The sequence below is a fragment of the Lissotriton vulgaris genome, chromosome 3_2 (assembly GCF_964263255.1).
Source record: "Lissotriton vulgaris chromosome 3_2, aLisVul1.2, whole genome shotgun sequence".
Taxonomy (NCBI): Eukaryota; Metazoa; Chordata; class Amphibia; order Caudata; family Salamandridae; genus Lissotriton; species Lissotriton vulgaris.
In genome coordinates, this window is record NC_141690.1 from 315,075,345 (window position 1) to 315,147,433 (window position 72,089).

Sequence of the window (72,089 nt, forward strand, 5' to 3'; positions counted from 1 at the left end):
GAGGCCTCCATGCTGCTGGAGTGTGAATTAGGGGCATGCTGGGAGTGGTAGTGCAGGCCTCCCTCCCCCAAACAGGCCTCACAGTGAAGATGGCTGGCTACCTGTTTGGTGAGGGAGAACAGTGCAATGGCTGACACATACTCCTGGGTGGGAGGGAGTGCTCCATGCGGCTGGGGTGTGGGGCAGAGGGCATGGTGGGAGTAGTAGTACAGGCCTCCCACCCTCAAACAGTCCTCCAATACAAGATGGCTAACTACCTGTTAGGTGAGGGAGAACAGTGCAATGGCTGACACATGCTCCTGGGTGGGAGGGAGTGTTCCATGCAGCTGGGGTGTGGGCCAGGGGGCATGGTGGGAGGTGTGGAACAAACCTCTCTCCCCAAACAGACCTTCCAGTGAAGTTGGCTACCTACCTGTTAGGTGAGGGTGGACAGTGCAATGGCTGACACATGCTCCAGGGCGGGTGAGGCCTCCATGCTGCTGGAGTGTGAATTAGGGGCATGCTGGTGTGGTAAATATTAATTACCGTCCTAATTTCTATGCAGGTAAGTACTAATAATAGAATAACTCAATCGGAAAGAAAGACGCAGAGTCCGTGGTGTTAGAGTTCTTAGGGGTTTTATTCCTTAAAAAGGAACGGTTCTTGAACCGGATATCGGGTTCTTTACACCACTGGGGTTCAGGAAGGGATAGAGCAATGCTTTATTGACAATAAATAACTTTTATACTTAAATCATATAATGCAAACCAATACAGTAGGCGTAACAGCTGAGAGAAACAAGATAAGAGCACACACGTGTTAGCAATATGTAAGCAGAAGGCGTGAACGAGGCATGTACATAGAGGTGTGTGCTAGAAACGTCACATGAAAGTGTCACAAGTGGGTGGTTACATAGCAAAATCTTGCAATGTCAGCAGAAATCTGAGATCTGGATGCGCGCGCAGCTGCATGACGTGTGATTGACGTGAAGCAAGAGGGTGCAGGGGACTTGACATTTACACTAGAGGAAAGAGACAGAAGTCTGGCATGTCAGATCAACTCGTCCCTATATCATATCTGATATCTGATGTTTGGGAACCATATTATCTAGAAGGAAAAGGTCTCTTGGGCAGAGGCTATTCTATACTGACTGTGAGTGCGTGTATAAGCGTCTACGTGTCTGCATGAGATGCGAGGGGGCATGGGCCTACCATGGTAACAGGAGCTATGAATTACTTGCACGGAGACAGTAAGGCCTGACCCTTTGCTCTGCAGCTGAAAGGATGTTTACTTGAGCTAGTAGGCAGGAATGTATTTTCGAGGAGCGGAGCAGATAATTCGAAGGTTGAATGCAGTCTTGGCAGGCAACAGGCTGAGCTAAGCACCGTTAGCCGCGCAAGGAGTAAGGTAAAGGTCATGGATACAGAGGCAGCCCCAGGCTGAGGCATTCAGAGTCAGAAGGCAGGAAAAGGCTCGATGGCAGAATTCAGGGCCTACTTCGCCTGGGCTGGAAAACGTGTAAAGTATACTACATAAAGACGTTGGCAAGGCATACTTAGGAACGGAATATTCAACCCATTCATGGTGGATCTGAAAGAGGACATGTTAACGTTGGACGCAAATGTATTTGCGTCTTCATAGCTGGCACAGGAGGGAAGTTACATGCACTTTAAGCTCGTACATGGAGACGGTGGGGTACACGTTAGGGAACATTTCTTGACCATAAAATTTATAGTTCCTCATTCCCTCCTTGTTCCCTACGGACCCTTCATGATATATCGATCCTCATGAATCGATCAGTCTGTTCACGTAACATCATTTGCTCTTCTTTCTTCTTTTCGCGTTTTGAGAGGAAACTTGAATGCGGAATACATGATGTGGCGCACAGCCCACAAATCGCCGGCCCACATTGTAGGCACAGGCAGCAACTGAATACTATGAGAAGGGCAATGCCTAGGAAGGATAGGATCTTCCATCCCCAAGCGGTCAACGTTGTCCAGAACCAACCGGACCAAGTCCAGGTACCTGGATTCTGATGTATCAAACTTGCAATTTTATGAAGACGTGTGATAGCTTTATATACCGTTGGCGCGTTTTCTGGAATGAAAACACAGCAACTCGACCCGATGACCTTACAGGCTCCGCCCCTATCTGCTAGGATGACGTCAATAACAAGACAATTTTGAAGAACAACAACCCGCATGGCAGATTGCTCCTCTGTTAAGTTGCCTAGAGCGGAAGTAGTTTCATTCACTACTGCTTCGAGGGTTCTAGTTAATTTTCGTATCAGTTTACTATTGAAAACAGCACCTAAGTAGGGGAAGAAACCTTTATTGAAATCTGTATATTTCTCCCATGCCGTTTCAGTGTAGTCGACAATCGGGAGATCTCTTCGGAGTCTATTGTTCACTAGATTTGTATTTCTGTGGTAATCAGGAGGGGCTAGGAAAACAGGTGGCAGAAGCAATGCAATGTAACAGGTACCATCCCAATCTGGAGGTAAGCGTATGTATGCGGTATGGCCACAAACAAAATAGGAATGACGAGTAGCTCTAAATGTAGACTTGCCTTGATCACTGAATTCGACTACAGTAGTACATTTACTATGACCTAAGTGTACTGAACCATTCTTTCTGACACATAGTTCACCTGTGACTGGTAATACTGACATAGCAGGGAGAACTGGCGCAGCTTCGGATTCAACAGTAAGAATCATGAGGTTAATTGTATAATTACCTAATCCATATACTTCGTTTTCTAGATCAGTTCCTGTCCTAGTGGGAAGTCCCTTCTTGTCAGGGTAACAGGCTTTAAGCAAAACTAAGTTCAGGTTTCCCCAAACCCAATTTCCTTCGAAAACAGCAATAACAGAATCTAAAGAATTAATTAATCTAAACCATGCACCACAGGAGCCATTGTGAGTGAACGGGTATGGAAAGAGGGGCAGAACTCCCTTGTATTTCTGGTAGGGAGGGAGTCGGCCACATATCCAACAGTTTGTAGCATTATTAGTCTGATGGGAGTGATGTAACATACTAATGAATGTGTTGTTGCGCAGCGCAAGTCTGTAAGATAACTCATGTAAGGGTAATTCACTAAAAGAATGTTCGACCGTGACATTGTAAGTAGATTGGACACGCTTGAAGATAGGGTAATACAGATGCAACAATATACTGGCAGCAATTATCAGAAGGCTTAGAAAAAACATAACCAATAATATCACTATACAGTGACTACGAAGTGATTTACAATATGCACGTTTCTTGAGTTGTCTCTCTCTCTCTCTCTATCTCGGTCTAGGGGATACATGTCAGAAACTAATTTAACCGATTCACCTAGGGGAGGACTTAAACAATTAAACTGTCTGACTTACTAGACCGCAGCTTTAACTTATACTCCTCTTGCGGAGTTTTCTCTTTCATGGGAACTTTAAAGTCACTAGAATCGGGACAGTCCTTTGAGGGGGTGGAAGGGTCAGTCTTTGGCAACAGTTCATTAAACTTTTTAATGTGACTTGTATGGATCCATCCTTTGCGGCCTTCCACCTTAATTGCGGTCCTCGTGGTCAGAAGGACGAGCTTCGGCTCCTGCCAACGGGGCTCCAGCGGACTCCTCCTATCGAAATTCCGGATTAATACAGTGTCCCCAGGACGGACATCGTGTGGCTTCACATCAGTGTTGTCGGGAAAGGCTGCGGCAACCTGTGAACGACATGATTGGAGTGCAGACATCAAGGAGGCAAGGTAATCTGTCAGCATATTACAGTCAACATCAGTTATTTTCTTAGGCATGGGCGTCCCCCACATATTTGGTGGTCTGCCAAAGACCACTTCATACGGGGATAGTCCTGATCTCGAATGTGGGACCATTCTCATGTAGAATAGTGCAACTGGCAGGGCGACTATCCAGTCGACCCCTTTCTCTTTACATATTTTAGCAAGACGTGTTTTCAGTGTCTGGTTGTGCCTTTCTACAAGGCCAGCTGCCTCGGGATGTCGGACGCAATGGAATTTCCACTGGTATCCTAGCAAAAGTGAAACCTGCTTCATGAGCTCGGATGAGAATGGCTGTCTGTTATCTGAGTACACGATACGAGGCAAGCCGTACCGTGGGAAGAATTCTCGAACCAGCTGCTTGGCAGTGGTCGGGGCAGTGTAATCTGGGACTGGATATGCTTCGGTCCAACGGGAAAGTGCACAAACAACTACGAGGACGTACTTGAATCCTCGACAACGTTCCATCTGGATATAATCCATCTGGAGGACTTCAAAAGGGTGATCAGGAGGATGAAATCCACCTTGCTCTACAGGGACGCTTTTACCTGGATTGAACTGACAACAGATCATGCAAGTACGCACTTTCTGTTTTGCTGCTGCTCGTAAATGTTTGTTGTACCAGAGATTCTGTAAACTGTCTAACATAGCTTTTTCTCCTAGGTGTGCTGGACTATGTGCTGTATTTATTATGACTTGAACCATAGAATCGGGGAGAAACCATGTAGATTTTCCCTTCGTCATCCATCCCTGATCTGTCTGGATCCCTCCTAGTTCAGTCCATTTCTTGATTTCATCTGGAGTAGCATGTGTCTGGATATCGATTACATCTAGTGTGGGATCCCGAACTGTCATACAATGTGTCGGCACTATGATCTCTGTTACATCAGTTGTCTGAGTGTGAGTCAATGCTGTATGTTTTGCTGTTCGATCTGCCAGGTCGTTACCCTGGGAAATAGAGTCTGTAACTTTAGTATGTGCTTTACACTTCATGATAGATATGCCTGAAGGCAGATGTATTGCTTCCAACAGTGCTTGAATGAGGGGACCGTGTTGAATCTTGGCACCGTGAGAGGTCAAGAAACCTCGTTCTTGCCATAACACTCCGAAGTCGTGTACGACTCCGAAAGCATAACGTGAATCGGTGTATATGTTAACATTTCTGTTCTTCGCTAGTATACAGGCTCGGGTCAGAGCAATAAGCTCTGCTGCTTGAGGGGACAGTGTATCTATACGATGTGTTTCTTTGACTTCAGTTCCAGTAGTCACTGCATATGCGGCTACTAATTCTCCTGTGCTTGTTCTCATACATGAACCATCCACGTAAAGTGTCAGGTCTGGATTTGTCAGTGGGACATCTGTTAAGTCTCGTCGGGGCTTTGTTACTGCATTAATGATCTCTATACAATCATGCAGGGCTGAATCTGTCATAATCGAAGGTAACAATGTTGCAGGATTTAGAATGTTACAGCGTCTGATTTCTATGTGTGGCTGGAATAGCGTTAATTCATAACCTGTCAGTCGTGCTATAGTCAGGTGTTGAGTCTGTGTTCGGTTTAGAAGGACTTCTACAGAATGTGGAACTTGTACTGTCAATGGATGTCCTAATACTATTGAATCGCTCTGTCTGATTGCTAGGGCTGTCGCTGCGACTGACTTTAAACACGCAGGCAGGGCTTGAGCCACTGAATCCAATGTACTTGAAAAATAAGCACAAGGCTTATGTGAACCTGCTTGATCTTGTGTGAGGACAGACAACGCTGTACCATCACGTTCTGTAACAAAACGTGTAAAAGGTTTGCTGTAACATGGTGTCGCTAAAACTGGTGCTTGACATAAAGCTTTCTTTAATTCCTCAAAAGCCTGTGTATGTTCCTGAGTCCAAGGGAGGGCAGTCGAAGTCGCTGCCTCCTGTGTTGTCAACTGAATGAGTGGTTTAGCTAGAAATGCATACTGAGGAATCCATTTTCTGCAGTACGAGGTGAGGCCTATAAAGGCCCGCACTTCCTTTTGTGTCTGGGGTTGTGACATGTCTACAATTAACTGGATGCGATCAGGAGTGAGCTGTCTCCCCACTTTGGACAGCAAGTGACCCAGGTACACAACTTGCTGAACACAGAATTGTAGCTTCGAAGGAGACACCTTGTGTCCCTTGTCGGCCAGAAAATGTAAAACTGTCAGTGATGCTTGTTCACATTCGGGTTCACTTCGTGCGGTGATCAGCAGATCATCGACGTACTGTAGTAAGGCTGTGTTAACTGGCATTTGGATACTGTCAAGTTGTCTTTTCAGTGCTTGACTATAGATGCTGGGGCTTTCTGTGAATCCTTGAGGTGCGCGTGAAAATTTGAAACTTCGACCATTTAAACTGAATCCGAAGAGATATTGGCTCTCTGGATCAATGGGTACACTGAAGATGGCGTTCTTGAGGTCAATTACAGTGAAGAACGTCGCTTCTGAATCAATAGCAGTCAATAAGGATGAGATGTCGAGAACCACAGGATACTGTGGGACAATGCATTTATTCAGTTCTCGTAAATCAATCACCAGCCGATATACTGGCGGTGCATTGGGATCAGTACGTTTAAGAATCGGAATGATAGGGGAATTACAGACATTGGAGTCGGTTTCTACGACCACTCCTTGGGCAATCAGCTCTTCAATGATTTCCAGTAAAGCCACTACAGCATCGGGTGTAAATGTAAATGTAAATGTAAGGTGTTTTGTAGCGCGCTCAATTACTACCGGAGTATCCTGGCGCGAATGACCGCTGGGGAACCCGTCCTGGCTTTCCCTGTGAGATGGTCCCATGCTGGGTATCTCCAAGGTGAAGCCAGGCATCCCCGGCGTCTGTGGGGGGCCGTTGTAGCGATGAGGCAAGCTTAATGCCCAGAGTTACCGAGTGTGATCACTGCCCAAAGTGGGCACCGAGGCGAGAATTATCAGTCCGCTGACCCTGGTCCTCGACCCTGCCGCGTCGGGAATCGAACCCTGGTCCCGGGCCGTTCTCAGCCTCCGGGTCTGCCGCCTCTAACCAGTGAGCCACACCTCACCTCGTGGTAACTTGTATTGTCTGATTCGTGGTAAAACAACTCCTGGTTTGAGTGTAACACGGTATGGTGTGATGTGCATGCAACCTACATCGGTTGGGCCTTGTGCCCACAGGTGTTTCGGAACATTTTTCAATCTGACATCAAACTCTCGTAAAGCATAGTGACCCTTAAAGTCACGCAGAAAAAGTCTAACTCCTTCCGGAGAACAACATATCACTGCTCCTAGAGCCTTCAATGTTTTGATACCTAACAAGTTTTCTGGACATGATTTCCTGAGTAACAAGTCTGTAACACGTGATAATGGACCTACTGCTAGGGGAACAGGTTTCGAGACTTCATTCACAATAGGCTGTCCTGAAAAACCAAGGGAAACATTCTGTGAGCCTGAGAGGGGTGCCCCTGGGACTTCGTCATGGCTTATTGTTGTGCGGCTTGCCCCTGTGTCAATTAAAAACTTTCTGTCTTTTCCCAATACTTGACTGTGTACATAAGGACCCTCTTGATCTACAGGAATCTCAATAAGAGGCAAGCCAACCTCCCTCTCTAGGCTGTTTCATGTGTATCGCTGATAATCGGGGTAATCAGATTTGGCATACTGGCACATCTGCTGTGAAACTTGCTGCGTCGCGGCAATGGGCTGTGGCTGCGGTTGTGATGCCGCAGTGGTCTGTACTGTATGTGGTGGAGCATGCTGCATATTCTGTGAAGTCTGTTGCTGGGCCTGGTCTTGTCTAGGCTGACGCGGTCTTTCTTTAGTTTTACCTGTTGCTATGTTGTATTTCAGGACTGAACATTCATGTACGTAGTGACCTGGCTGTTTGCAGTAGTTGCATGTCCCTTTAACGGGAGCTGCTGGATTACCTGTCTGGGTCGCTCCCTTCTTCTGACCGTCGGTTGGAACCGACTGGGCCACTAACATTTTCATTTTCGTGTCTTTCATACGTCTCTGTTCGTGATCCTGTTCTTCTCTAATTCTGTTCTGGTGATATTGTAAAATTTACAGCATCTGGGATGGCGTATTTGCTTGCCATGTACTTTCAACTTTATATACACGGTTCTTAACTTGTGTCAGGGAGTTCTCGACTAATTTTGTTACAAAAAGATGTGGGTATGACTCGCTACCTGGTTTCAGGCCACTATTAATAATGAAACATTTCTCGAATCTTGAATAGAAGTCACTAGTATCTTCATCGTGTTTCTGTTTGCAGGCTGAGATTGCGTCCCAGTCTTCCTTTTTAGTTGTCAATAATCTTGGCAAAACCTGTACTATTAAACCTGGTAATGCTTTAGCTTTGTCCCCAAGGCCTACCCCTGGAGTACGACCTTTTTCCTCGTCTTCTATTTCAGTCCAGATAATCTTTTTATCTCCCACCTCCCATTCCTTTTCCTTGAGTTTCTCGTAAATGCCGGTGGGCAGCAGTACTTTTAACAATTTCATAATATCCGTATACGTGTAATCTCCCATGAGTAACATGTCTTTTAGTTCTCGGTGAAAACCTGCAGGGTCTTTATCATGACAGGGTACTAGTTTCTTCATTTCTAACAATTCCAATTTTGTTAAGGGTGTGTACACAAACACACGTTCCAAGGTATTATCGGCATTCATAACGGTGTACTTCTCGTAAAGGATTCTGTCTGTCAAAATGAAACATTTTCCTTTCTGGGGGCGGAGCTGAAACATATTGTGGGCCTAAGAAAGCGTTATATCTGCGCCGTTGTTCTAGAATTATTTGAATTAACTTGGTACTTAGGCCTCTCCATCTATTCATAAGTAGCGCTTCTAATGTATCAGGTAAGGGACCTGGATCAGAATGTTGTTGTCTGTATAACGTGATGAGATGCTGAATCATGTACACACCAGCCAATTTCTGCTCGTCTGGGGAAAGATTCAGAAATGTCTGTGCTACCGTATCATCATTGTATGTGCTAGAATTGTCAGCCCATAATACTGCTGACCGAGCTAGTTCTTGTTCATCCATAGAATTGAGTACATGGTACCCCATTTGTTCTCGAAGAATTTTGTCGGTACCCTGAAACAGATATTCAGGAGAACTCGGTTTTGTTATGCCAGAGAGAAAAACTCTCTTGCTTTCTGGGCGGATGCCTTTCCTAAGGTAATTTCCCTTACCTACATATGCTATTATTTCTTTAGCCGTGTCGGGTTCTTCAGGTTCGTCCTCCTCGGAGGAGTCATTCCTACCGCTTTCTTTTTCTTGCTCTTTTTCGTGTATTTCTATTACTGCTTTTCTGATTTTCTTGTACATGCTTGCTATACTATTTACTTTATCATGGTTTCCGTCGGCTATATTTTGACCCCACCTGTTTAGTGCTTCCATCTCTTCCTGGTCTACTCCAGGCCTGTCTCGTTCTCTTATTAAGCAATTTATGAAGAAACGTAATATACAACCTTGAGTGTCAGCTTTCTGGTGAGCCAGGGCCTCTTTAATACTTTCAGGATCTTCCCCGGTCTGGACAAAATGATATATTCTATCTAGGTGTTCAGTCATTCCTGGAAATAACACTAGGTAATCTGCATCTTTTCGTAAACGTAGTGATGCTAACAACATTCTATCGTCTTTACCAGGTACGGGATCATATCTGCAAAATGGAAGGGGTTCTTTAAGCATGTCTAAACGTGGTGATTGGGGTGTACGTTGCTTCAACATGTCCCTAAGGTTTAATCTGTGTGTTGCTGGCGGAGTCTGGAATCCTCCTGTCGCACCTCGTGGACCGGAGGCTTGAGCATTGAGTGTCTGTGGAGTCGGTATCTGTATCTGAACTTGTCTCTTACTAGGATCCGGCGAAAACGGATTTAGTATATTAATCTTAGGTGTGGGAAGTGGTGGAGGTGGAGGAGCAGGTGGAACAGTCTGTCGAACGGGTGGACTTTGTTGCGGAAATGGCGGGACACTGTCTTGGGGCGGGTTGCCACCTCCGTCACCGTCAGTAGGCGGTACGCGGGCACGTGGATTAGTGTAAGCGGGAGCTACATCGTCTAGATAGGAGGCAAGAAATATGTCTTTGGTGGTCCTGTGATTTACTTTAGTTGGAACCAATGGTGGCGGCAGATCCTTCGGTATTTCTGACGTGGCTTCAGGCAAACCCTCAGCCACTAAATACATGCCATTTACAAGATTGTTTCGCATGCGGTCTACTTGTTCTGCTTTTACTCGGATTCCTTCATTAACTAATTCATTTTCTCTGACTTTATCCGACTCTTCTCTACGTCTGTCTTCTTTTCGGAGTGCTTTTTCGGCACGTTTATGTGATTCTTTACGCCAAAACTCTATGGCATCTTTCTGAGATTGTCTGGCTTTCTTTTTCCATAGGGCTTCTTCTACTTTCATGATGCACTCGGCATCCCATGTTCCTGTAACGGGCCATCTGTGTCTCTCTTCTAGGTGCTTGGTATAATCGGCCCATAAATCTAGATACAGTATGGCATCTAAGCCATGCTTGTGGTACATAAAATTTCCAGGAGTGTCCCTAGGGGGGATAGGAATTTCTTCCTCTAGTATCCCTTTCCTAGTTCCTATCTGTCTTAATTTATTGAACAACGGCATCTTGTTACTTACTACTGGATACTCGATACTTGTTGCTTACTCTGAACACAGCTAGTTACACAAAAACACAGGAATGTACAGTAAACAATCACTCATACCACGACATTAATCACATGAAAACATTTTGAACACATATGACTACCCTTGATACTAGATGTACTGCTAAACAGTACAGATACACTGCCTAAAACAGTGCAGGAACTTGAATGCCTGATGTACTGCTAAACAGTACAGATACACTGTCTAAAACAGTGCAGACCGTGTTTGTGTACCCAAACCCGTCTTTACCGGATACATAAATGCACCCGTCTAGATGCGTCCCCAGCAATGGTACTCACCGGGAAGCACGGAACAGAAGGCCTCAGAAAACTCGACTGGACTGGACTGGACCGGACTGGACTCGACTCAACTCGATACGTCAAAACTTCGGAACTTCGGAACTGGTGGGCCTCTTGACACCTCGGACCTTGCTTCTTTCGGCTAGGCTCTGGTCGGGATCCTCCGCACTCCTCACCGCCTCGTATGGGTGCTGATCACAGTCTCCGTCACCTCCGTAGGCCTGAGGGAGCTACAGGAAATCCTGCGGGTACGCGTAATTGTCCGTCTTGACTTGTGGTAGGGGGCAAAGGCTGCAACGCACCAACCGGCGCGTGGGGTGGGGGAGGGGTACCTATTCGGGCGCCAAAATAATGTGGTAAATATTAATTACCGTCCTAATTTCTATGCAGGTAAGTACTAATAATAGAATAACTCAATCGGAAAGAAAGACGCAGAGTCCGTGGTGTTAGAGTTCTTAGGGGTTTTATTCCTTAAAAAGGAATGGTTCTTGAACCGGATATCGGGTTCCTGACACCACTGGGGTTCAGGAAGGGATAGAGCAATGCTTTATTGACAATACATAACTTTTATACTTAAATCATATAATGCAAACCAATACAGTAGGCGTAACAGCTGAGAGAAACAAGATAAGAGCACACACGTGTTAGCAATACGTAAGCAGAAGGCGTGAACGAGGCGTGTACATAGAGGTGTGTGCTAGAAACGTCACATGAAAGTGTCACAAGTGGGTGGTTACATAGCAGAATCTTGCAATGTCAGCAGAAATCTGAGATCTGGATGCGCGCGCAGCTGCATGACGTGTGATTGACGTGAAGCAAGAGGGTGCAGGGGACTTGACATTTACACTAGAGGAAAGAGACAGAAGTCTGGCATGTCAGATCAACTCGTCCCTATATCATATCTGATATCTGATGTTTGGGAACCATATTATCTAGAAGGAAAAGGTCTCTTGGGCAGAGGCTATTCTATACTGACTGTGAGTGCGTGTATAAGCGTCTACGTGTCTGCATGAGATGCGAGGGGGCATGGGCCTACCATGGTAACAGGAGCTATGAATTACTTGCACGGAGACAGTAAGGCCTGACCCTTTGCTCTGCAGCTGAAAGGATGTTTACTTGAGCTAGTAGGCAGGAATGTATTTTCGAGGAGCGGAGCAGATAATTCGAAGGTTGAATGCAGTCTTGGCAGGCAACAGGCTGAGCTAAGCACCGTTAGCCGCACAAGGAGTAAGGTAAAGGTCATGGATACAGAGGCAGCCCCAGGCTGAGGCATTCAGAGTCAGAAGGCAGGAAAAGGCTCGATGGCAGAATTCAGGGCCTACTTCGCCTGGGCTGGAAAACGTGTAAAGTATACTACATAAAGACGTTGGCAAGGCATACTTAGGAACGGAATATTCAACCCATTCATGGTGGATCTGAAAGAGGACATGTTAACGTTGGACGCAAATGTATTTGCGTCTTCATAGCTGGCACAGGAGGGAAGTTACATGCACTTTAAGCTCGTACATGGAGACGGTGGGGTACACGTTAGGGAACATTTCTTGACCATAAAATTTATATTTCCTCACTGGGAGTGGTACTGAAGGCCTCCCTCCCCAAACAGGCCTCACAGTGAAGATGGCTGGCTACCTGTTAGGTGAGGAAGAACAGTGCAATGGCTGACACACGCTCCTGGGTGGGATGGAGTGCTCCATGCTGCTGGAGTGTGGGACAAGGGGCATGCTGGGAGTAGTGATACAGGCCTCCCACCCACAAACAAGCCTCCCAAGCAAGTTGAACACGCATCACAAGCAAGATGGCTTCTTACCTGTTAGGTGAGGGAGAACAGTGCAATGGCTGACACATGCTCCCGGGTGGGTGAGGCCTCCATGCTGCTGAAGTGTGGGACAGGGGGCATGCTGGGAGTAGTGATATAGGCCTCCCACTCACAAACAGGCCTCCCAAGCAAGTTGGACACACATCACAAGCAAGATGGCTTCTTACCTGTTAGGTGAGGAAGAACAGTGCAATGGCCTACACATGCTCCTGGGTGGGGGAGGGCTCCATGCGCCTGAGGTGTGGGCCAGGGGGCATGGTGGGAGTAGTGATACAGGCCTCCCACCCCCAAACAGGCCTCCAATACAAGATGGCTACCTACCTGTTAGCTGAGGGAGAACAGTGCAATTGCTGACACATGCTCCTGGGTGGGTGAGGCATCCATGCTGCTGGAGTGTGGGAGAGGGGGCATGCTGGGAGTAGTGATACAGGCCTCCCACCGCCAAACAATGCTCCAATACAACATGGCTACCTACCTGTTAGCTAAGGGAGAACAGTGCAATGGCCGTCACATGATCCAATGTGAGTGAGGCCTCCATGCTGCTGGAGTGTGAATTAGGGGCATGCTTGCAGTGGTAGTGCAGGCCTCTATCCCTCAAACAGGCCTCCCAGTGAAGATGGCTGGCTACCTGTTAGGTGAGGGTGAACAGTGAAATGGTGTTTGGGTTGTGAAAGGAAGTACATATCAGCGTGTTGTTTGGCATTTGTTTTTGTACTTACCAGCCTCCATTCCCCCGAATACTCCTGTGAGACTCTCAGGATGCAGTATGGAAAGCACCTTCTCCTCCCATGTAGTGAATGTTTTCGGTGGGATGGGAGGGCCACTGCCAGTCACATTCGCCAGCTCCCAGTTCTTGCTCCTCTTCTCCTTGACAACCCTCTTGAGATCATGCCACAGCTTCATGATCTCCTTCTTGGATCTTGGGGTGGTCCCTACTGCATTGACTCTTTATACTATCCTTTCCCACATTTGTGTTCTTGTGGCTAATGGGGTCTGTTGGAACAGGCTACCAATCAGCTGTGGCTCTACTCTGACAATCTCATTGACCATGTTTGCCAACTCACCCTCTGTGAATTTGGGCATCTTCTGTGAGGTCATGGTGTGTGGTGGTTGAAGTGTTTGGGGGTGCAGGTGTGTGGGTGGCTGTTGTGGGGTTGGTGTGTGAGGTGGGTTGTGTGCTGGGGGATTGTTGATGCTGGTGTGATGGTGATAGTGATGGTGGTGGTGGTTGTGTGTGTGTGCTGTGCTCTTTTGCCTCTCCTGTCAGATGTGGTGTATGGCCTTCTCTTCTGGAGTCTTGCAAAGGATTGTGGTCAGTGAAGGGGCTGGTTTTATACTCAGCTATGTGGGTGTATCCAAGTGGAATTTGGCTGTTAGGTGTATTTTGGGAGTTGTCCTGTGCTTTTATTTTTGGTTTGCATAAACAAGTAATTGCCAACTTCACCTTACTTTTCACCTCACAATTGAGGAAAACAGACCAAAATTACATATAGTCTGTTTGGTATATCTACTTGATACCTTTTACTTTTTGTTTAATTATTTTCAAGTGTTTTTTGTTTGAAAAAGACACAAAATTACATAAAACATTTTCAACATGAATTCACTAAACGAACAATTACATTCCACATTACATATATAAACACTGCATAAATCCACATTACATATATAAACACCGTATTATTTTTGTCAACAACTAGATTCACAGAATGATCTCTAGTTCTAATCTAAAAACATAGGGCAAAGTAAACATTTGGATACTATTGTTCAACAAACAGCAACTTAATGCATTTAAATTTATCAATATCATTTAGTATGCTGCAAATTAATGCATTCCCGATTTAAATGCTGACGCGTTTCAAACCCATTCTGTCACTTTATGGGTTATCATCAGGGCTCTGTCTCTTTTGTTTGTCTGAATTCCAGCTTGTCGCCGGGCTTGTCGCCGGTCGTCTGCTTAACAATTCACTTGCTAGCTCATATGTTTCTTTATCTTTTCTGTTCGTTTTCCACGTGATTGCACCCTTATCGATAGTTTGTTTCGTGGTATATTCAAGTACTTGTCTCAGTTTGGCGCAATCATGCGCGGGGTGCTGCACGTCTCGGCTTATTGGGTTTATAAAGTTGAAGGGTTGATCCTGCGTTTCCCTCCTTTCTTTGATAATCAATCAATCAATCAAAGACATTTATAGAGCGCACTACTTACCCGTAGGGTCTCAAGGTGCTTGGGGGGGGTGCCGTTACTGCTCGAACAGCCAGGTCTTGAGCTTCTTCCTGAAGGAGAGGTGGTCTTGGGTCAGGCGCAGGTCGGTCGGGAGGGAGTTCCATGTCTTGGCGGCCAGGTAGGAGAAGGACCTTCCTCCTGTCATCGCTCTTCGGATGCGGGGGACGGCGGCGAGGGCGTGGCTGGCTGATCGGAGGTGGCGTTTGGGAGCGTAGAAGTTGATTCGGTTGTTGAGGTAGCTCGGGCCTTGATCGTGTAGGGCTTTGTGTGCGTGGGTGAGGAGACGGAAGGGGATTCTTTTGTTGATGGGGCGCCAATGCAGGTCTCTCAGATGTCCGGAGATGTGGCTGTTTCGTGGGATGTCGAGGATGAGTCTGGCTTAGGCGTTCTGGATCCGCTGGAGTCTCTTCTGGAGCTTGGCGGTGGTTCCGGCGTAGAGGGCGTTGCCGTAGTCCAGTCGGCTGGTGACGAGGGCCTGGGTGACAGTCTTCCTGGTCTCGGTGGGGATCCACCAGAAGATCTTCCGTAGCATGCGCAGGATGTTGAAGCACGACGAGGAGACGGCGTTGACTTGACTGGTCATGGAGAGGGAGGAGTCCAGGATGAAGCCCAGGTTGCGTGCGTGGTCCATCAGTTTGGGTGCGGTGCCCAGGGCGGGGGGACACCAGGAGTCGTCCTAGGCGGAGGGCGAGGAGCCCAGGATGAGGACCTCTGTCTTGTCTGAGTTCAGTTTCAGGCGGCTGGTCGTCATCCACTCGGCTACATCTTTCATCCCTTCGTGCAGGTTGGCTCTGGCGGCGGCGGGGTCGTTGGTCAGGGAGAGGATAAGCTGGGTGTCGTCGGCGTAGGAGATGATGTTGAGGTTGTGTTGGCGTGCGATGGCCGTGAAGGGGCTCATGTAGACGTTGAAGAGGGTGGGGCTCAGCGAGGATCCTTGAGGGACGCCGCAGATGACTTTGGTGGCCTCTGACTTGTACGGTGGTAGGCGGACTCTCTGTGTTCTTCCGTCGAGGAAGGAGGTGATCCATTCCAGTGCCTTCTCCTGGATTCCGACGTTGCTGAGGCGCTGCACTAGGGTGCGGTGGCAGACAGTGTCGAATGCCGCGGAGAGGTCTAGGAGGATGAGGGCCGCTGTTTCTCCGTTGTCCATCAGGGCTCGGATGTCGTCGGTGGCAGCGATGAGGGCGGTCTCGGTGCTGTGGTTGGCTCGGAAGCCAGACTGTGAGGGGTCGAGGGATCCATTCGTCTCGAGGAAGGCGGCCAGCTGTTTGTTGACGGTCTTCTTGATGACTTTGGCTGGAAACGGGAGGAGCGAGATGGGGCGGTAATTCTTGAGTTCGGTGGGGTCCGCTGTAGGTAGTGCTTCGTGCGTCAATAAGACGCTTGTCTTGCTTTACTGCTTCTCTGTTCCTCTTTGCCGCTAGTCTCCTACTTGTCTTGCGTGCCGAGTTTGGATCCACTTAGTCTTTTGGCACTTATTTATTTCATTTGAATTTTTTTAATGTATTTGGGGGGCATGGCTACTTTGATTTGTGCAATGTTTGACATCACTGCAGAGTTTTTTTTGCATCGTTTGCCATTTTTTTCATGTACCTTCCGCTGCAGTGGCTATACTGCAGCTCTACTGCTATCTCTCCTATTCATTCCTGTGTGCGACCACGGTGGTCGGAATCAGCGGTTCCAACCGCGGGACCCTCGGGATATCCTAATTTCCCGTGCGGTGTATCCGCTTTCCTTGCGGCGGGTTGTTGTTTTTCCGCTGCTTTTGTGACTGCCGCAGATGGTTTTTTGCCATCACCGCCTGTGTCGGGCGGGTTTGGTAGGCCTGCTACCGCCGCAGTCGGTCTTTTGTGGCGGTTGATCCTAATTTGCCCGCCGGGTTATCCGCGGTCCCGGCGGACGGTTGTTTTCCGCCTCCGTGGCGGTCGGGGTGATTTTCCGCCCGCCATCATAATGACCCCCAAAGTGTTTGTAAATCTTGGTGTTGTGCAGTGCTTGGTTTCTTCCTAGCTATATTTGCAATATATAAATACGTACATATATCTTTTTTTCTTACCAACGGTGGCTTAGGCCCCTGTAGAATCTTTAATTTTTGATAAAAAAATCATTCACTACATCCAGAATATGAATCGATATACTTATTTTGTAATGTTATTTGAATTGTAGCTTGACCTGACATTTAAAGTGTTTATAGTTTGTCAAACATATATATGGCAGTTGTTAAAATGCCCTGACAATAGTCACGCTGAATTGTTTAAGGGAAGGGATATTATTTGCTATTGAAAATATATTATCCATATTAACTCAGGTAGGGTTATCTCAGCTTCTTTGTGCTTTTTGCTTGATTTCTATCTTCGAAAAATCACAGTTTGTTAAATATATATGTTAAGGGTTTACATCTGGATGCTGTCAGGCATGAACTTTTGAAATTATACCCTGTTGTGCATATTTCTCAATAATGTTAGATGGAGTAGCCTTGCATAAATGCGTAGACACCCTCTAAATATCTTAATGCCATTAGAAAAATTACACATGGGAGTATGTGATAGGCAATGTTTGTCCTAAAGAAAAGGGAGAGAGAGAGAGGCAATGCCTGATGTTCGAAGGGAAAGGTGTAGAGGTATCGATTCTTAAAGTAAAATCTGGGACTCAACAAAACCAGTGCTCAGATTTTCAATGCATGGCTGCAAATGTGCTTATGACATTACAGAACAAATAACAAGGAGCTATCTCAGCGCTGCTATATAGGGCATGCATTATTCACATTTATCATTCGGTGGAGGGTGGCCATGTGGTCTCCCGGGAGAGGGGGGGTGATCATGGGATTTATTAGTGTGGTGACTTAGTGCAATGACTACTAATCACTTCTCCCCTAATTGCTTATCTGAGTAATGGTAGGCTTACTTTGCAGTTTTGAATTATTTCTTGTTATCATTTGCAAGGGAAAAAGTATTGTTTACTTGAAATCCACCTCATTTGAAAGCACAGTGCAAGAAAATATGTGTTGTTTATTTTTCCAAATATGTACGAAACATAGAAATGTGATCATATATGACCAATACTGTCTAGAATCTTTTCAAACAGAAATGGCATGAGTTGTGCAATGTGTGCAGGCAGAGAGATGGGTGAATGTAGTTTTATTTGTCATTTCTAGAGGGCTTTATTGTGAGTCAACCGAGCAGCATTTATTTTGAGATGATTCTTCCAGTGAATATGCAGACCATAGAGCCAGCTGAGCACTTTGGACACTGCAAGATTTTCGTAGAGATGCGTGCACGTTACAGAAGGATGGGAGGAATTGCTAAAGGCCGTGGAGATAAACAAGGTGGATGTAGAAGAGGCTTAGACTAGAAGGATGAGGTGCACTCATACATGGAGGATTAGGGCAATGCTACAGGAGAATAGGATGGTTTTATGCTTTCCTTAAAATCAAGGGGCCTGGGGGGCGTGGCTTGGCGCCGGCTAAGATGGCGGTGTAGTCCGAGCGCTCCGTCACCGGCCAACTCTTCTTCTTTTACAAGGGGCATCATGTCGGTGATTTTCTGTACTTTGAACGTCGCTACGCAAACCGGAACATGAGCTGCATTTGGCGCTCTCGTTCTTCCAGTCTTCTGCGGTCGAGCGGAGGTGTTCTTTGAAGGCTTCCTCTCGCTGCTCCTGCCGCCATTTTGCGCGCCGGCCGAGAACGCAGCGGCGGCCAGCACATCAGCGCATTTCTTCGTTAACCCAGCCCTCGGCTCCCGCGGATGACATTTCACCTCATCCTCAGAAGTGCTTTATCTACAAAACGCCCATGGTAAGCCTTCTGCAACAACTCTATGAATTGTTTATTTTTCTTCAAACTTGACATGCAGCACGTTATGAGGCATTTGCAGATTATTGTCATCTGAGACTTTTAAATACCAATATTCCACAGAGACTCTTATTTTTGCCTCCACTGCACTCAATTTTCAACACTTCACAGGAGCTTTCTTAAATGCAGTGCAACGTATGTTTACGGCTTCATTATTACACCCCTCAGCTACTACTTTCTACGTGAATTGCATGAGGTCTTGTCTGTTTTCTCCTACCAACGCGCTGCACGCACATGGAATTTTTTCCTCAGGAAGAGCCGCTCAGCACCTGTGTTGGTATCTTTTTATGCTAAACTATACTCCTCTGCAATGTTCCTCATTTATGATGTTAGTCTTTTGACTTTTTTCTGAGGCACCCTCCTATCTCAAGCTATACCAGTGACGTTTTTGGACCTTTTTGGGATCTACCTCCTTCCTCTTCTCCTCGAAGACTCTTCCTTTCGCCACTTACCTTCAGTCCCATGTTTTTGGCTGATCTCTTCCAGTGGACTGTTCCTTCTAAACTGCGCCACCACTACCCGCCAAAACATTGCTATTGCGAATCTCTCCTGTCCTCCTTATGCTCCTGGCTTTTTGACTGCCTTGTATGGGGAGACTCCGTACTTTGAAGATCACTTCTTTGCCGAAACTGCCATCTGGATCCGACTCTGATTCTCCTGGCCAGGAAATGGAGGAGGGCAAATCTTCGAAATCTGACTCAGCCCATGGGGCTATTCCTAAAGCTCAAACTGGAGGTAAGGCGCAATCTTCTTTGACTTCATCCAAGCAGCTGAAGAAAGATCCACCATCTCCTGGGAGCAATTCCTCATCTATGGACCTCATCCTAGAAGAACTTTGTGCCTTCAAACCCTTTATGGAGGCCACCACAAAAAACATGCAGGCTATGCAGAAGAAATGGACATCCTTGGATTCCCGTGTCACGACTCTGGAGCAATCCTCGGACTCTCTACACTCTTCCTGCTCCCGCATCCCTTCAATAGAGGCTGAAATTCATCTCCTCAGACGTCAAACAGAGGATTTGGAGTAGAAATCGCAGGAATAACCTTCGCTTGTACGGCCTTCCGGAACTTTCAGAAGGGTCCAATCCTACCGTCTTTTTCCAATCTTTCCTTGCGAAGATACTGGACGCACCGGCCTTATCCTCCATCAATATCCAGCGAGCACACTGTCTTGGTCCCAAGGTTGCGACCAAGCCTAGAGGTGTTATCATGCTGTTCTTGCAGTATACTGATCTCCTGCAGGCCCTCTCAGCCGCCAAACTCAAGAAGCAAATCATTTGGGAAGGTCATCGTCTATATCTTTCGCAGGATGTTTCCAAGGCCACCGCAGACCGAAGGAAAAGATTTTTAGACTTGAGACCTCAGCTACGAGCTATTAATGCTAGATACGGTCTTCTTCATCCTTGTCTCTTCAAGGTTACATATAAGGATTAAACCACCACATATGAAGACCCGGCGGCTTTGCAGGCCTTCCTTCACCAGTTGCATCCGGATGTTATGGACGTTTCCAATCCTGACTGAAGAGTTTTTGTTGTCCATTGTCTGATACTTCTTCATGTTCTCGTCTGATTATGGTTCTCCTTTTTCTTCCTTAGTGTTGTTTCTTCTGGTCTAATATATGTTTCTTATTCTAATAGTTCTTTTGTTAACTTATTCTACAGCTTTATATACTATTATACTTAGTCGAGTCATGTCTTCACTGTGGTTTCTTATATTATTCCCTAATGTATGTCTCCTTCCTTTAGATATTACCCTCATCGACCTCTCCTGATGCTTCTTATTGTGTTCTTTGTTTTGCCCATTTGGATCTCTACATGTTACTGGTCGGTGTCTCGCTTTGGTTGCTGACGTCGTCATCTCCCGCGCCCATCATCCCCATTCTTGTCCGTTTTTCGTAAGTATGTTTTTCAGTCGTTCGTTACGAACTTGTACTGTCTTTATACTTGTTTCTGCCCTCTTCCTCTTTACTCCTTTTCTTTTCTTGCTTTCTCCTTTACCTTTTCTTTTTTCTTCTACATTTCAACACTCTTTTTGCAGTAGCTTTCTCTCTTTTTTCTGTGCCTTTTCCCTTTTCATTCCTTCTCCTCTTTCTTCTTCTCTCTACCATTAGTTTTTCACTATTTTCACTATTCTCAATTTTCTTAGTTTATTCTGTATGCATTAATAGGCATGTTGCTACTAGTTGTTTTTCTCCATTGTTTCATTCCGTGTAACGACATGGAACGTTAAGGGATTGACTAATCCCATTAAAAGGCAAAGAATTCTTTCTCATTTGGCACGACTTAAGACTGATGTTGCCCTCCTACAAGAGACACATCTTGCTGAAGCAGAAGCTCTAAAGCTTAAACGTTGTTGGGTGGGTCATGTTATTTGTTCCCCTACGGCACCGAGAAAGAATGGTGCTGTAATTCTGTTCCATAAAAAGTTAAACGTCTCCTCCATCGTTCATGAATGTGATGTTGATGGCCGTTGGGTTCTTGTTACATTACTTATTGACAACATTCCTTTCACCCTTTTTAACGTGTATGCCCCTACTGGAATTGACAGGTATTTTTGGCCCTCTATTTCTTCCAAATTATCCTCCCTGTCTGGAGATTACATACTTCTTGGAGGAGATTGTAATCAAATTCATGACCCTTTTCTTGACCGTCAGTCAAAAGTCAAATTTGTACCCTCTCGTATGCACACTCAATTTGTGAATTCCTTTCAAAATAATGCTTTAGTGCATATTTGGAGATTGTGTAATCCTGATATTAGAGAATACAGTTTTTACTCCCCCTCTCATCAGTCCCCATCCCGCATTGACCATATTTTTCTTAGCAAATCTCTGTCCCAACTTGCCATCCACTCTGAAATTGGTTCCATCCTCCTTTCCGACCATGCTCCAGTATTTGTTGACCTTGACTTAATCCCATTTTCTCCTCACTCAGGTAGATGGCGGTTCAACAATGCTTTACTGCTAGAACCCGCTTTCTGTACCGAATTTACTGCCTTTGCCAACAAATTCTTTCTCATAAACCATAACCCAGATTCCTCTTTTGTTACAGTTTGGGACTCTTTTAAAGGAGCCTCTAGAGGTTTTATCATCAATTTTGTGGCCAAACGAAAGAAGCTTCGAGAAGCCAAATCGGCAAAAATTTTAGCTGATATCAAAGCTTTAGAACTTGCCTATTACGCATCTAAATCAGATTCTTCTCTTAAATCACTTATTGATGCTAAGATTTCATTTAACAAATACACAACTGATGCTGCCTCTAATATTTTGCTGTAATGCAACTCCAGATATTATGGTGGTAAGAATAAGATGGGCAAGCTTTTGGCTACTTATTTAAAAATAAGAAAGGAGCGCACAAAAATTGAATCTATCAAAACCTCTTCTGGAGATTCTACTTTTAAGGATAAAGACATTCTTTCTGAATTTGTCAAATTTTATGATAACCTTTACACCCCTGAACAAACCCCCAACACTGAAGATCTCCTTTCTTATTTTCACTCTCTTCCCACTCCTACGCTTTCCCATGTGGATTTCCATTCCTTAGAGCAAGATATTTCGATCACTGAAATATCTCATGCTGTCTCTAAATTACGTCATGGCAAATCTCCGGGACCTGACGGTTTTACTATTGAATTTTATAGTCAAATCAAATCAAATCAAAACAACTTTATTCGGTTTTACAAAAGAAAACCATAAAAGTTCATAAAAATACATTTATAAATTGGTTCAATTTAGAAAAAACTGTTAAAAATTCGAAAACTTAGAATACAGTTTATGTAATCATAAAAAAGATAGACTTTTACTGCCATCCCTTGTGGTCTCTTCATTCATTTGATTATCAGAGATTAGACCTATGGCGTATACAGAATTTCAGGAAACGTGCAATTGCTTTTGCTATCAATTCATTTTCCAAATACTGTAACGCCAGAAATGCTGGACGAATTTGGCGTAGGCCCCAATATTTGAGTATGGGCAATAGCCATTGTCTACGGGGTGCCTCAAAGAATTTACAGAATAAAACTGTATGCATCGTTGACTGCTGTGATTGGGAATCACAAGGGCACAACAGCATTTTTGATGACCAATCATTCTGTGTGGGAAAACAGACCATTAGATGGAACATGTTGAACCTGAAGCGTGTCAAAAGTAGTTTTTCAAATTGGGTAATATTGTACATCAAATAAGGTTCGACAGATGTTACTGTTTGGACTAATAGACTTTGGTGTACAGAGAGTTTATGGATTTCTTTTAGTAGACGTATTTGTTGCAAATGAGATAGACATGCTTTCCTCAGTTCTAGTTTGGGAATACTGCTTAAAGATGTTGGATCTGTAAAGTAATGACTGTAACCCATGTCTTTTAAAAAGGCTTTTACGTAGGCTGTCCATTTCATCCGCCCATAGTGCTCAAGCTTCTGTATATCCTGGATGATGAGTCTGGTTAGATGGCATTGTTCAGTGACCCAAATTCTGCGCCAGAGCATTATAGGTTGAGTTCTTATAATGTCCTCTAGGTGGTCTATGCCCAGCTCTTCGTGGCAGGCGTATGTAGATGAATTTTTTGGTAGCCCCAATAGGGATCTTAAAAAGGCGTTTTCTATTTTTTGTAAGTCAGTCACGTTTGCATATCCCCATATCCCTTGCCCGTATGTGGCGGTACTGACACATTTTGCCTTGTAGATTTTTAACGTTTCTAAAGGTGGCTTATGACCCAATTTTTGAACAAATGATCTCAAGGCCGTTGTTGCTTTCAAAACTGTTAATTTCCTTGCAGAAATTGCCGCTTTCCACTTGAATTTGTCGTCGATGACGATTCCCAGGTATTGGTAGGTAGATGTTCTTTCCAAAGCTTCTCCTTTCACAAATAGTCTTTTGGGTTTCAAGCTTTTTCTCCCTGCGTGCATAGTGAAAGTTTTCTTAACATTTAAAAACAAGTTCAGGCTTAACATAAATTCACAATATCTGTCCAGCTCTCGCTGCAGTTCCACTGTTGTTCTAGCCAAAATGACCGCGTCGTCGGCGTATAGCAAAGCGGGTATATGCCGACGACCGACCGAGGGGAGGTCTTTGCTACCCTCAAGCATTGCTGACTCGAGGCCATTTGTGTAGAGGGTGAATAGAAAAGGGGCCAGAACGCATCCCTGTCTGACCCCCTTTTCAACCCTGAAGCTGTCTGTCAGTTGGCCCTTTATTCCGAAACGCACTCTGCCTGTTGTTCCGGTGTAGAGTTCTCGCAGGAAGTCTACAATAGGAGGATCTACACCCATTTTCAGCAGGATCATCCACAGCCTTGAGTGTATAACACAGTCGAAGGCTGCGGATAGATCTACATACACCATGTGAAAAACACTCCCCTTGGCCTCTAGGTATTTTCCTGCCAATAGGGTCAGATTTAATGCTTGATCCACGGTGCCTAGACCCTCGCGGAATCCATATTGTATATCTGATATGGCGTTATTAATAACAGCCCACTCCTGGAGTCTCTCGAGAATGATTCGACCAGCGACCTTCCCGAGAGAGTCCAGGAGAGAGATAGGCCTATAACAAGTTGGTGAGTTTCGGTCTCCCTTTTTAAAGATCGGGACGAGTACTGAGGTCTTCCATGATTTTATCAGGCCTTCTTCTAGTGATGCGTTCAATACATTAGTCAGGAGCGGGGACCAGAGTTCTTCCTCGTATTTATAAATGTCAACGGGTACCCCGTCAGGCCCCGGGGCCTTGCCTATTTTTGAGGATCTTAATGCATTCTGTACCTCATCATGCGTAAACTGCAGGTTTAACGGATAGGTAACTTGGTTCAGCAAGTCTATTGTTTCCGTGTTGAATGATCGTCCTAGACCAAAAACATTTGAATAGTGGTTTACCCATCCGGTGTTAGTGATTGCAACATCGATAGAGGGGATATCCTCCTTGCCTGTGAGGTATGGTGACCTTACTATTTTCCAGAACTCAGCGCTATCTTTGAGTTCTGAGCTTTTCTTTAGGCGCTCCCATAACTCGGTTTTTATCTCTTGTTTTCTGTTTTTAATTGCTAAGGCGTATTCTCTCCTTAGAGCAGTAATTTTCGCCCTGTCTCTATCTTTCCTGCCCAGCGCTTTTTTTAGTTTTGTGTGTGCTTTAGTACAAGCTGAATTAAACCAGCCTTTCTTTTCACAATTAATCTGTTTACAAGATCTAGTTAATGATTTTTGTATCTTTTCTGTGATAGTATTAAAACTAGCTATTATGTTGGAACTTTCTGCCTCATAGTCTAGACAAAGTGATATCTCCTTTTTACATGCCGTAACTACTCCTGAGGTGATGGCTTTTTTATCAACATTTACCCATTTTAGGGTGTAACCGTTAAGAGACCCCATCTCTAGGTTTTGTTGATGTAGTAGAGAAAATGTATCAAATTCTTTTTGTTTTTTTTGTTCTCTTAAGGTGATTACGATCGGGAAGTGGTCACTTAAAGGGTTTTTGACCACTTCAAATAGTTCTATGTTTGGGGCTTTATGTGCTGAAATCATAATGTAGTCTATCAGACTCGTTAGTCCCCTACCGTTAAAGGTTGGTGTGAAAGGTACTTGGGAGGTTTTTAGTTCATTTGCAAAGCCCAATTCTAATTCAGTTATAGCCTCGTTCATTTTTTCGCCTTCGTGAGAGTGAGTAAAGTGAGTGATCATATTACCATCATCTTCCTCTATCCCACATTTGTCTGTGTTGTTATTCTCACATAAGTGGACATTAAAGTCACCACCCCACAGTATGGTACATATTTTGTTAATGAATTTCTCTTTTAGGTCTTGTAAAGTAAGAGAAATCTCTTGAAGAAGATTAGTCAGATCGTCTAGTTTCTTATTATTATAGAAGTTTACAATAATATATAACGTCTGTTTAGTTATCTTGAGAATGGAAGGCGCCAACCCCCTCGGGGAATGGCGTCGTTAGTGGCAGCCAAAGGGCCGACCCGGAGTAGGATCGCTTCCGGGTTATGTGACCCGGAAGTGAGCGCGGCGCCAGGACCAATGGAAACAAGGGTCGAGGTACGCCCCGGAAGTGATAGTAGAGCGCGAGGCTTAAAAGCCCGCGACCAGCCTAGAGGCCCCCTCTTTGTCCGCTGATCGCCCAGGAGTCGGACGTCTCCAAGAAAAGACATCGTGGGAACATCGCGTAGGAGTATACAGCGAGAGTTAATCCGACTCGTAATGTAGGTTAGCGGGCCTTGCAGTGTGTGCTGGATTTCTTTACAACTTTCGTGTTTATTTCTTTTGATTTAAATATTAATCGCGGGGGGGGGGGGATTGCCGTGGTAAATCCTCATGTCCAGGGGGAGGGCGAGCGCTGGCGCTCGATCATCCGATTCCCTGGGGTCCGGGCCCATCCGCGGCGCGGTGGGCCTAAAAGTCCTTTGGGGTTTCTCGACAAGTTTTAACGTTGTTTTCTTTAAGTGCAGGATGCCGTCGAAGAAGGTGCCGAAGGGTAAACAACCCGCAGCCAAGAATGAGGAATACCTTGCCTTTACGGAACTGCTGGAATTCACAAGGGAAAAAGGCATGGATTGGGTACTAAAGAATATGAGAGACGGGGCTAGAGCAGATGCAAACTCTCAGGAGGAGAGGGGGAGAGGCAAAAGAGCGAAGCATACCCCAGAAAAGCTTAGAAGCTCGGCAAGAGGCAAGCGGTCTAGGCCGACGGATTCACGACCAGTATCACCAGGTGAGGAGGAGGTGCCAGAGACAATTGATTCGAACTCAGGCCCAGATAATGACCCAGATGACACCGACGGGCAGTATGATGCATCTAGGCCCACGCAGATAGGAGGGTTCCCCGTCACTTCTGTGGGGGGGTCCGGTCCGCACGGTATGTTTCCGCCAGTAGTGGCGCAGCCGGGTAGCGGAGTGTCGCAAGTTTGGGTTCAGCCCGGGGGGGTCGCTCAGTTACCAGGGATGCAATTATATGGGTCGCATGGTCAAGCGATAGGTAGCAGCCCTGTAAGCTCAATGTTTCCTGCCTACACGGCTCACGGGTCCCCCTTAGCGATGACTGCTTACTCCAACCTGGGGGGTCCAAGTCAGGGCTCAATGGCGAACGCCGTAGTTGATGTGGCGGGTCCCTCTAATGGCCAGATGCATGGGGGGTTTGGGGGGCAACCAGCTGGTTCCCCGTTACTAGCATTCAGCCCGTTAATGTTCGGTTCGTCCTCAATGACCTTATCGCCATCCGCGGGGATCACTTGGCATGTGCCAGCAGATATGAAGGACAGGATACTCAGAGGCGAATACGTAGAAGTGTTCGACCTTATCAATGCAGGGGTGGCGGCCGGAAAACCCAAGGGCGGGAAAGAGGGAGATTACAATCAGAAGAAATCGTGGGTGGAATGGTCCATGAAGAATTGGATCACGGGATTCGCAATATATGCCGCTGTTATGCTTGAGAAGTATCCGGTTTTAGGCCCACAAATGATGAGCTACATATCCCTGATACATGGAGCGGCAACAGAGTTTCCAGGCCAGGGGTGGCTGAAATACGATAAAATGTTCAGACAGATGAAGGCAGTTCACCCGGGTATAGCATGGGACCAGCGGGAGATTAATTTATGGCATACAGTCTTCTATTCCACCCCTTCCACGCCTACCCCGGTCCCCTCAACTCAGAGCCAGTCCTTTCGGACCGACAAAGGGGTTGGTGAGAAAAAACAGGCCTGCTGGCAGTTTAACAGAAATGAGTGTACCAGGGGGGTCTCGTGTAAATTCAAACACTGCTGTTCCTACTGCGGGGGTACCTCTCATCCCGAGGTTAGGTGTTTTAAGAAAACTGGTAACCCCAAAGAGCAGCCCAGCCACAGTGCCCCAAAAGGAAAGCCAACTAAGACTCCCGACAAAGCTTCCAACTCCAATTAAATGGCATGTCCTGACACACCTCCTCAGTAAGTACGATAATCTTGAGGAGGCTCAATTCCTACTGCATGGTTTTACAATTGGATTCCGTATCCCGTCTTCAGCCCCCCCTTCCAATGTCCCACCTCGTAATCAAAGCTCAGTGTTGCGAAATATGGAGGCAGCTCGAGAGAAGATCATGAAGGAGGTAGCATTGGGGCGGGTCGGGGGTCCGTTTACAGAACCACCTATCCATAATCTGGTTTGCTCCCCATTGGGTTTAGTTCCGAAAAAAGAGGAAGGTAAATTCCGTCTGATCCATAATCTTTCAAGTCCTCCAGGGCTTTCGGTCAACGACAAGTTAGACCCAGATCTGTGCTCGGTGAAGTATACCAAATTTGACACGGCTATTGAGAAATTGCAGGCGTTTGGGGAAGGAGCCTTAATGGCTAAAGCTGATATTGAATCAGCCTTTAGGTTACTGCCCGTCCACCCGGACGATACCAGGTTCTTGGGCTTCACATTTGACGGTAGCTATTTTTTGGATTTGTGCATGCCCATGGGGTGTTCTATTGCCTGTGCAGTTTGAGACTTTCGCAAGGTTCCTGGAAAGGGCGGTCAAGCAGTTTCTGGCCTCGGACAGCTCGCATTCGGTAGTCCACTACCTGGACGATTTTCTGTTCATGGGTCCTGAGGGTTCTCAGTCGTGCAGGAAGGCCCTGCTGGGCTTCCAGCGCTTGGCTGAGGCGCTCGGAGTACCTTTGGCGGCGGAGAAAACCGAAGGCCCGACCACGTGTCTGACCTTCCTGGGCATAGAGATTGATACAACGGCAGGAGTGTGCAGGCTGCCAAAAGTCAAGGTCGATGCCTTTAGGGCCGCTATCGATAACTGCCAGGGGCAAGGAAGGTAACCTTACATCAGCTACAAGTCCTCTTGGGTCAACTGAACTTTGCTCTGCGGGTCATTCCTATGGGCAGGGCCTTCTCCAGAAGTATAGCGAGGGCAATGTCTGGGCTGCGGGCCAAACACCACAGGGTGAGGCTTTCAGCCGAAGTTAGAGAGGACCTTCTGATTTGGAGAAGTTTTTTGAGGGATTTCAATGGCACGGTGTTGTGGCGAGCAGCCTGTTCTTCTAATACGGATCTTGAGCTTTTCACCGATGCTGCAGGTAGTATTGGCTTCGGAGCTATATTTGGTCAAAAATGGTGTATGCAGTGCTGGCCAGATGACTGGATCGAGCGAGGCCTGACTACTAACATTTCCTTTCTAGAACTTTTCCCCATAGTGGTAGCTTTGCACTTGTGGGGAGATCTGCTGGCAAACAGGAGTATAGTATTCTGGTCGGACAACATGTCTGTAGTCATGGTGATTAATAGCCAGAGGGCTACCTGTACTTGGGTACTCAGGTTATTGAAAGAACTGGTTTTGCAATGCCTGAGCCATAATGTCCAATTCACTGCTAAGCATGTTCCAGGTGTAGAAAACAAAGCGGCTGATGCATTGTCTCGTTTTAAGTTAACAGAATTCCGGGAGCATTGGCCCCAGGCGGAGACGTCAATGTCAGCCTTCCCAGCGGAGCTATGGAAGTTTGGTGCCCCACAGCCGCCGAGTTGATATCTGCATCCTTGGCCCCAAGGACTAAGAGTATGTATCAGAGATCATGGGATTCGTATATGGCATACCTGAGGGGTGTGGGGGTAGCGGACATCTTTGCCCCCCAGAGTGTATTAGGCTTCATTGTGCAGCAGAAAGAGCAAGAGAAGTCGGTAGCATTCATGAAAAGACAGTTGTCGGCGTTAGCATTTTATGCGGGTCTACGGGGGGTGTCTGATCCGACAAAAGATCAGAGAGTTAGAAGAGCAATGAGAGGTTGGGAGCGCCTGGCACCCAGGGAGAAAGATTCTAGGAGGCCGATAGACGTAGGAAAATTGATTAAAATCTTAGAAGCTCTACCGTTCGTTTGTTTCTCCCAGTATGAGACGCAACTGTTCCGGGTGGCCTATACCCTAGCCTTTTGCGGGGCCCTGCGAATTTCAGAATTACTTCCGGCGACCAAATCGGATAGGGAAGGGGGTCTGAGGTGCTCGGATATAATCGAGTCAAGAGGTGTCCTGCGGCTTAGGGTGCGGAGATCGAAGACGGATCCACTGGGTAAAGGTACCTGGTTACAATTGGGTAGAGTAGAGGGTGAGGCCTTCTGTCCAGTCAACTTGCTGAGGCTATTCCTCCAAGCCAGGCCCCAGGGAGCGGACGATAGACTATTGATTCATGAGAGTGGGTTACCCCTTACCAGGTTCCAGTTCACTCGAGAAGTTAAAATGACCCTGGCACGGATCGGAGTTGATCCAGCCGATTTTACATCACATTCGTTTAGAATTGGAGCAGCGACAACGGCTGCTGGCTTAGGCCTACCCGAACAGGTAATCAAGAGGTTGGGTCGCTGGAAATCAGCTTGTTACGAACGTTATATTTGCCCGCAATTAGTCTAACATGTCTTTAGCCTTCGTCCCCGTTGTTAGAATCGGCTGACTGTGTCTCTTCACATTTACTCTTCATATTTACTCTAGGTACCTCCCCTAAGAGAACCCAAATCTGTTGGTGTGGCCACTCCTTCATTCGCAGGGCCGGGGCTCACTTCGAAAAGACACTCAGGGACAGGGTGACCATGATGCGAGGTTGTGACCATCATTGGGTGGGGATAGGCGGGCAGCGCCTGGCGGACGTCCTGAGGGATGTGAAAACGGCCTTGGCCAGAGGCATGCCTTTGCCAGACGTATTCGTGTTGCACTGCGGAGGCAACGATATGATTCCGGGCGGAAGGAGAGAAGTGAAGGAGTCCCTGTTCTCGACTCTAGCAGCAATCAAAAACATTTTCCCAGAAGCTATAGTACTATGGTCGGAAGTCATCCCTAGACTCGTGTGGGCTCGGGGCGCACCCATGAAAGCAATAAACAGATCAGTTAAAAGGCTGAACCAGTCGGTGGCGGAAATCCTGCAGAAATCTAGTATTAAAGCGATTTGTCACAAATTAATTCAGGCAGACAGGCCGGAGCTATACGCGGAGGACGGAGTTCACCTGTTGGAGGCGGGTATGGAGATATTCATAGAAACAGTCCTAGGGGCCGTCTCCGAAGCTCTTGAGCGCAGGGGGGGAGGTCGAGTCCGCCAGTAAGCTCCTCGTCCTGTGGCGGGGTTCCGGACAAGAATACCACGGGAACTTCTTGTCTAGAGACAGTTAACTCTGAACAGGTTTGCTAAATCATTATGGACTCTGGGCTGGCGGGAGAGTTGGGGCCGACCTGCTGGTGGCCTTGGCTTTTCAGCCCTACCCCGGAGGCCTATGGTTGCCCAAGTGGGCGCTTTCCTCACCTGCGGCTCTGTTGACCAGAAGGGGGTTAACGTTAAGGGAGCAGGTGATCTGGATTGTGGCCTGCTGGCGCAACCCTGAACTCAAATTAAAGGCCCATTGGGAATGGGTGGTGAATGTATATATTGTATATAAGTGCACGTTTACTCTTAAATACTGTGTTGGAATATGTACGAATAAATAAAGAGATTGGTAGGTCAATGAGGTAATTGACCTGTGAACTTAATTTTAATAAACAAGCACACTGCAGAAAATCAAGTACGACTCCAGAGTTTGATGTGGGATTGGGTCCTTGTAAAGCATGCAGTGTAGTGGGGGGAGAATGCACTTTGTCTGCCATCTATAACTATTTGATAATTCTCATGTAGTTTAACGGGAACTATCTCTTCATGATGTAAAGTATTGGCTATATAGGTAGTTAAACCGCCACTATTTCTTCCAGATGAAGATTTTTTTGCTGCTGAAAGAAAAGTCTTGTATCCCATTATATGTAATGGGTCAATAGCCCAAGTTTCCTGAAGGCAGATAATGCAGCTCGCAGTCACTTGGGTTAAAAAGTTAGGGTTTGTTACTTTAGCCAGCAAACCTGCTATGTTCCAAAAAGTTATGTATATTGAAAAAGTACTTCTATTTTGATTGGGAGGAGTTATCCTAGTTATTGAGTTTCCCTGAAGTTGAGGGCTAATTTTTGTTTGTGCTAAATTAGTTTCATCATTTGGCCCTACTTGATTTTCGGTAATCAGGGTATTCTCTGAAGTTAAGTTATGAATGTCTGTTCCCTGAGTATTGAGGGCACTACCTGACGTCTGGCCTTCTAGGTTTGGTGTATAGTTCTCTGGTCCTACCAAATAATTATTTTGTTGTCAATCATTGAAATCAAGAGTGGAGAAAGCAGCAAACCTATTTTGTGTTGGAATACTATAGAGATTGCCAGGTGCGGCGGCGACTTGTTGCCAACGGGGGTCCCTATATTCTTTGTTTGACATTGTAGACAGATAGGGATGAGGTGCGAAGTGGGGATGGATCTGTGGTTGATGTCTTTGCATATGGATATTCGGATATGAGAATTTAGGATACTGCTGTAAAAAAGGGGAGTTATTTACAAACATTGGATGGTGATCAAAAAAGGGGGTGGCTGGATTGGATTCCATTGTCGGTGCATCAGTAATCAGATGCCTATAGAAGTACCCCAACGGAAGTAGGGTAGTGTTGAATTCCAAAACCGAGGGTGGAGGGGCTCTAGCTAGAGTTTTCTCGGCCCATTGTGGATTTTTAAAACTTATAGATACACAATCACCTTCAAATTTTTTCTTTAAAGGGCCTATCCATCCTACTCTCTGTACATTGTTTATTTCTCCTGTGCATTCTATCGGATAATTACAATTTGCTATCAACCAATGGAGGATCTTGTTTTTTAAAGATGAGTAAGTTTCCTCTTGATCATGCCTAAGCCTCGGTACATTAACCAGAATCAATACATAAGCACCACATTCGGGAGGAAGATTGATTCTTGAAGGAATCTGACTTGAATTGTATGGTAGGTCGTGAGTTAGCCGGGGTTTTTGAGAGTTTGTGGTAGTGGAGGTTAAACGGTTGTGTCTTTTTTTTTGTTCCTGAGATGATGTTGTCGGCTTCCCTGGAGTAATAGTTACCGCCTGAGTGTTAGTGGTTGTAGGTAGAGTTGGGCCATTTCCTGTAGTAGAGTTATTTGTAGACTTATCTTTGCTTTCTAGAGTAAGTGAATTTGGTTGTGGTTTTGTTTTGCTGGCTACAAATGATGTAGCTTTTTCTGTCTGTTTTGTAGTGGTGGGTTTACTGATATTAGCTTTTACTGCTGTATTTGTGGGTACAGTGTCTCTATTAAGAGTCTTTTTATTAACAGCGATGAGTTCCTCGAGTTTCTTTTCAATTCGAGTCAGTCTAGATTCAATTGGTGAAATGAAAATAGCCAGGAGGTTGCCAAAACTTTCTATTAATTGGTCATCTTTTATTTGTTTTACTGATGCATCAAGGTTATTATGATAACCTTTACACCCCTGAACAAACCCCCAACACTGAAGATCTCCTTTCTTATTTTCACTCTCTTCCCACTCCTACGCTTTCCCATGTGGATTTCCATTCCTTAGAGCAAGATATTTCGATCACTGAAATATCTCATGCTGTCTCTAAATTACGTCATGGCAAATCTCCGGGACCTGACGGTTTTACTGTTGAATTTTATAGTCATTTTGCCTCTTTTCTTCTCCCCAAACTTCTCCTTCTATTTCATACCTTCATTGGAGCCGGTTCCTCAGGTGGTTCATTTCAACAAGCTTTAATTTGTTTAATTCCCAAAGACGATAAGGATCATACCTTATGCAAAAATTACAGACCAATTTCCTTGGTCAACACAGATTATAAAATTCTAGCTAAAATCTTAGCATTACGCATGGACCCTCTTCTTCCAGATCTACTTGGTCCCGAGCAGGCGGATTTTGTTAAAGGACGCCTTTCTTCCGACAACTCACGTGTTTTCCTTAATATACTCAGCAAGGCTTCATCTCTACCTTCTCCCTTTGCAGCTATTTCTTTAGACGCAGAGAAAGCCTTTGATAGGATTGGGTGGGACTTTATGTTTCAAGCTTTACGCTGGTTCAATATTCCCTCCAAATTCATCTCTCTTATTTCTCTCCTCTATTCTAATCCTCAAGCTTCTATCTTTGTTAATGGGTTGTCTTCAGATTACTTTTCCTTACATAGAGGTGTCCGTCAGGGATGCCCTTTATCTCCTTTACTTTTTGTATTAGCACTAGAACCTTTTCTTACTAAAATCTGCCTAGACGACAACATTTCTGGTTTTCATTTTGGCTCCCATCAGGTTAAGCTCTCAGTTTATGCTGATGATATTCTTTTTTATTGTTCCAATCCTGCTTCCTCTATCTCCTCTTTCCTTCATCAAGTCTCTTCCTTCTCTGCGGTTTCTGGTTATCGCTTGAATGCTGATAAATGTGAAATCTTACCCTTAAACCCCCTTTGCCAGAAACATCTTTTTACCCAAACAGGTTTTTCTTGGCAACCAACTAAAATTAAATATTTGGGAGTTTGGTTTACACCCCTCCTTTCTGACACTCTTAAATTAAACTTTGACTACATCTCCAAAAAAATGGACACAGCCATTACACGTTGGCATCCACTTTTTCTGTCCTGGTGGGGCCGACTTAATTCTATTAAAATGATGTTATCCCCTCTTCTTCTTTATACTATTTCCATGCTCCCACTTCGCATCCCAGTCTCGTTCTTCAAAAAGATTGACTCTCTTTTATTGAAATTTCTTTGGAACGGTAAACGTCCTCGGATAGCCCTTGCCTCTTTACGAAAAGATAAAGCTCACTCTGGAGTACGCTTTCCTGATTTTAGAGAATATCATCGAGCCTTTACCATGAAACAATCAATTCGTTGGCTATCTTCTGACTTTACTCATTATCCCCCCGTCTGGTTAAAAATTGAAACTTCCTTCCTTTCTCCTTTCTCCTTTCACCTTTCGTGAATTTCTATCCTTTTTGTCTCCTTTAGCCCGTTTCCGCACACCTTTTATTTCTCATTCTCGAACCCTCCTATCCCCATTCCTATCTTCATCTTATCCATCCCTTCTTTCCATTCATGAACAGCCAATTTGGAACAACTCACTCCTCAAAATTCATAACCGCACTTTCTTTTGGAAATCTTGGTACTCTCGTGGAATATGTTGGCTCTCCCAATTAGTTTCTCAAGGTACACCTCTCTCCTTTCAAGAACTCCAATCCCTTTACTCATTACCTGCTTCCGCCCGAACGCAACACGCTACTCTTTTATCTGTTCTGATACCCCATCTTCGCTCCTTGCCATCCTCCAATGATATCCCTCTAGAACGCAAATCTACTTCTCTTTTGCTAGAGGCTTCTCCTTCTGCATCCGCTCAGTATAATTAGTTCCGCTTTATGGATGACAGACCTAAATCGCGCATAGAACTTGCTTGGGAATCTGACCTTTCTCAGACTTGGCCTGTACCTTTTTGGGAAAAAACCTGGACTAAGCTTCATAAAAACTCTAGAGCTGCGAATACCACCCAAACTTTATATTTTATTTACAACAGAACCTTATTCACCCCGCTAGCTCTCTCCCGTTATTCACAAGATACCCTTTCTACTTGTTGGTCATGCCCCTGTTCCACTGCAGACCTTAAACATATGTTGTTCGATTGCCTTCCCACTTCCCAGTTCTGGCACCTAGTTTGGATGCAAATACAAAATAATTTTCAATTCCAAGTCCCTTTTTCCCCCACACAAATTTTTCTAGGCTCTCTTTCACCAGCACTTCCCCTTTCCCCTAACCACTATCTTTTACTTGACCTTTTATTAGCCATAGCTTTTCACACCATCACCTCAAACTGGAAACAAGCTGCATCTATCTCCTACCAATCTTGGTGGAATGCGGTCTGTTTTCATCATCGTTTGGATACTAAATTTGTCACACCTATATCTCTAGCTATTAAACGAGACTTGATTTGGCTTCCCTTAGTATCATACCTTTCCTCCTTTGCTCCTGCGCATCCCTCCCCTAATCCTAACACAGTTGAAGTCCGTAAACCCCCATGACTTTCTTATTTTTGCTTATTACAATTATTCAATTTTATTATATAAATTTGCCTTTTATCTTTTGTACGTATTACTGCTCATAATTTTTCATGCTTGTTGTGCATACGTACATAGAATTCATTATTGTATTGCTTAATTTGCGTATCTATTCATTGTAACTCTTCTTCCCCCTCTCCCCCTCCCTCTCTTTCCTATATTTTTTCTTCAATAAATCAAACTTAAAAAAAATAAAAAATCAAGAGGCCTCATTTATGAAAAGTGACGCATCGCTGCGTGAAAACAGCGATGCGTCACTTTTCACTGCGCACTCCTTGCGACATTCCTGATGCGTCATATTTAATGTATGACGCATCATGTCGCAAGGAGTTACAGATACGTCAGTATTTCTGACGTATCTGTTAGCGCAAAACTCCAGCAATGTGTCCTTTCACATGGGGAAAGCCCCATGTGAAAGGGCTTGCGTCAGTCTTACGCCTGCTGTGAGGCAGGCGCAAGATTTTGACGCAACAGCGTCCTAAAAGTGACGCAGTGAAATCTCATAGATTTCACTGCGTCACTATTACGAGGCTTTTTGCGGGGGAACGCCCCCTTTGCATACATTATACCTGACGCAGGTATAATGTGGCGCAGGGGTTTAAAAAGTGACGCATCTACCTAGATGCATCACTTTTTAAATATAGCGCAATAAGGCGCATTTTTTACACCGTTGGTGCTTCACAAAAAGTGACGCACCGGCGGCGCAAAACTGACACAAGGCCTTCATAAATAAGGCCCAAGAGTTTCAGTCTCAGAGGAAGGGGCGCTCCAGTTGTCAGCGGTATAACACTTTTTTCTGGATATGTTTGTCTCTGTTTTTGTGGTCTATCCCATCACATCATTACCAACTGGAGTTCAGTTAATGTCATAAGCCTGCAGGGTAATCTAAAGGGTTGATGAGAATCCGTACACTTCCATGGTTATATTTTAAGGAAACCTTTACTCCAACAACAAATGCACTTTCCAATAACACCCGCTTGACCTTTTCAATGAGGATGTAAAAAACTTTCTGACAAGATACTAAAAAAATATCTTCACCACGGATATCTATTGATAATGTTTGCTCATTCCTAGTGTAATAACAAAAATGAATGCTTAACAGAAAATAATATTCTATTACTTGTATAAACATCAAAAACATATACGTTATTTTTCAGTGTACCACATTTAAAACAATACAAACTTCTCACAGGATACTAAAAAAACCCTGTCAAAGTACACCCATTTTCATATTGAGGTTCAATTTATATATTTTTAACGTACTTTTTTAAAGTTAGTAAGGTCATTTGTGGTCATATCTGCTTCAGGAACTTGGGTGGAGTCTAGTTGGCCTGTGCTCCTTCATGGGGTCTGGTCATCGCTATCAGGAAAGTTTTTGAGTCTGATATATATGGGGATGAGCAGTGGTTTTTGGCCTTCTGACTTCTGCGGACCTCCAAATGTCATCACTGGAAACTGTGAAGTCCCACTGAATCATTATTAGAATCCAGCCCCCCCCCCCCCCCTACTGAGTCATTATTGGAAGCTGGGGACCCTGATCTAAGCAATTTTTATTATTTGAACTGCAACCCAATCCAGAAACAAGCATTCATCAAACAAATACACAAATTATGAACATTTGACACTTTCACAGATTTTACAAAAAATCTGAATTATCATTTAAATGGGGGGGTTGAACCTTTCTGAGGATCCCAACTCAATGTTCAGCCTCCAATTTCAAATTCCTTTACATTTGCAGAATGTTTTAAAATGTTCCGTTTATTTTGCTACTTTATTTAAATAGACAATTCATTTGGTAATGTTATTTATTTTCTAAGCAGTCGCAGACCCCCAGGAGTACCCGGGCCACAGTTTAAGAGCAGAGCATAAGGACATGCGCAATGCGAAGTTTCCTTGTGATCTTCATACTATTGGTCATTTCACCATAGACAGGTATAATCTTCGAATCCACTTCAAGCCATTTCTTACGTTTTTGCTCAAGACTAGCTTGTAGCATCTGGCTGGACCCGATGATAGTTAAGGCCTATTTCAGTTTAAATTACACTATTTTCTCTTTTATTACTGAAGCATCAAGAAAGCCTATATTGTATGATGACTGTTAGAACCATGCTAGGCTTGTTTTTCAGTTCCTCCATGAACTTTGAACATCCTCCCCCTAATGCTTGCAACTTTGGGTCAATAAGATCTCTGATTGCCTCCCCGTTAAGGGTGGTCCTAAATTAGGCCACACCTTGAGCAAAAAGTAAGTCACTTCATGAGCTAAAAACTTCGGGGCATATTATCAAGAAAGAGTTTCCTATAATTTTGTTTCCTCCAATGTGGTTTCTTAGTTGACATTTTTCCAATAATTCACATACATCCCCACCCACTTTCAAAAGTCTTGTGCACAGCCATTTTCACTGTTCCCTTGATACATTTTCTGCTCGCACCAGGGGCATATTTACGAAACTAAGGCTTTGCGATTTCCAAATAGCGAATATGTAGAAATCACTATTAGGGAATCTCAAAATGAGATTTGAGTAACAGTGGATTCCACTAATAGCTACTTCTACAAATTTGCAATCCCAATTAGGAAATTGCAATTTAGGAAATCGCAAAATTTTGATTTTTTCATTGGAAATCACATATTAGGGAAAATTGCAATCTGGATGCAGAATGATGATTTTAGCCCAGGATGTTAAGCAATACAGGGTGTGGCCGCAACCCAGAAGCCTAGGAAGGTGACGGAAGGTAGGAGTGGACGTGTCTAAACATTGGCAGTGGAATACCTATGTTTGAACTACACCATATCCAAGGAAATTGGGAAAAGGGATTATAGGAGCAGAATGCGAAAGTCAATGTTAGACCTGGCCCTTTTTGCAGGTTTTTCCCCAAATATTTTGCCTTTTGCCTCCTATTTTTCTGACCCTGTTTTCATAGGCTAAACAACTCTTGGCACTTTACAACCGCCGGTCAGTGAATAAGCTCTATGTGTAAACTTGATTCTGATTGGTTATCCTGACCTGGCAGGAAGGAGAGTGGGCAAAGGGTGCCAGGCACCTGTGGCTCTAACAGTCAAATTCTCTAAAACGGGGTTGGTGCTTCCGGATCACTTACAGAATATCGAGGAGAAGAATATCGACCTGCCACAATATCGAGGTAAAATATCGAGTGACAGAATTTCGACTTCCTATTTACAAACAGGTAAGTACAAAAATATCAAATACTAAATATCTTTGTTAATAATATAGTTTGCTAAAATATCACATTTTTTAAATGTCTTAAAAGTAATATAAAATTAATGATATAGTAAATATAATTAAGTAAAACATACTGAGAAATAATTTTAAAAGATTAAAATTAATAAATAATAAATGTAATGTAAAAAACAACATGCATTTTTGTATATATTAACCTAATATTAGAAAATAATTAATATTTGTAATTATAAAATGTTAAAAACATAATTTAAAATATAATTACATATATATAAATAATTCTGATCTAAATATTAAAATTCATTTGATATTATAAATTAAAGCATTAAAATATATATTTAAAAAAATATATATGTTACACTACACTAAATATAAAAATACCTAAAACGTTGCATAGTGTAGGGGATATAATTACTATTCCCACTCCAACGGGTGGTACAGTGGGGAAACTGTTGGATAGTGGGTGGATAAAAATTACTATTCCCACTCCAGCAAGTGGAACAGTAGGGAAAATGTTGGATAGCGGGTGGGTATAAATTACTATTCCCACTCCAGCGAGTGTAACAATAGGGAAAGTGTTGGATAGCGGGTGGGTAAAAATTACTCTTCCCACTCCAGCGAGTGCAACAGTAGGGAAAGTGATGGATAGCGGGAGGGTAAAAATTACTATTCCCTCTCCAGTGAGTGCAACAGCAGGAAAAGTGTTGGATAGTGGGTGGGTAAAAATTACGATTCCCACTCCAGCGAGTCCTTCTGCATCCGCTCAGTATAATTCGTTCCGCTTTATGGATGACAGACCTAAATCGCGCATAGAACTTGCTTGGGAATCCGACCTTTCTCAGACTTGGCCTGTACCTTTTTGGGAAAAAACCTGGACTAAGCTTCATAAAACCTCTAGAGCTGCGAATACCACCCAAACTTTATATTTTATTTACAACAGAACCTTATTCACCCCGCTAGCTCTCTCCCGTTATTCACAAGATACCCTTTCTACTTGTTGGTCATGCCCCTGTTCCACTGCAGACCTTAAACATATGTTGTTCGATTGCCCTCCCACTTCCCAGTTCTGGCACCTAGTTTGGATGCAAATACAAAATAATTTTCAATTCCAAGTCCCTTTTTCCCCCACACAAATTTTTCTAGGCTCTCTTTCACCAGCACTTCCCCTTTCCCCTAACCACTATCTTTTACTTGACCTTTTATTAGCCATAGCTTTTCACACCATCACCTCAAACTGGAAACAAGCTGCATCTATCTCCTACCAATCTTGGTGGAATGCGGTCTGTTTTCATCATCGTTTGGATACTAAATTTGTCACACCTATATCTCTAGCTATTAAACGAGACTTGATTTGGCTTCCCTTAGTATCATACCTTTCCTCCTTTGCTCCTGCGCATCCCTCCCCTAATCCTAACACAGTTGAAGTCCGTAAACCCCCATGACTTTCTTATTTTTGCTTATTACAATTATTCAATTTTATTATATAAATTTGCCTTTTATCTTTTGTACGTATTACTGCTCATAATTTTTCATGCTTGTTGTGCATACGTACATAGAATTCATTATTGTATTGCTTAATTTGCGTATCTATTCATTGTAACTCTTCTTCCCCCTCTCCCCCTCCCTCTCTTTCCTATATTTTTTCTTCAATAAATCAAACTTAAAAAAAATAAAAAATCAAGAGGCCTCATTTATGAAAAGTGACGCATCGCTGCGTGAAAACAGCGATGCGTCACTTTTCACTGCGCACTCCTTGCGACATTCCTGATGCGTCATATTTAATGTATGACGCATCATGTCGCAAGGAGTTACAGATACGTCAGTATTTCTGACGTATCTGTTAGCGCAAAACTCCAGCAATGTGTCCTTTCACATGGGGAAAGCCCCATGTGAAAGGGCTTGCGTCAGTCTTACGCCTGCTGTGAGGCAGGCGCAAGATTTTGACGCAACAGCGTCCTAAAAGTGACGCAGTGAAATCTCATAGATTTCACTGCGTCACTATTACGAGGCTTTTTGCGGGGGAACGCCCCCTTTGCATACATTATACCTGACGCAGGTATAATGTGGCGCAGGGGTTTAAAAAGTGACGCATCTACCTAGATGCATCACTTTTTAAATATAGCGCAATAAGGCGCATTTTTTACACCGTTGGTGCTTCACAAAAAGTGACGCACCGGCGGCGCAAAACTGACGCAAGGCCTTCATAAATAAGGCCCAAGAGTTTCAGTCTCAGAGGAAGGGGCGCTCCAGTTGTCAGCGGTATAACACTTTTTTCTGGATATGTTTGTCTCTGTTTTTGTGGTCTATCCCATCACATCATTACCAACTGGAGTTCAGTTAATGTCATAAGCCTGCAGGGTAATCTAAAGGGTTGATGAGAATCCGTACACTTCCATGGTTATATTTTAAGGAAACCTTTACTCCAACAACAAATGCACTTTCCAATAACACCCGCTTGACCTTTTCAATGAGGATGTAAAAAACTTTCTGACAAGATACTAAAAAAATATCTTCACCACGGATATCTATTGATAATGTTTGCTCATTCCTAGTGTAATAACAAAAATGAATGCTTAACGGAAAATAATATTCTATTACTTGTATAAACATCAAAAACATATACGTTATTTTTCAGTGTACCACATTTAAAACAATACAAACTTCTCACAGGATACTAAAAAAAACCCTGTCAAAGTACACCCATTTTCATATTGAGGTTCAATTTATATATTTTTAACGTACTTTTTTAAAGTTAGTAAGGTCATTTGTGGTCATATCTGCTTCAGGAACTTGGGTGGAGTCTAGTTGGCCTGTGCTCCTTCATGGGGTCTGGTCATCGCTATCAGGAAAGTTTTTGAGTCTGATATATATGGGGATGAGCAGTGTTTTTTGGCCTTCTGACTTCTGCGGACCTCCAAATGTCATCACTGGAAACTGTGAAGTCCCACTGAATCATTATTTGAATCCAGCCCCCCCCCCCCCTACTGAGTCATTATTGGAAGCTGGGGACCCTGATCTAAGCAATTTTTATTATTTGAACTGCAACCCAATCCAGAAACAAGCATTCATCAAACAAATACACAAATTATGAACATTTGACACTTTCACAGATTTTACAAAAAATCTGAATTATCATTTAAATGGGGGGGTTGAACATTTCTGAGGATCCCAACTCAATGTTCAGCCTCCAATTTCAAATTCCTTTACATTTGCAGAATGTTTTAAAATGTTCCGTTTATTTTGCTACTTTATTTAAATAGACAATTCATTTGGTAATGTTATTTATTTTCTAAGCAGTCGCAGACCCCCAGGAGTACCCGGGCCACAGTTTAAGAGCAGAGCATAAGGACATGCGCAATGCGAAGTTTCCTTGTGATCTTCATACTATTGGTCATTTCACCATAGATAGGTATAATCTTCGAATCCACTTCAAGCCATTTCTTACGTTTTTGCTCAAGACTAGCTTGTAGCATCTGGCTGGACCCGATGATAGTTAAGGCCTATTTCAGTTTAAATTACACTACTTTCTCTTTTATTACTGAAGCATCAAGAAAGCCTATATTGTATGATGACTGTTAGAACCATGCTAGGCTTGTTTTTCAGTTCCTCCATGAACTTTGAACATCCTCCCCCTAATGCTTGCAACTTTGGGTCAATAAGATCTCTGATTGCCTCCCCGTTAAGGGTGGTCCTAAATTAGGCCACACCTTGAGCAAAAAGTAAGTCACTTCATGAGCTAAAAACTTCGGGGCATATTATCAAGAAAGAGTTTCCTATAATTTTGTTTCCTCCAATGTGGTTTCTTAGTTGACATTTTTCCAATAATTCACATACATCCCCACCCACTTTCAAAAGTCTTGTGCACAGCCATTTTCACTGTTCCCTTGATACATTTTCTGCTCGCACCAGGGGCATATTTACGAAACTAAGGCTTTGCGATTTCCAAATAGCGAATATGTAGAAATCACTATTAGGGAATCTCAAAATGAGATTTGAGTAACAGTGGATTCCACTAATAGCTACTTCTACAAATTTGCAATCCCAATTAGGAAATTGCAATTTAGGAAATCGCAAAATTTTGATTTTTTCATTGGAAATCACATATTAGGGAAAATTGCAATCTGGATGCAGAATGATGATTTTAGCCCAGGATGTTAAGCAATACAGGGTGTGGCCGCAACCCAGAAGCCTAGGAAGGTGACGGAAGGTAGGAGTGGACGTGTCTAAACATTGGCAGTGGAATACCTATGTTTGAACTACACCATATCCAAGGAAATTGGGAAAAGGGATTATAGGAGCAGAATGCGAAAGTCAATGTTAGACCTGGCCCTTTTTGCAGGTTTTTCCCCAAATATTTTGCCTTTTGCCTCCTATTTTTCTGACCCTGTTTTCATAGGCTAAACAACTCTTGGCACTTTACAACCGCCGGTCAGTGAATATGCTCTCTGTGTAAATTTGATTCTGATTGGTTATCCTGACCTGGCAGGAAGGAGAGTGGGCAAAGGGTGCCAGGCACCTGTGGCTCTAACAGTCAAATTCTCTAAAACGGGGTTGGTGCTTCCGGATCACTTACAGAATATCGAGGAGAAGAATATCGACCTGCCACAATATCGAGGTAAAATATCGAGTGACAGAATTTCGACTTCCTATTTACAAACAGGTAAGTACAAAAATATCAAATACTAAATATCTTTGTTAATAATATAGTTTGCTAAAATATCACATTTTTTAAATGTTTTAAAAGTAATATAAAATTAATGATATAGTAAATATACTTAAGTAAAACATACTGAGAAATAATTTTAAAAGATTAAAATTAATAAATAATAAATGTAATGTAAAAAACAACATGCATTTTTGTATATATTAACCTAATATTAGAACATAATTAATATTTGTAATTATAAAATGTTAAAAACATAATTTAAAATATAATTACATATATATAAATAATTCTGATCTAAATATTAAAATTCATTTGATATTATAAATTAAAGCATTAAAATATATATTTAAAAAAATATATATGTTACACTACACTAAATATAAAAATACCTAAAACGTTGCATAGTGTAGGGGATATAATTACTATTCCCACTCCAACGGGTGGTACAGTGGGGAAACTGTTGGATAGTGGGTGGATAAAAATTACTATTCCCACTCCAGCAAGTGGAACAGTAGGGAAAATGTTGGATAGCGGGTGGGTATAAATTACTATTCCCACTCCAGCGAGTGTAACAATAGGGAAAGTGTTGGATAGCGGGTGGGTAAAAATTACTCTTCCCACTCCAGCGAGTGCAACAGTAGGGAAAGTGATGGATAGCGGGAGGGTAAAAATTACTATTCCCTCTCCAGTGAGTGCAACAGCAGGAAAAGTGTTGGATAGTGGGTGGGTAAAAATTACGATTCCCACTCCAGCGAGTCCTTCTGCATCCGCTCAGTATAATTCGTTCCGCTTTATGGATGACAGACCTAAATCGCGCATAGAACTTGCTTGGGAATCTGACCTTTCTCAGACTTGGCCTGTACCTTTTTGGGAAAAAACCTGGACTAAGCTTCATAAAACCTCTAGAGCTGCGAATACCACCCAAACTTTATATTTTATTTACAACAGAACCTTATTCACCCCGCTAGCTCTCTCCCGTTATTCACAAGATACCCTTTCTACTTGTTGGTCATGCCCCTGTTCCACTGCAGACCTTAAACATATGTTGTTCGATTGCCCTCCCACTTCCCAGTTCTGGCACCTAGTTTGGATGCAAATACAAAATAATTTTCAATTCCAAGTCCCTTTTTCCCCCACACAAATTTTTCTAGGCTCTCTTTCACCAGCACTTCCCCTTTCCCCTAACCACTATCTTTTACTTGACCTTTTATTAGCCATAGCTTTTCACACCATCACCTCAAACTGGAAACAAGCTGCATCTATCTCCTACCAATCTTGGTGGAATGCGGTCTGTTTTCATCATCGTTTGGATACTAAATTTGTCACACCTATATCTCTAGCTATTAAACGAGACTTGATTTGGCTTCCCTTAGTATCATACCTTTCCTCCTTTGCTCCTGCGCATCCCTCCCCTAATCCTAACACAGTTGAAGTCCGTAAACCCCCATGACTTTCTTATTTTTGCTTATTACAATTATTCAATTTTATTATATAAATTTGCCTTTTATCTTTTGTACGTATTACTGCTCATAATTTTTCATGCTTGTTGTGCATACGTACATAGAATTCATTATTGTATTGCTTAATTTGCGTATCTATTCATTGTAACTCTTCTTCCCCCTCTCCCCCTCCCTCTCTTTCCTATATTTTTTCTTCAATAAATCAAACTTAAAAAAAATAAAAAATCAAGAGGCCTCATTTATGAAAAGTGACGCATCGCTGCGTGAAAACAGCGATGCGTCACTTTTCACTGCGCACTCCTTGCGACATTCCTGATGCGTCATATTTAATGTATGACGCATCATGTCGCAAGGAGTTACAGATACGTCAGTATTTCTGACGTATCTGTTAGCGCAAAACTCCAGCAATGTGTCCTTTCACATGGGGAAAGCCCCATGTGAAAGGGCTTGCGTCAGTCTTACGCCTGCTGTGAGGCAGGCGCAAGATTTTGACGCAACAGCGTCCTAAAAGTGACGCAGTGAAATCTCATAGATTTCACTGCGTCACTATTACGAGGCTTTTTGCGGGGGAACGCCCCCTTTGCATACATTATACCTGACGCAGGTATAATGTGGCGCAGGGGTTTAAAAAGTGACGCATCTACCTAGATGCATCACTTTTTAAATATAGCGCAATAAGGCGCATTTTTTACACCGTTGGTGCTTCACAAAAAGTGACGCACCGGCGGCGCAAAACTGACGCAAGGCCTTCATAAATAAGGACCAAGAGTTTCAGTCTCAGAGGAAGGGGCGCTCCAGTTGTCAGCGGTATAACACTTTTTTCTGGATATGTTTGTCTCTGTTTTTGTGGTCTATCCCATCACATCATTACCAACTGGAGTTCAGTTAATGTCATAAGCCTGCAGGGTAATCTAAAGGGTTGATGAGAATCCGTACACTTCCATGGTTATATTTTAAGGAAACCTTTACTCCAACAACAAATGCACTTTCCAATAACACCCGCTTGACCTTTTCAATGAGGATGTAAAAAACTTTCTGACAAGATACTAAAAAAATATCTTCACCACGGATATCTATTGATAATGTTTGCTCATTCCTAGTGTAATAACAAAAATGAATGCTTAACAGAAAATAATATTCTATTACTTGTATAAACATCAAAAACATATACGTTATTTTTCAGTGTACCACATTTAAAACAATACAAACTTCTCACAGGATACTAAAAAAAACCCTGTCAAAGTACACCCATTTTCATATTGAGGTTCAATTTATATATTTTTAACGTACTTTTTTAAAGTTAGTAAGGTCATTTGTGGTCATATCTGCTTCAGGAACTTGGGTGGAGTCTAGTTGGCCTGTGCTCCTTCATGGGGTCTGGTCATCGCTATCAGGAAAGTTTTTGAGTCTGATATATATGGGGATGAGCAGTGGTTTTTGGCCTTCTGACTTCTGCGGACCTCCAAATGTCATCACTGGAAACTGTGAAGTCCCACTGAATCATTATTAGAATCCAGCCCCCCCCCCCTACTGAGTCATTATTGGAAGCTGGGGACCCTGATCTAAGCAATTTTTATTATTTGAACTGCAACCCAATCCAGAAACAAGCATTCATCAAACAAATACACAAATTATGAACATTTGACACTTTCACAGATTTTACAAAAAATCTGAATTATCATTTAAATGGGGGGGTTGAACCTTTCTGAGGATCCCAACTCAATGTTCAGCCTCCAATTTCAAATTCCTTTACATTTGCAGAATGTTTTAAAATGTTCCGTTTATTTTGCTACTTTATTTAAATAGACAATTCATTTGGTAATGTTATTTATTTTCTAAGCAGTCGCAGACCCCCAGGAGTACCCGGGCCACAGTTTAAGAGCAGAGCATAAGGACATGCGCAATGCGAAGTTTCCTTGTGATCTTCATACTATTGGTCATTTCACCATAGACAGGTATAATCTTCGAATCCACTTCAAGCCATTTCTTACGTTTTTGCTCAAGACTAGCTTGTAGCATCTGGCTGGACCCGATGATAGTTAAGGCCTATTTCAGTTTAAATTACACTATTTTCTCTTTTATTACTGAAGCATCAAGAAAGCCTATATTGTATGATGACTGTTAGAACCATGCTAGGCTTGTTTTTCAGTTCCTCCATGAACTTTGAACATCCTCCCCCTAATGCTTGCAACTTTGGGTCAATAAGATCTCTGATTGCCTCCCCGTTAAGGGTGGTCCTAAATTAGGCCACACCTTGAGCAAAAAGTAAGTCACTTCATGAGCTAAAAACTTCGGGGCATATTATCAAGAAAGAGTTTCCTATAATTTTGTTTCCTCCAATGTGGTTTCTTAGTTGACATTTTTCCATTAATTCACATACATCCCCACCCACTTTCAAAAGTCTTGTGCACAGCCATTTTCACTGTTCCCTTGATACATTTTCTGCTCGCACCAGGGGCATATTTACGAAACTAAGGCTTTGCGATTTCCAAATAGCGAATATGTAGAAATCACTATTAGGGAATCTCAAAATGAGATTTGAGTAACAGTGGATTCCACTAATAGCTACTTCTACAAATTTGCAATCCCAATTAGGAAATTGCAATTTAGGAAATCGCAAAATTTTGATTTTTTCATTGGAAATCACATATTAGGGAAAGTTGCAATCTGGATGCAGAATGATGATTTTAGCTCAGGATGTTAAGCAATACAGGGTGTGGCCGCAACCCAGAAGCCTAGGAAGGTGACGGAAGGTAGGAGTGGACGTGTCTAAACATTGGCAGTGGAATACCTATGTTTGAACTACACCATATCCAAGGAAATTGGGAAAAGGGATTATAGGAGCAGAATGCGAAAGTCAATGTTAGACCTGGCCCTTTTTGCAGGTTTTTCCCCAAATATTTTGCCTTTTGCCTCCTATTTTTCTGACCCTGTTTTCATAGGCTAAACAACTCTTGGCACTTTACAACCGCCGGTCAGTGAATATGCTCTCTGTGTAAATTTGATTCTGATTGGTTATCCTGACCTGGCAGGAAGGAGAGTGGGCAAAGGGTGCCAGGCACCTGTGGCTCTAACAGTCAAATTCTCTAAAACGGGGTTGGTGCTTCCGGATCACTTACAGAATATCGAGGAGAAGAATATCGACCTGCCACAATATCGAGGTAAAATATCGAGTGACAGAATTTCGACTTCCTATTTACAAACAGGTAAGTACAAAAATATCAAATACTAAATATCTTTGTTAATAATATAGTTTGCTAAAATATCACATTTTTTAAATGTCTTAAAAGTAATATAAAATTAATGATATAGTAAATATAATTAAGTAAAACATACTGAGAAATAATTTTAAAAGATTAAAATGAATAAATAATAAATGTAATGTAAAAAACAACATGCATTTTTGTATATATTAACCTAATATTAGAAAATAATTAATATTTGTAATTATAAAATGTTAAAAACATAATTTAAAATATAATTACATATATATAAATAATTCTGATCTAAATATTAAAATTCATTTGATATTATAAATTAAAGCATTAAAATATATATTTAAAAAAATATATATGTTACACTACACTAAATATAAAAATACCTAAAACGTTGCATAGTGTAGGGGATATAATTACTATTCCCACTCCAACGGGTGGTACAGTGGGGAAACTGTTGGATAGTGGGTGGATAAAAATTACTATTCCCACTCCAGCAAGTGGAACAGTAGGGAAAATGTTGGATAGCGGGTGGGTATAAATTACTATTCCCACTCCAGCGAGTGTAACAATAGGGAAAGTGTTGGATAGCGGGTGGGTAAAAATTACTCTTCCCACTGCAGCGAGTGCAACAGTTGGGAAAGTGATGGATAGCGGGAGGGTAAAAATTACTATTCCCTCTCCAGTGAGTGCAACAGTAGGAAAAGTGTTGGATAGTGGGTGGGTAAAAATTACGATTCCCACTCCAGCGAGTGCAATAATAGGGAAAGTGTTGGATAGCAGGAGGGTAAAAATTACTATTCCCACTCCAGTGAATGCAACAGTAGCGAAAGTGTTGGATAGCGGGTGGGAATTTTTCAAAATTAATTTACCTCCCAATTCGGTTATGTCACCTACAATATAGTAAAATATTAATAAATGAACATATTTAATTACCAATTAATTAATTAACTAATGATAATGAACAATAAAATTAATAACCATCAAATCTAAATTAATTCACACAATTAACACTATATAATACATTTTAATAAATATCATATACATTTTTTTAACGTGCACAATTAATAACCTCTGGAGGCAAAGTGCTAATTCTAATTTGATTCTCTGATTTTGCTCCTACATCCAGCTGGATGCATCGGTTCTGCTACACACAGATAGGAGATGCATCGAATCCATGTTGCAAGTATCTGGGCTCCTTCCGTTGAGCTAGGCACGGGAGCCGGGTAGAGACTTTGATATCCTTGAGTCTAAAGTAACAGGAGTCAAGCCAACTAGCCCTTGGGGATCACTTCACTTCAAAGGGAGAGAGACTCCAGCTCTCCTTCAGCAGAGTCAGAGAGTAACAGGAAGCATGGCAACAAAAAAAAAAGCAGGCCTTCTAGATCAGAAGTCCAGTTGAGTCCTTCTGACAGAGGGTCAGTCAATATCCAGCAGAGTCTGATTTTAAGGGGTCAAAGACCTAGTACTTACACTCATAAGTGCCTTTGATGTGGGAGGTGACTCTGTAAAGTGTACATATCCCACTTACAGCCCAGTACTTCCAGGCTATCTGTGGGGGTTAATCTGTCGTTTGTGTGGCAACAGGACACAACCTATTCAATTGAAGAGTGAGCCCCTCCCTTACATCTGCCCAGGCAACAGAATGCAGATGTATGTAGATCAGTACTCTGACACACCTATCCTTCCTGTGTTGTGGCTGGCTATAGGGGATACACAAAGTGTAGTTGTCACCACCCCAGATGTTTATTGGAGACAGGCTTCCAGGCACACAGAGCCATAAGTACAGAGAAATATCCACTTTCTAAGAGTGGCATTTCTAAAATAGTAATGCTAAATCAACTACACCAGAAGTAGAATTTACCATTACCATTCCAAACATATGAAACGTGAAAAAGGACTCCTCTCTGAGCAGGAATTACAGCTTAAAAGTGAATTAGTGAATTCCCGAAGCTAACCTATGTGAAGGGTAGGCCTCATAATAATGAAAAATGAAATAGGCTGTCACTACCAGGTCATGCACAATATAAAAGTATAGAAATCCTACCTTTTACTTGCATAGCAGCCTGCCCTTAGGGCCACCTAGGCCTATGTTAGGGGTGACTTATATGTAATAAAAGGGGGGATTAAGGCTTGGAAAGTAGCTATAAATGCCAAGTCGAAGTGGCAGTAAACTGCACATACAGGTCTTCCAGTCACAAGTTTGAATGGCTACTTCTGTACGTGGCACAATCAGAGCTGCAGTACTCTAATAGCATTTAATTTACATGCACTGGATATATATGGTATACCACCTTACAAGTAACTTAAATATGTCAATCAGGTATACACCAATTACACATGTTTAGGGAAGAGCCACATGCACTTTTGCACTGATTAGCACAGGTAAAGTGCGCAGAGTTCTGAGACCAACTAAAAGATTTAGCAAAATGTGGAGGCAAAAAGCAAAATGTTTGGGGGAAGACCACAGTAAAACTGACAGGTCTAACATGTGTGCCCTCCCCAGTTGAAAGTTAGGACAACTATCCAGTCCCGAGGGATGTTCTCTTCATTAAGACAGAAAAACCTGGCTAGACTATCAGCATTGGAGTGGTCTACCCTTGGTCTGTGTTCCGCCCTGTGGTCCGTACACTGTAGGGAACTGAACCACCGCAATTCTCACCCGATCATTAGCATGAGCCACCTGGTGAGTCTGTGGTCAGTCTGAATAAGACGTGAGTGCCAAGAAAATATGGCATCAGGTTATTCAGTGCAGAGACTAAAACAAAAGCTTTTTTTCTGTAGAACTCTAACTCTGTTCCCTGGGGAGTAACCTTCTGTAGGTCAAAGGTACAGAATGGTCTAGGACCTCCTCATTAATTTGAGATAGTAATGCCATGCTCTGAGGCATCTGTCTGTACAATAAGCTTCTTGGAGAAGTCAAGAGCCCTGAGCTAAGGAGATGTGCACATAACCTCCTTCAAGGAATCAATTGTAATTTGGCAAGCTTCTGTTCAATTTACGTCTTTGAACTGCTTTTTGGAAGTCAGCTCAGTCAAGGGGACCACAATGCTGCCATAGCCCTTGGAAAATATCTTATAGTACCCACCGAGGCCCAGAAATAATCTGACCTCAGTATGTGTTTTGGGGTACAGCCAGGCCATGATTGGTTGTATCTTGGCCTGAAGCTGTTGACCTTTTCCCCTGCCCACAAGATGACCTGAGTACATCACATCCCCCTGTCCTATCTGGCACTTCCTGGCTTTGATAGACAGGTCTGCCTGTTGCAAGGCCACAATAACTTCCTGGAGGTGACAAAGGTGCTTCCAGCTGCTGCTGAATACAGCAAAGACATCCAGAAAAGCAGCAGAGAAGGCCTCCATACCAGCAAGGACCTGGTTCACCAATCTCTGGAAGGTATCAGGGGTGTTCTTTATTCCAAAGGGTATCAGTTCAGTCAGTTCAGTTCAACTTTATTCGGATAAAATAGTACCCATAAAAGCACATGACACAGAAATTCATCACAATAGTTAATACAAAAGATTAAAATTCAATATACAGATATCCAAAGTGCCTTGTGCAAAACTAACCATCATGTTGATATATACAAATATTAAAAACAATTCACAAATTATATCAAACAGTGTCGGGGGTCCATCATAGATCTCCGCGCCCTTGTTGCCTTTTTGAGAAAAGTGCCAGTGCGGAAGATTAGTTCAACATCATCTAAATCTTGTATGGATCGGTACGCTACCTCCAGGGTGATTGGTCTTCTTTTGGTAAAATATGGATATAAAAACAGCTTAGAGTATTTGATGTAATGATTACAGAAAAATATAAAGTGCATAATAGTTTGCTCACTCCTCCCATCACAAGAACACTAGTTAAATTTGAGATTTGGGCTATAACCAAGGGAAAAGCAAAGTGCAAATCGAATTGTACCAGCTCTTAGTCGAAACAATAAGTTCGATTCCCAGTGGCTCATCGGTAAAGTCAGATACGTGTGAAGCGGGTAACAATACTGTTCAATAGCCATGTAGTTACGCATAGTTGATTTCCTGGACTCTACCAACTCCCGCTCATTATTATATAGGGAGTACAAAGCATTCTACAGTTCCTTTTTTGCAACTGAGGCTGCTAATATGGGATTCCCGGAAGACGTTTTCTCTATTTATACTGCGCAAGCTACTCAGCACACCGCTTAGCCATGGGATTTCCAGGCCCTTGCCACAATGTAAACAGTCCTTAATAATCAGCTGTGTCAAGGATGCTGCTTCGTTCTTCCACACTGATACCCACATACGTACCGGACGTGCCCAGCTAAATGCTCACTCCAGGAGCCGTTCACAGCAAAGGCCAATCCTAAATAAACAAAAGATCTTACCGAAGTCAATTTTTGGCCATCTATTGTAATTATGCCTATATCACGCTTCCCCGGGCCACTACTCATAAGAAAGGATTTCTTAAAATTTACCCGCAGGTCTAACTTTTTCATATAATTATTACAATTTTGGACAAGAAGACGCTATGAATTTGGAGTACGCCCTATAAGAACCACATTGTCTGCGTAAAGCAGCACAGGAATGGGCTCTTTATTAATATATGGGACATTTTGAGTAACCGATTTCAGAGAGGTATTGAGCCAGTTGATGTGTATGATGAAAAGCAGGGGGGCCAAAACGCATCTTGTCTGACCCCCCTGCCAATATCAATGGGCCCCGAAACCTCTCCACCCGACCCAATCCTTACTTGGGCCTTGAGGTCTCGATGCAATTATGCCCAAAAATTTACCAGTGTTTCGTCCAATCCACCAGCTAAAAGGATTGCCCACAGCTTTGACCTATTCACTAGGTCAAAAGATGTGGACAAATCCATAAAAACGATGTAGATAGGGGACCTCTTTGCAATAGCATATTTACCAATGATTAGGTTGAGGTTGAGGCATTGTTCCGTGGTTCCTACCTTGCCCCTAAAGCCCAACTGGCATGGGTCTAGGATGTCATTTGCTTCTGTCCAAACCACAATTATATTATACAGGACTCTTCCTAGGATTTTGAGGGAATTATTAATTAGGAGATAGGTCGGTAGTTGCACGGAAGAGATCTTTCTCTCTTGTTGAAGATCAGAACTATTATACTTCTTGCCCAAGTCTCAGGTATTTTTGCCAAAGTCAGGTTATTAAAAATATTCAAGAGCAGCGGGGTCCAAAAAGCCGGGTTCCACTTGATTAAATCGATAGGGAGCCCGTCTGGGCCCGGCGCTTTAAACTCTGATTAATCGCTACTTCCGAGATGCTTATTTCTATAGGTACTGGGTTACCTGGGTTGAAGGTTGATTTACATGGAGAGGGAGGAGAATAAATAGCTGAAAAATTATCAACCCATGCGTCGCTAGCGATGTTGCAGCCAATCGGGGTCAGAGACTAGCCATAGACCGGACTTACCTGACCACTACCCAGAAGAAGTTACCTTTTTTCAAACTAGCAGCCTCAGACAATTTGTCCCATCGTTCCCTCAGGAGTTCATTCTTCCTATGTCTAATAGCCTCCCTATATTCCTCTCTGGCCTGTATGACTCCTGTTATACACCTCGGAGTGGTAGCTAATGCCCTGCATAAGTTCCTGTTTACTTGGGAGCAATCGTGGTTAAACCATCTAGGAATGGGTGCCACCTTAGGGGATAGTTTAGAGAGGATGGTTTTGATCGTCTGACAGATCTCCCCAAAGTCCTCGATTATCTGCACTGCTAGTGATTCTAATGAAAGGCAAGAAACAATGAGAGGCATATTGTCCTTTGCCAATTTCCTGAAAGTTTCCGAGTTATCGGTCCCCTTCCAGGACAATCTTAAATTATCAGTTGATACTGCTAAGTTTGTAGCCCCACTTTCGATCTGAAAGATCGGCCGTTGGGCTGTGTATATCATTATCGTAATGAGGTTGTGGTCTCCGAAGTCAGAGGGTACGACTTCGGCAGAGACCAGCTGTTTTTCGATCAGAGGGCATACGAAAATGTTATCAATTGTAGATTTACACCCCCTTCCCCTATAAGTTGGGTGATTGGTCGTAGTTGACCCTACGACCAAGTCCATAACACATTTTGCGATTTAATCAACCGTTCGAGTTCTCTGCCTCTACTTGTGGATTGTGCAAAATAAACTGTTCCCTTGTTAGGTTCTATATCAATAATTTTAGCATTAAAATCACCCTGAACTAATAAACCCAAAAGGTCCCCGTTATTGGATTGATTATCCAAATCTGAGATAAAGTCGAAAAGCTTTATAAAACTCTTGTTTGGAACTGACTGAAAATCATTATTTTAAAAATGTATCAAATAAAAGTGAATCCCTCTTTCGAACAGTACAGCCTGATAGTCTGAGCTATAAGTTGGGATTGCCTTAAAACTTTCCCCAGCAGCCACGTTAATCCCCATAAACAGTCCTCCCTATGGTCTTCCCATCCTAGGTGTTTTAGCACACTAAAACAGTGAAACCCCTCAATATATAGATCTTCAGTGGCCCAGGTTTCCTGGAAGATGACAATGTCATATTCCCTTATCAAATTTACCCAAGCTGTATTATCAAGTTTTGATCAGAGGCCTTCCACGTTCCAGCTCAATACACTCAGACTAGTTCCATTGCCACTTTTTACTAAGTCTATCCTCCCTTGGGTGCGGTTAGGTCTGATTAGTGTGTTTTGGATAGGCGTGTCACTAGCATCTACATTGGATATCATGTCAAATGGTCAATCTTGCAGATCCAAACTAGAAAATACATGGTAATTATTCGATAGGGGCATACCTGCTCTGGTGCCTCTATTTGGGGCGAACAGTGGCTTATGAAAGTAGCCCAGAGGGAGTGTGCTGATGTTAGTCAGGGGGTTAAATGTTTTGTCAATAACAGATAACAGATAAAAGCTGGCGGACCTGCTGGGGCCTTCTAAAATTTAGAACAATGCAGTCCCCATCTATACATTTGTTTGAAGGTCCGACCCACCCTACTCTCCTGGCCATGATTATATTCTTTTTTAACCACAGAGATTCTATCAAAAAAGTGAAAAAAGTGATGATTTTTTAAATTTTTACCGTTTTCTAAAGGGTGCTAGGCTCTCTCTTATGCATGGAAAGATGGGAGCACAATGTGCTTGTTAAAATACCCCTCACACACTAAAAAAACCGTTAGTGTCATGCTTCATCATAGGGGTCTTCCCGCCCCTATAACGGGACGGGGCGTGCTACGACCAGACGAAATACGCGGGAGCACTAAGATGTGACAGAGGCTATGTGTAGGTGCATGGGTATCAGTGAAAGTGTAGGGACCTGACACTAGTGAGTGTGCAAAAAGTGAAAAAAATGAAAAAAGTTAAAAATTCCCTGGCTTAGTAGAAAAAAACAAATTTATTAGCTTCTCTAGCTGGGAACATTAAGAAGGGGTTGTGTGGTAGAGCATTAGCTACTACCTGTCGACATGTTTCGTAAGCAGTCCCCTACTGCTTACTCATCAGGACCATATAGCGATCCCTACTGTTACTGCTCAGTTCTATCAAATAGTGCCTACTGTCCTACAAACAACCAACAAAAATAAGTTGGCTGTTTGGGCTTCGGGGCATGAGCTGGCCCAGGTGAAGCAGAAAAAATTGACCTGATTTGGTCTCTGAAAAAGAAAGGGGAGAGAAAAACCAACATGGATGCATAAATACGCATTGTTTCCGAGTGATAAATACAAACAGACAATGTTTCCCTATTTCTGGGAACAGACCGCATTGTAAATTATTAAAAGCGGTTCGATTTTCACATGTCAATTGACATGTAGTTGTCATATGTCTCTCGATATACATTTATTATCGCTAGAAACAATAGTGGTTTCAAATTGTAAGGTCCACTATTATCACATCACACACACACAACATTTATGACTCAATGCACGTACAACAGACAAACAAATGAGAGGGGAGGGGGACCTCCTTAGTAACATTTAGAGTAGTGGTCCGACCCACCCTACTCTCCTGGCCATGATTATATTCTCCCTTCTATGTGGGTTAAAATTTTTATGTTTCTGGAGCCAGTCTATCGACTTATTTTGCAGATCAGACCAGGACTCCCTCTGTCCCTCTCTAAGCGCTGGGACACCAGTTAGAACAAGCACATATGGGGCAGAGGCGGGTGGGAGATGTGAGACTTCCGAATTAATAGTGGGGCTAGACTCACTAAACGGTCTATTTACATCATTGCTGCCATTGGCTGGCCTTGAGCCCTGCTTAGATGACCTACTTTGGTTATTGCCTCCCTTGTATGTATTCTTACCAACGTTCCCTGTTAATAGCCTGCTGCTTCCATTCCCGCTTAGTTCGCCAGAGACACCTTGGATTTGTCTTAGACATTTCCTTCCATAGGACGTCAAGTTCCTTTACAAAAATCCTCATTAGGTCATCTAGCTTAGATTTGAAACCTTCATTTTCAATGCCCATATCAGTTTTGTTAGGGCCATTGGCCGGAAGGTCTTCAGTCTAAGTGGAGATAGAGTTAGTCAACCTTGTCCCAGCTGTTCTGTTGCCACTCCCTCCATCATTCCTGCACGGGACATCTGTATTGGGATCTGTTATTTTGGTGTGTTACCGCTACAACGCATCTTTTACAACGTGATGCTGCTACAACGCAGCTATTACATCGCAAATACCATTACAATGCATGCCATTACAACGCATGGCATTACATAGCAGATGCTATTACAACGCATACCATTACATCGTAAGTATTGGTAAGTATTTAATTTTTTTTTTTATTTTATTTAATATTTTATAATTGATTTAATTATTATTAATTATTAAAAAATATTTATTTCGTTTTTAAATATTATAAATTTAATATATTAATTTAAGTATTTTTTAAAATAAGTATGAGTATAGGAGTATATGTTTTGGGGTACTGATGTATATGTTTTGGGGTGTTTGGGTATTTTTAGGTTTTAGGGCAGTGTTTGGGTTTTGGGGTACAGGGGTGTTTTTAGGTTTTAGGGCAGTGTTTGGGTTTTGGGGTACAGGGGTGTTTTTAGGTTTTAGGGCAGTGTTTGGGTTTTGGGGTACAGGGGTGTTTTTAGGTTTTAGGGCAGGGTTTGGGTTTTGGGGTACAGGGGTGTTTTTAGGTTTTAGGGCAGGGTTTGGGTTTTGGGGTAAAGGGGTGTTTTTAGGTTTTAGGGCAGTGTTTGGGTTTTGGGGTACAGGGGTGTTTTTAGGTTTTAGGGCAGTGTTTGGGTTTTGGGGTACAGGGGTGTTTTTAGGTTTTAGGGCAGTGTTTGGGTTTTGGGGTACAGGGGTGTTTTTAGGTTTTAGGGCAGTGTTTGGGTTTTGGGGTACAGGGGTGTTTTTAGGTTTTAGGGCAGTGTTTGGGTTTTGGGGTACAGGGGTGTTTTTAGGTTTTAGGGCAGGGTTTGGGTTTTGGGGTACAGGGGTGTTTTTAGGTTTTAGGGCGGGGTTTGGGTTTTGGGGTACAGGGGTGTTTTTAGGTTTTAGGGCAGTGTTTGGGTTTTGGGGTAAAGGGGTGTTTTTAGGTTTTAGGGCAGTGTTTGGGTTTTGGGGTACAGGGGTGTTTTTAGGTTATAGGGCAGTGTTTGGGTTTTGGGGTACAGGGGTGTTTTTAGGTTTTAGGGCAGTGTTTGGGTTTTGGGGTACAGGGGTGTTTTTAGGTTTTAGGGCAGTGTTTGGGTTTTGGGGTACAGGGGTGTTTTTAGGTTTTAGGGCAGTGTTTGGGTTTTGGGGTACAGGGGTGTTTTTAGGTTTTAGGGCAGGGTTTGGGTTTTGGGGTACAGGGGTGTTTTTAGGTTTTAGGGCAGTGTTTGGGTTTTGGGGTACAGGGGTGTTTTTAGGTTTTAGGGCAGTGTTTGGGTTTTGGGGTACAGGGGTGTTTTTAGGTTTTAGGGCAGTGTTTGGGTTTTGGGGTACAGGGTTTTTTTTTAGGTTTTAGGGCAGTGTTTGGGTTTTGGGGTACAGGGGTGTTTTTAGGTTTTAGGGCAGTGTTTGGGTTTTGGGGTACAGGGGTGTTTTTAGGTTTTAGGGCAGTGTTTGGGTTTTGGGGTACAGGGGTGTTTTTAGGTTTTAGGGCAGGGTTTGGGTTTTGGGGTACAGGGGTGTTTTTAGGTTTTAGGGCAGGGTTTGGGTTTTGGGGTACAGGGGTGTTTTTAGGTTTTAGGGCAGGGTTTGGGTTTTGGGGTACAGGGGTATTACGACTTTATATAAATCAAATTAATTAAATTAATTTTATTTAATTTAATTACATTAATAACTATTTTTACAATTATTAATTTAATTGTATTAATAAAAGATTATAATTAAATTATATTATTTAAAAATGTTTAATTAATTACATTCTTTTAATTTTATTAAATATAATTATATTATGTATTATTTATAACTTAATTAAATTATAATTATATTTATTGTAATTAATTACATTATATTATTTTCTATTTATAAATTTTTTATATTTAATTAATTATATTATTTTAAATATATTAAATTAATATCAATTTTAATATTAATTAAATTACTATAATTAAATTAATTACTGTTTTAAAAATGTTATATTATTTTTATTATTTTAAATTAATTTAATTAACTTTATTACATTTTTTTTTTAAAAAGATATACTTACCTATACTTACGATGTAATGCCATGCGTTGTAAAAGTATCTGCTATGTAATGCCATGCGTTGTAATGGCATGCATTGTAATGGTATTTGCAATGTAAAAATCGCGTTGTAACGGAACGCGTTGTAATAGATCGCGTTGTACTGACACCAATCCGTTATTTTTTGCCTGGGTTTTAACTGGATTGATTTTGGTGTGTTTCGCTTTCCTCCAGGTACTATAGCAGCCGGTGTCCGCCCTCTGATTATTTTGCCAAGTGTGTTGCTGGCGGGGGCACTTAGGTCCTGGTTGGCCGGAGAGGATGTAGATGGGATGTTTGTAACTACTATATCCGGGCTCAAAGGAACAGGGGAAGGTCTCAGATTGTCTACAGAGAGTAGGTCCAGAGTGCCCCCAGTTGACAAACGTGATTGGGGCGGGGCAAGGTCTAAAGATAAACGTCTCTCAGTTGCCTTTATCTCGTGTATGAGCACCGATTCGGCCCTTATAATAAAGTCATCTAGTGTGCCAACTACCCCCTTCCGTTTGCTCATTTTGACAGTGGGAACTTCACTCAATACGTTAAAAGTCTTGGGAAGGATAAATATGTCACCTTAGCTTTGTATAATTAGCACATTACCTTACTTCCCTGGGTCGGTAATCCTTAAACATGACGCCACGGGAGGTGGCCCGGCCCGGCCTCTTCCAGCCCCTGATGGCCACAGATGGCCCACCCTTTGCCCGGGCTTAGATCGGCGCCCGCCCGCCTGTGCGCTTCCCGCGGGGCGGGATATGCCTACTGGTTAAATCCTCCCCGGTGTCAAGGGGGAGGGGCTGCTGCTCTGCTGGTCGCCCCACTGGGTTCTGGGCTGTGTGGTCCTTTGCGCTTTCCCCCGCTGTCCTGCAACACCAAACGCCGGTTCGAAGCGTCTGCCGTGAAGCGGGAGGCGCAAGGCGCTAATTTAGTCCCCGGTGTCAAGGGGGAGGGGCTGCTGCTCTTCTGGTTGCCCCGCTGGGTTCTGGGCCGTGTGGTCCTTTGCGCTTGCCCCTGGTGTCCTGCAACACCAAACGCCGGTTCGAAGCTTCTCCCCCGAAACGGGAGGCGCGAGGTGCTTATTTAGCCCCCGGGTCAAGGGGAAGGGGCTGCTGCCCTGCCGGTCGCCCTGCTTGGTTCTGGGACATTTGGTCCTTTGCACTTGCCCCAGCTGTCCTGCAACACCAAACGCTGGTTCGAAATGTCTCCCGCAAAAGGGTATCACTTTAAACTGTTAGTGCCTAACTGGAGTGAAGAAGTCTGACCTCTCATTTGCTCACTCCGTTAGGGCAATCTGCCAGTACCCTGACCTTAGATCAAAGGTAAAGAGATACTGTACTGCCCCTAACTGATTATTCAGCTCACGAGCCCAAGAGATAGGGTGAGGATCAGTTTTAGTCACAGACCTCAGCCTTCTACAATCCACACAGAACCGGAGATCATGTGTAATGCCTGGTGGGGCAGCTTTTAGTACCAGCACAAAAGAAATGGACCAGGGGCTACGAGGGGGTTCTTTTACCCACAACTCCAGAATTCTGGACACTTCAGCCTTAATTTTGGACCTCACCTTATCTGACACCCTGTAAGACATATTATTAACAGGAAGGCTGTCCTCGGATCCACATCATGTGTACACATGTTGGTAGTCTAAGGGATTAGTGAGAACAAAGAGGAGTACTGCCCCAACACGTGGTGGCAGTCTCTCTGTTGTTAAGGTGTTAGAGTGTGGAAAGGATTACTGTCGAAGCTGGCTCTTTATATAGGGGACTAAAGCAAGGTACACTGTGTAAAGACTCCAGGCAAACCCCAATTGGTTCACAGAGGCACACATGATATCTCAAATGCTCTTGTGGTAGTGTAGGCGAGCAGTTACCCTGTCAGACAGTAGTGCTAAGCATTTGTTGTACACACAGAGACAAAAAATTAGACATCTTTAAGCAGCAAAGTTTCCCAATAAGATGAAAGCCATATGTTGCATACATATTTTGTAAACAATTTCTGGGAGTCTCTTTCAGCACTTAGGATTGAAGGGAGCCAATGTACAAAATACCATCAGCAGTTGCTCATTACTTACCCTAGGGTATCTGGTTGCAGAGGTGCCGGTCAGGTTGGAAGCTGTGCTTGCTAGGTGGTGAAAGAAGGGGGGCACCTGAAAACAGGCTGCTGAAGGGGGACTTGGGTTACAGGGAATTACAGGTAATAGTAAATGGGCTACATACCTATAGGGAGTCTACAACCTATATATATGACCTGTTCCTGACAGAGGAGAGACTAATTTCACCAAAACTTAGATGGTGGAATTCTAAAGGTCGTGTTCACTTCAGGTAGCCCACCTTCAGTCAGGAACAAGCCAGAGAGGGAAACACACCTCCTGCCCAGCTTATTTTCACACCCGTCCTGGTGCCAAACTGGTCTAGGGTAGAAGGTGCCATTTTCCTTGTCTGGTGACTCTTTAGGTTGCATATCAAAGCTGGCAGAGGCCTTTAAAGTCTCCTGTCTTAATATTCTGACTACTTAGCCATCCTGATTGGAGGAGGTGACAACAGTTTCGGCTGGAGCAGGCATTGTTTCTGCCATCAGAGAGCACTGGCCGTCACCTGCAGGGGGTCAGAAACCTGTCTGTGATGGCAGTATTGTTGGCAGCAATCAGCCAGTAAACAGTTTTCAGTAGGCTTTCAGGGTGCACCTCTAAGGTGACCATTGGATGCCTGTGTTAATAATTCCATCACCCGAATCAGTGTGGGCTTATTAATATGAGATGTTTGATACCAGATATCTCTAGTTTCAGTGAAGGCATCATGTAGCTGGAGAACTCGTAAACACTACTGTCCAGCAAATGCACTCAAAATGGCTTCCCTGTCCACTGCAATATTTAGGAATGGACATCACAGTGTCATATCTATACATGCAGATATGTTCAAACATGTATTATTATTATAATGCACCCTGCCTTAATGGTAAGGCCTGCTGTAGGGGTGGCTTACTTATACCGCATGCAATGCCTGGAGGTGGTCTGCCCCTTACTCTCAATCACATCATATGGGCCAGTCCAGTAGCCCTGGAGAGCGCTGGCCTCCTCTGGCTCCATTACCCACACCTTCTGACCAGACTGCACATTTAGAGAGTTAGCATGTTTACAATACCACTTCTTCATGACAGCTTGGCTAGCTTCTAGGTTGTTGGAAGCTAACTTCGGCAACTTAGCCATTTGACTCCTTAAGGCTAGCATGTAGCTCACTATATCCTGGCGATATTTGCTGGGAAATTGCTCTCAGCCTTTCCTGACCAAATTCAGGAGTCCTCTAGCAGGTTGCCCAAACAGAAGTTCAAATGGGCTGAAGCCCACTCCCTTCTGTGGTTCTTCTCTGTAGGCAAACAACAGGCATGGCAAGAGGATATCCCACTTTTCCCTCAAGGCCTCAGGCAGGCCTCTAATCATGCTTTTAAGGGACTTTTCTTTACCTCTTAACAAGCCCATTGGTTTGTGTATGGTGAGAGGTGGGGAATGTATTAGTAAATCCACACTCCTTACACATTGACTGTATATAAGCAACATTTAAGTTTGTCAGACACACCTTTCCTATGGAAACCCATTTAGGTAAAATTCCCAATCAGGGCCTTTGCCACTGCAGGTGCAGTCAAGGGTTTTAGAGGGATGGGCTCTGGATACCTAAAGGCATGATCCACCACAACCAGTATAAACCTGTTGCCAGAAGCAGTCTGGGGATCGAAATGCCCTATAATGTCAATGCCCACCCTCTCAAAGTGTGTGCCAATGACTGGCAGTGGGCTAAGGGGGGCTTCAAGCCAGTGCCATGTCTTCCCACTATCTTGGCAGGTCACATATGTACTACAGAATGTATCTTAGGAAGTTGTGATCCTGAGCCAATAAAAGTGTGGGACAAGCCATGCAAAAGTATTGTCTTGACCAAGGTGTCGTGCCAGGGGAATATAATGAGCCAGCTCCAGTAGGAAGGTGCTGTAGCACTGGGGACCACCAGGGCCCTTTTTGTCCCATGCACAGGAACCTCAGGCTAACTGTAAATGAGGCTGTCCTCCCAGTAAATATGTTGACTACCAGTGGCATCACCTGCTGCTTGGGATTCAGCCACAGGCTCTCAAATGTTGGACATTCTCTCTGTGCCATACAGAGCTCTTCCTTGACCGGTCCTCCTTCTACATGCCATCCAGCAATGACAGGCAGGTCACAAAGGGGAGCAGTGCCCTCCTTAGTGGGTTCAGTGATGGCCACCACAAGTGCCCCATTCACCTCACTGAGATTACACTCAGGGGCTGGTGTCCCACACCCCTTCCCTTTTCCCTATTAGCAGCTGACTGGGCTGTTTTTCCTGGCTACAGACCTTTTTGACTCCCATCATTGACAGTCATGGACTTGTTGTACCCCAGATCCAATCAGGTAATCATAACATCTCCACATGAGCCTTGAGCTCTACCATGTAGTTTGATCAAGGTCATTATCTAACAAACAGTCCACAGGCATGACAGCGCTCACAGCAACTTTCAGAAGACCTGAAACCTCCCCCCATTCAAATGGAGCTAGAGCCACTGGATAGTTATCCTCTCTATTGTCACCCACCACAACCTGGTGGAATGCATTTGGAATTACCTGCTCTGAACAACCAGCTGACTCCTTACCATTGTCACACTGGCTCCTGTATCACTCAGAGCCTCTATACCTTGACCATTGATGCGTTGCCTATACTTTGCAGTATCAGAGGGCACATGGATCCTAGGAAACTTCTCACTGTCACTCAAGGACACTAGGCTAACCTCACTAAACACTCCCACATTAATTGGGACAAACTCCTCCCCAGCACAAAACTCAATATCCCTGGAACAGTTTCTCCAGTGTGGGAGGCTGTGCTATTTTTGGACACTTGGGTTCCCCCTTGTAGTGTCCATGCTCATAGCACTCATTGCACATAACAGGCGTGAGCTGCTGACTTTTGTCTGGTTAGTTTTTCTTCTGGTGGCCAGATAGGGAATGAGAACCAGACCCTTTCCCTGCGACAAGCTAATTTAGTGGTCTGAAGAGAAGTCCTTTTTATCTCCCCCTCCTTCTTCTGGTGGGAACCCTGACCACCCTTTGGGAGTGCCCCCAGATGCTTTCGTGGATACTCTGGTGCTAACCCGGATGCCTGCCTCCTCAGCAAGCTCCCTGGAGTCAGTAAGCTTAATATCCACTAGGCGTTAGTGTAGCTCTGTAAAACAAATATCAAGCATGTGTCCTTTAGACTGAAGTTGTACAGCCCTGAATAATCATCTACTTTGCCACCCCTCACCCAGCCTTTCAGTGCCTTACTTGCATAGTCTAGGCATTCAACCCAGCTCTGTGTGGATACTTTGTAACTGGTCCTGAACCACTGTCGGTATTTCTAAGGTGTGAGCCCAAACTTACTGGTGAAGCTGGCCTTCATAGCAGTGTATCACGCCTGGTCACCCACCTCTAGTGTAAGAAGCGTGTCACTCCCCACCATGGGCATGCACCTCCATAAACCGTCATGTGCACGAGTTAGGCCCAGTAAGAATTAGCATAATTCTTGCATGTACCCAAATCCTTTTTTTAAAATTGCCCTTTCTTTGCCACATTAATTTCACACACATTTTTTGCAGTGATGATGCTTGGGCTGGTTTTGCAGAAACACTGACCTTACTTACACAGAACACTTTGTGAGACTACTATTACACTGCCTTGGCATTAGAGCAAGGCTTCTCACAATCATAATACAATGGTTTTTATTATTATGTCCATATGGGGAAGCAGCTATCTGCGTAATACTAACAATAGGCAGCACAATCACAATCTCTGCCCAAGGCAATTATGACATTTTCTATATGTAGCCTTTTGTTTCCTAATATAATTAGAGGAGACACTTCTGCTGATCATGATGGGTTCCTGCATGCTGAAGCTTTTGCCTTGCAGCTGACTGATATCTCTGTGAAGGGTGTCCAGCTTGTGAACAAGATGGGGTCTTAGACTCATAACCACCAGATAAAGGGGTCACATAATACAGGAGGGGGTTTTATTAGCAGTCCATACATTCACACCCAAGACACATAGTTCAGGGTTAGCATCGCAGGGGTACTCTCAATTATTATAATCTTTAAAATGTATGCATATATGACCTGTCTCAACAAGATGATGGACCTGTTTGTTTCATTCTCTGTGTTGACACTTTTCTCTGCTTCCGTCTACTAATCATTGCACACTATACAAAAATCCCTAAGTTTCAAAAAGTATTCAAAACTCCCCTCTGTGTATTCTTTGTATATTTCTTAACCCCTTTGATGCTCATGACGAGCTCAGCTCGTCATGAGGCACGGTTGAGCTGAGCTCGTCATGAACATTGGGAATGCAGAATAAGCAGCACAGGAGGGGAATTGCTGCAGCGGCAATGGTGCTAACCGTGGGTGGAGGACTCCGCTCCCCCAGAGTAGGCAAAACCCCGCACACTCCGCGGCAGAGCAGAGTTGGACTGTCCCCACCTCCCACCCACCCTATAATAACAATAGCTAATGTTTAAAAAAAATAATTTAAAGCGCCTTACCTTATCTGCGACATCTGCATCTTCCCCAGATGGCCTCTTCCCCTCTTCATCTCGGTCGGGCTGAAAACAGTGCATGCACAGACGCCCGCGCATTTGCATTTCCTGTGAGAAATGCCACAGATGAGGTAAGGTGCTTTTAAACTTACTTTTTAAAACTTTAGCAATTGTTATTATAGGACGGGTGGGAGGCGGGTGGCGTAGCAGAGCTACGCGGAGCACCACAGAGTTTCTTAGCAATTCTGTGGCGCTCCCCATAGCCCCACTACACACACTATGTCTAGACTTAATATTTCTATGAGTAAAATAAAGCATGAGTGACTGAGTGAAAGTTTGAAGTCTGTGGGAACAGAGTTGTCATGGTCAGTGGTTGCCAGAACTGCTCGCTCCATGTTCATGGTTCGGGGTCTAAAAAGTGGCACTGCAAACTAGCTGGTTGGAGGTACAACATATCCTACGAGGGTGCATGGAATCAGTCTGGCAACATTCTAAGAATATGTCGTCTACAAACGTGCAGTTCTTAGTGATTGAAGGAAACTACACGGCATGGCGCCACCAATGTTGGTTGGTTTATTATTTAGTATAGATCAACTGAGTAACCCAATTGGGCTTCCTTAGAGACCCTACACACCTTTTAAAATACAGGAGATGTCCATGGTGGTAGGCAATTTGCTCTTCAGCTTAGTATTGGTATCCTATGTATTGGCTGTTGCTAAATTCAAGCTTGAAGGAATTTTGTACCCATTGTGTTAGCCAAACTCTGTAAATTAATTACTTACAAAACATTTCCACAGAATCTTTCTGAGAACTGTAGCCATGCAGCCACTCAAAAATGATTTCAACATGGCTTCACTCTAGATGGTGGGGATGTTACCTTCGCGTTAGAGGCACCTGCAGCATTTAGGATGGATATATTTTACTCATGGGTTAAATTCCCTGCTGTGCATGTTCATACAAGCCTATTTAAATACTGGACAAATACAGTTCTTGTGAGGACATTCCTCTAACTTACCAAGAATTTACCAATTGGTTTACAGGTACCCTTCCACACAGTATACAAAATGTGAGACTGGGCCCACTCAGCCATGAGGGGGTGACATGGCTGGTACTAGCCGGATACACACTGCATCCCAATGTTGATTGTCTAACCGCAGATCAGATACAAGGATTATTTAATAATCTAGTAACAATATACAGAAGTCTTACACTGTTTATAATGTGAACATTAACACTTGGCACTGTGTGGACTGTTCAACTAGTAGCACCACAGGTAGCTACAGCAGGCATTAACCCTCACATATTGAATGTTGTAATGGGAAAATACCAACCAAAGGGGAGGGGATTCCATTTTGGATCACAAAAAAAACAAATCAGCTTGAAGCAGTATTTCCCCATATGGGTCTGTAGAAAAATCAGAGGATATTAGCAGTTTGCTTGCAAATGAGGATGGCTCCTCCAATAGAAGATTGTGCCACTTGGGGTTCAGTCTCTGCTGCAGTATATACCAGAACACATGGTACTCCTTCACTGGCAGTGCTACCTGGAGTATTAAAACAGGTACAGAAGGAGCATGGTGCAGCACCGGCCCTCCACTTAGGGATACAACTGATGGGGATTTTGCTGAAGTATCCATCATAATATTGAACAACATAAAAGGGGAAGCAACGGTGTAAGCTATACGCCAACACCTGAGGGATTTGCCTCCTGCTTAACAGGAGCACAAATTGCTTAAAATTATCAAAGAGACCTATGCTACACTGGGTGGAAATAATTTAGGAGTCAGGCCAGGAAACCATAGGTAAAGAGTAATTCTAAAAAGGATAGCTCTAAGCAACCACCCGACACTTCCACAAAGAAGAAGTGGGACAATAAGAAAAAAAAAGAAAAAACAAAGACACGGGGTGGGTCTCCTGCACAGGAAACTAGTGAAAAAAATGATAACTTACAAAAAGGTGATAAGGGTAAATCACCTGACAGGTATCAGGATACTGAAACACATTTCTTTTGTTTCTTTCCGTACACAAACCGCCAAAATCTTGGAGAGAGGAGGACGGTCAGAGCAGAGAATAGAAGAGCATCTGAAACACAAAGAAAGCACTCACAACACTCGTCTGAATACATAATTAAGCAGAAAGATAAAAGTAAGATATTGAAACTGCAATTTAAAAAAGAGAAAGTAGACGGAATAAAATGTCAGGCACCTGACTTTGTGATTGATTGCCCAAAGAGAGAAGGTGTGATTTCGCCAGCTTTCCCTGACCTCGTTCCCTAATCGTTAAAACATTCATATGCCAGGGAGTGGGCTTTAGTGCTAGCTCTGGCATTACACCACAACCATGTGTGGTAGGATGACGATTCACCTTATTATGACATACCATTAAAGACAACTCAACACCCTCTAAAACAATACCCTATAAAAAAAGAAGCAAAACAACTAGTTAGGGAAATACTTGAATATCAAGGTGTGATTGAAAGTTCCACCTCTTCAATAAATAATCCTTTGTTTCTGGTAATGAAACAGATCAATCGTATTGTATAGTATTATACTATATGCATTTGAACATGACAATATGCACACTTTGTAGTGTAATTCCTATATTCCCAATAGGCTCTGCGCATTGGAATAACATAAACCATAGCTTAGACGTAGGACTGAGGTCGACTAGGTCTCTATTGAATATGTTAGACTTAATTGAGTGTGCCAGCTAGCTCAGAGGTCACTACAAACTTTCTTGAGTAAACAAAAAGGAGTTAAGCTTTCCTGAATAGACAAGAAGGGATTAGCTTCTGACAAACATATCACATGACAACTTTGTTCTCCCTGCAATAAGGAATATGTCTCTAGAGTCGCGGAAACAATAGATAGCTATTTTACTCAGTCAATCGTGCATGCTTCGTTTCACCAGAAATTCAGAGAAATAGAGAGACAGGCATTTTCAATAAAAGGGTGATTTATTGAGCAGTCTTTTTTCTCATGCAAGAGAAATGAATTGCCACAATTGCAATACTTGTCATAAAGTAAAGTGGGTACAGTAAACGGAGTATTATGAAATAATACTGTAAAAGCATTTATATGGTTTCTAAGTCATATGATACTTAAAATGGATAAAATACATACAATGATAAAATAATGACTAAACGTACTCAAATAGTGTTTCTAAGATACGCCTACCCTAGTGTACCTAACCTAAGCCAAGTACAGGGAAGGAGTAGATGAGTTACAGTTTTTGCCAAGAATCCAAATCAAGAATTCTCTATGGGTCTAATCAGCTCCGTACCTTGGGTATAGAATAAAGGAGGTCTTGTATCTCTCTCTCAGGACTCGATCTCCCAGAAACCCGCAAGGGTGTCCTGAAAACACTGGAGCTGAATTTCTCGGAAGGAGAAAAGACAGCGTCTCTCTCAGTGCGTCAGCAGGGAGGGTCGGCTTCCTTCGGCACTCGCATCAGCAGGGCGTCGGGCAAGTAGATAGCCGATTCTGCTCCAAACCACCATGTCTTGCTTAAGGCAGATGCTGGTATATTTATACCTGGAAGGTGCAGAGTTTGACGTAAGGTAGGACATAAGACGTCACTAAGAACTGGCAGTTCTTTCAGGACTCTCAGCAGTTCTAGGACAAATCAAAACAGAAGCAGGGGAAATTCCCAGGCTGCTGGAGGCTTGGTTTGTTTAAGAACGAGTTGTACTTTCTACGAGTCTTTGGAAGTAGCCTTGCCGTATTTGGACTGCATTGGCTATGACTTAATATAGATATGATTCTTATGCCTTTATAAGGATATGATTTATTATAACCACACAAGGGCATAAATCAGGAATATCTAATTAGGGTCCTAGATACATTTATAACAACTTGCAGTAATAAATGCACATAGCGCTGCACTTATAAACGACATTGTGCGGAAAAAATAAGAAGCAACACTTGATATCTCGAATGGATTCTTCTGCCAAAATATAGCACCTGGTGGCACATATTTGACTGACTTCACCACGAAGGGTCTCAGAATAAATTCTGCCATGTACCCCAGGGATATAATAATAGCCCTGAGCTGTTTTCATCCAGAGTCATAGAATTATCTTGAGAATTTTGATGATAACATAACATGTGTATTTGTAAAGTGCACGTTCACCCCAACCAGGGTACGTTGGCACTGAATAACAGATGTTTATTGTTTCCAAAATCAATGTTACTTATTTCACAAATAAGGAATACCTTCTCATTCACTCATATGGGCTAGAAGGCTCATAGGAATTAATTGGAAGACATTCTCTATTTGCGATTCTCAGTCAGTAGGACACCCTGTTGCACCCCTGAAATTAAGATGTGTGAGCACGTGGCCCTCATGCTACATGCCAAAAAGTGCATTTTTCATGGAAATCGCAATTTACCACCAACCTGAAGTTGGTGGTATTTTGCGATTCCTTAAGCCACAAATCGCACAACTTGGGTGCTTCCTACATTGCATTTAAGGAATTGAAAATTACAATTCCTTAAATGCAATTGCAAAATAAGGAATTGCAAATTTTGCGATTCCTTATTTTGCGTGTGGCGTTTTGTGTGCTACATAGCACACTGCCCAAATTGCGATCGCAAACGCTGCCATGTTCCATACAAGCAAATATGATAGCTTCCAAACACTTACACACACGTGTGAACACTAGGCCTGGACTTAAGACTACGCTACCCTTGCGGAGTTTGTGTAGTTTGCGCACAGGCTTGTGTAGTTAGCACAGTGCAAAAACACGTAGCGGGCATTTTTTGCTTGCTCGCCGTCCTCAACTTCAAGTTGGTGACCGTGATTGAGCAAAATAACATCCTGGCGAGATTTTTTTCTCATTCGGGATCAGCAATATCAAGTTGCCGATCGCAAGCGTGGAAAATAAACCTCCCGGCGACATTCTCAACGCGGGGAGGTTATGTTTCTCATTGCTAGTGGTTGCATATGCTCTCGACCGCTCCCAATGAGAAACTACCAGTCCCCATTGAGAAAGCTGCTGCTCGAGTACAAATCTACTGAGCGGCAGCAAACAACTGCTTGCACTGTGCAAGATGCGGTTTGCACTGATTGCACAGTGCGGACAAGCATCCGGCACTGTGCAACCAGCGCGAACAGCATTTTGCACAGTGCACTACGCAGTTCGTATAGCTTCACATAGCTTTGCGTAGCTTGCGTAGTTCAAAGTGCACTACTACGCGAACTACGCCCATGTTTAGCGAATACTACAAACCTGGTGAGCAGTACAATCATGGGTACATCAGGATATATCACGTTAAATGAAAGTTCTGATTGCATATACAAATTCGGAAATGCGTTTTGCTCAGACTGAAAAGATTCTGACAGCAGTTCATACTGCTGTAGTGAGGAAGTGTGCCCTGGCTCAAGGGAAGCAAATTATTGTTGTGATCCCAGTTCCAACCTAAGAAATGGTTATCTAAGCTAGGGTACCAAATGCAAAATATCTACATCCAAGATGGATACAATGGGCAAACTCCCTCGTTGCAACAGTCATAGATTACAGATTTGACTCTACATCACAATCATTACCCCACTACAAGCAAGAATATCCTATACCTATTGAAATAATGCCTCTAGATTGCTATGATTACATCATTTACATTGTTAGTTCTGCACAACCTTCCATAGAAAGGAAGCATAAATATTCAGCCACGGTCGTGGAAGGGCATATGCATGATGGAACATTTCATCCTGAATAAATCTACACACAGTCACTAGATTACTGCACCTCACAGTAGGCAGAACTTAAGCTTTAGTACTGGCACTACAGAATATGAATACTGGATTCCCCACATTATTGTGTGTGATTCGTATTATTGTGTGCAGTCATATAATACATGTCACAATTTTTGTAGGCAGAATGATTTCAGGGATCCGAAAGGCGGCACTGTGAAGCACAAGTTGCTTTGGGAACAGGTGGCGAAGCTTAAAGAATTCTTGCCACAGGCTCATGTTATACATATATGGAGTCATCAGCATGCTTGCGTGCACGTTGCAGGGAATTCATTGCCTCTTGATGCAGCAAACTCAACAGTTCCCATCGCTGCATTTGCTGCAATCACTTGCTACAGTATGAGAACAAACAGAGACATCATGGTGTCTGTAGTTGCACAAAACATACCATTTATTCAGATTCCAGGATTGGGGGATTTAAAAAATTGTGTTTTTGGTTGGCTAGGGTGTACACCTGAAACAGGCAGAACCTACCACTCTAGTCAGGGTAAAGGAGTCACACACACAAGATAACCTCTGCTCAACCCCTTGTAAGCTTGGCAGATCAGGTTGGCTTATCCCCTAGGCAATATGTAAAGTGTTTGAGCAACACACACACACACCAGTGACCCACTAGGCACACCACAACAATAGAATCCACACAAGGTTATATAAAAATACCTTTTGTATTATACATCAAACATTTTAGACCACAATCACATAAATCAATAATCATTTTGCCAACTAGGCAATGGTTTTAATTCGGCATAGATTATAAATCACCTTGCAGTATAAGCAAAACACATTAGACCACACCAACATGAATCCCTGTGCCACTAGGCGCTTGTCATAAAAATGCCTCTAAATCCCATAGTTCATACCTCATTTTGCCATAAGGCAATTGTCATAAACACAATTAGTGCACTAAAGCATTTGCATATGTGGCACAAGTCATACCATAATGCAAACACCATAATTGTGCACATTGGGCAGTCTCTGACAGTATTTGTTAGTCCAACCATGTAGAGCCAGAGCGACATGCATAAAACACATCAAGTTTGGAGATCACTCCCACAAATCAGCACAATGGGCCAGAAAATCAGGCCCAGAATGTAGGCGGCATGAACACCTGCATACATACTGCCAGCAGTGGGTTAATTTCCATT